Below are 55,178 nucleotides of genomic sequence, written 5' to 3'. Positions count from 1 at the left end.
GTGCGCCGTGCGCGCCAAAATCCGAAAAGTTTGATTTTGGCGCGCACGGCGCACCGTCAAAAGTGCGCAGCGCAGGTCAAAGCGCAACTAGCGCACGGCCTGCGCACGATCTGCGCACCCTATGCTAAAGATAGGGTGCGCCGATCTCCTCCTCCGAAAGGGCTGCTTTTTAGGTTCTCCCAGAAATCGGGGAAAGCTTTTCTTCCTATCCCCCGCATGTTCCAAAATCTCTTCTAGTTTTTTTCCGAAGAGGAATTGTCCATCGCATGGAATGGAACATAACCTTTGTTTTGATGGTAAATCTCCCGGACACCCTTTAAGCCACAGGGCTCGTCTTGCTGCATTTGACAGGCTTGCTGCTCTAGCAGTCAATCTTGCGGAATCTGCAGAGGAATCCGCTAGGAAAGCCGCTGCTCCGCGTACCAGTGTCAGATTAGACAGAATTTCGTCCCTAGGAACTATATCCCTGATCTGGTCTTCTATTTGTTGTAGCCAGACCATGAGGGCACGAGCGGTACAGGTACCAGCTATCGCTGGCTTTAATCCACCTGCCGAAGCTTCCCAGATATGTTTTAGGAAACTATCTGCTTTTTTATCAAGCGGGTCTTTCAACATGCCTGAGTCCTCTAATGGTAGAGATACCTTTTTTGAGGATTTGGCTACAGCCCCATCAATTTTTGGGACTTTTTCCCAGGTCTCTGAATCCTTTTGTTGAAAAGGGTACCTTCTTTTTGATGTAGAAGGCAAGCCCCCTGACCTCTCAGGTTTTTTCCATTCCCTGTTAATTAGGGCCTTTATTTTATCATTTACAGGGAAGGTGCGTTTTTTCCAATCCTCCAAACATCATATCCTCCAATGATTTAGGAGTCTTTTCCTCCTTAAGGCCCATTGTAGCCCTAATAGCTTTGACCAGCTTTTCCACATCCTCTGTTGGGAAACATGGACGGTCGCCTATATCGCTGTCCGAGGAGCATTCTGAGGACTGAGTAGAGGAAGAGGAGGTGGAGGGGGAAAAGGATCTTTCCCGTCCCTTCTGCCCTGGCGAGGCCTCTGAATCAGAATCCCTTCTATGACCTCTTTTATCCTTCTTTTTAAGGGCTGCCTTTAGGGAACTTTTCACCTCATGCTGTATTAATGCCTTAAGGCTGGTTACCAAATCAGGGGTTTCCTCCTGTATAGTTTTATTTATACAGTCAGCGCAGAGGTCTTTCTGCCACTGATCTGCCAGCGGGTGTTTGCATAGGGCGCATTCTCTATTTTTGGTTTTGCTGCTGGCCTTCCTTGACCCCTAGTGATCAAACAGAGAAAAAAGGAACCCCGTTACCATAAGGGTGACATTCTCGTAGATCACTCACCACCGCTGTCAATCAGGGGTACTGATCTCGGAGGCACCTCAGATGCACTCGTGACGTTTCTTCAGGACGTCTCAGAGTCATGCCGGTCGCGTTTACGACTGCTGCTCCCACCACTCGAGCGGCTGTTCCTGGTATGCTGGCGGCCCGGCCAGGAATCTGGCGAGAGCTTTTGCTGCTGCTGCTCATCTTGCCCCACTTCCATCATGAAGCCATGGGCATGAGTGCGTCTTCTGTGGTCATCCCCCTTATGTAAGGGAGATCCACTGCACTCTCCGCCTCCTCCGGTTACCCCCACAGCCCCTCCCCCCTGCCATGCCACCGGGATCTTATCTTGCCGGCCGGCGTTTTTCCCAATGGGTGCCGCCATCTTGGATCCTGGCGCCGCCTCGCGACGTCACGCAGGCACGCCCCTTCCCAGCGCGCCCTGCGTGTGACGTCAGAGGGGCGCGACCCGGAAGCGGCCGCTGCTGACGCTGCTTTCTACATGCTCCAGGATGCGGCAAAGGGGGTGAGGGAGGCGCGGCAGCCACGGCAGAGCCCCAGGACCCCAGGCCATGCTGCTTCTGCGCCTGCTCGGACACTGAGCCCCCGGGGGACCCGCGGACGGCGCTTCCCTCTCCCGACGCACGGCGCCCAGGATCCTGCCTGTTCTTCCATGCTGGCACGAGAGAGGGGCAGGTACGTGATCTTCAGTACACGGGTCCCTGTCAGGACAGGAAACCCAACTGAAGCGAGGGAGAGGTACCGCCCCTTTTATCTTCAGTAGGGTTCCTGTCCTGACTGAGCGGATCCCTTCTCTCAAGTGTGCTGTCATGGGAGACGGGAAAAATCAAGTATGCACAAAATCACTTAAAAGGGCGAAATGGAATACATTTGTGAAAAAAAAATTACAACTTTTTTGAAACATCACAATTGATGATACCACAAATACCTAAAAAAAAATAAAAAACAACACGGCGAACATTGGAGAACATTAAAAAAAAACAAACAAGAAAATACAGCATTGACTTTGAACTTGGCACAAATAAATATCACAATAAAATCCCCAAAATTAGATACTACTTCAACCGCAGAGAATCCAGTGCTGCTTCAGGACAGGAAGAGATTATGTCGCATTCTTTGGTAACTAGAACACTTTGGCTGCTCATTTGCTGCAGAAGTCAATTAATTGGAATGGGACGTTATTGTGTGTGCCTTTTAAAGTAATGATCAGAGAAGTGAATTTGAAATTTTAGGAATTTTCTGAACCTAACAGATTCAGACATTATAAGACACTTGGCATGAATTACCCAAAATAGACATTGCCATTTTACACATTGCAGGTTATATCAGCCAGAGAAGGATCACAGGATTTCTGGGCTTCCCTGTAATGTCTTACAGCTATCCCATGGTATACCACAGCCAATCAGGAGAGACTCATAGCCTGTATAAAAGCTAAGGCAGGAAATACAGCAGCTATTACGTGGTGAATCTTGATAATGAGAGTACATCACATTTTAATCAGAGATAGGGAAAAAAAATTTATTAGCTACTAAAGAAACCATACAGATAGTGTGTCACAGGCAGCAGTGAAGAACAGTTACCCTCCATTTACCCCTAAACGATGAAGTCACTTCGACATTACCAAGACTCTAATAGAGTTTGGATACAGTTCTAGGAGACCTCAGAAGATTACACACATCTTATCAGGACAATAGGAGGCTTTTGATTACTTTTAAATCACGGCAAATCATTCCTTCGCTGAGCCTCTTTTTCTTGTTAGCCAGACTAAACCTTAAAGGGGTAGTTCCATAAAGAACATTTAATTGCCTATGCACATGATAAATATATTTTCACTGGCGGTCCGGCTGCTGAGAGCCCACTGATACCAAAAACAGAAGACTCAAAAGTCCCGTGTGAATGAAAAGTTGCTGAGCATGTGCAAGCACTGCCCCACAGATTGCTTATTACTCCTGTTGACAGATAGCAGTGCAGTGTGCACATGCTCACCAACGTCATGTACAGAGGATTTCACAACCCCAGTTCTGGTGACTAGACAAGGTCCCAGTGATCAAACAGACACCCATTGATTATACCTTTATAACCTGTCCTATTAATATGTGATCTATTTTGTTCATGGGACAATCCTTTGATTGGCTATGTTCAGACAACTGAAACTTTTAGGTTATCCTGCATTTGCACCTTTTTAATTATTTATCTGAATTGGACCATTGACTAGAATGGGCTCAGTAGGCAGTCCAATTTGCAGATGCTGCTTATGTAGATTAAAATCAGAAGGAAAAAAATAAATAAATCGACTGAATAAGACCTTAATAAATAAAAATACATTTTTGAGGGAAGGACTGTATAACAGTCATAGACCAGATACAATGGGAAAGGAGCCACTTGTTCAACATTGAAGTTTTTCCCTTATTATTATTTAACAGCCTTCGAGCCATGGCGATTTGATGGATGAACGCTCTGTAGAAAGATAATCTTGCGCAAGCCTAGATAGGTCCTCCAGGGTCTTTTCCAACATATTCTTGCTGGTATCTCTCTTTGCCTTGTCCAAAGTAGGCAAGTCTTGGCTTGGTGCTCCTTCCCTGATAACCCCCCAAAAAACGCAAAAATATTCCAACAAAAAATGCATGGTGCGTCTGAAACAAAATGTTGTTTGTGTTTTTTTATTAACAAATACATGTACGTCTTATACAGCTTCTATGTATCACAATACTGATCAGGACAGTATCAGAACAAGCTCACTGACCAATACCCTCATTCTGGTATGTTTTGGGATTAGAAGCTGCCTACATCCCCTTCAAAAACTCCGGATGTTCTGCTTTGAAAACTCTGCAAAAAGACTCAATCTTCACATAGTACATACCCCAACTTATTCTGCAGTCAATTATACATAGAGACTGTAGAAGCAAAGCACCACGCCAGCATTTTTTTATTGCAACGTTGGAATGGTGCTACTAAGTTACCGTAAGTTTCCTGCCCTCAGTCTTAGGGCTCATACTCACTTGCGAGACACTCGATCGATTCTCGCACTTGAAAACCTGGCACAACCGCCGGCACTGGGACCGGAGCGTGTGGCTACATGTATTTCTATGCGGCCACATGCCCCGGTCCCAATGCCCGGCGGCAGTGCCGAGTTTTCTTGCGGGTCTCTCGCAAGTGAGTATGAGCCCTTATACTTACCAGCCGCTGTTTTCAGCGCCATTTTGGTCGTCTTCTGCATGCGGTGACCTGCCGGATTGCTCTAGTGTTTTCCAGTCCAGAAGTCACAACCCAATGCAAATCTATGACCCAGAACGAGGAGCTCATAGACTCATAGTCTCAGTCAGAACTGGAGGTCTAAAGATGGTGGTGCAGAACCGACACAGTGCCAGGGACAGATGGAGAAAGCAGCTGGAGAGTGTAAGACTAGAGGCAAGAAACTTACATTGCAGTTGTAATAAAAAAAAGAAAAAAAAAAAAAGAAAAACGGGGATTTTTGTGTGTACTCACCGTATAATCCTTTTCTCCGAGCCACTTATTGGGGTACACAGGACCATGGGTGTTATGCTGCTGCCAATAGGAGGACATTAAGCAAACTTAGAAAGAAATTAACTCCTCCTCCGCAGTATACACCCTCTGCTGGCTCTATCCTGAACCAGTTCGGTGCCAAAGCAGGAGGAGCTCATAAGTAGCAAACAAAAATGCAACATGTCAAAACCAAGGAACAACCACAAGCCAACAGGCTAACAGGGTGGGTGCTGTGTCCCAGAATGAGTGGCTCGGAGAAAAGTATTTTACGGTGAGAAAACACAAAAATCCCCGTTTCTCCTTCGCCACATTGGGGACACAACACCATGGGACGTCCTAAAGCAGTCCCTTGGTGGGAAACAGCACGATAGCGGAAACATCATGTAGATTAAATCTGCCCTACAGATGTGATACTGCCAATTGCAGAATCCGTCCGACAATGGCCGCATCTGCAGAAGCTGGAGAATGAATGTTGTAATGTTTAACAAACATGTGCAGGCTGGACTAAGTCGCAGCCTTGCCGTGCCGACGCCTGATGCCGAATGACCCAGGAAGCCCCCACTGACTGAGTGGAGTGGGCCTTAATTCCCGCCGGGATAGGCTGACCTCTGATACGGTAAGCCTCTTGGATTGCTGAGCAGATCCACCTGACAATTGTAGCTTTAGAAGCAGCTAGACCCTTTCTGTGCCCCTTCGGAAGCACAAAGAGGGAATCTGGTTTGCGGAAAGGTGCCGTTCGGGAAATGTAATTTCTAAGTGCCCTAACCAAATCCAAAGTGTGGAGAGCTTTCTCAGTATGATGGACCGGCGCTGGGCAGAACTATGTCCTCATTCAGATGGAAGGAAGAGACGACCTTAGGTAAAAAGGACAGACGTCCTCAACACCACCTTGTCCCGGTGGAAAACTTGAAGTGGGGACTTGCAAAACAAGGCCGCCAACTTCGAGACCCGCCTGATGGATGTTACCACCACAAGAAAAGCAACCTTCCAAGAAAGAAAGGCAAGCGCTGCATCCTGCAGAGGTTCAAAGGGGGCTTCTTGCAAGGCACCTAGGACCAAGCTAAGGTCCCAAGGCTCCAGAGGCATCTTGTAGGGGGGAACAAGATGCGACACTCCCTGTATGAAGGTCTTAACCTGCGATTTGGAAGCTATCCTTCGCTGAAACAGAACGGATAAGGCCGAAATTTGACATTCGAGAGAAGCCAGTGCCAGGCCTTAGTCTAACCCTGCTTGGAGAAACTCCAAGATGGAAGGGATGGAAAACACGAGTGGGGAACATCAGCGGGTTCTACACCAAGAGAAAAAGGTCTCCCAGATGCGATGGTAAATGCGCATGGATGTAGGTTTCCGGGCGTTAATCATGGTAGAATCTACTTGTTACGAGAAACCGACCTGGGTTAGGATCAAGGATTCAATGGCCAGATTGTTAAACTCAGAACTCTCGAGTTCTGGTGGTAAATCGGCCCCTGAGAGAGTAGGTTTGGACGGTCCTGTAACCGCCAGGGAACGTCGGCAACTAGTTGCACTAGTTCCGCGTACCACCCTCGGCGTGGCCAGTCTGGTGCGACGAGAATCACCGGGACTTCTTCAGCTTTGATCTTCCTGATGACCCTCGGCAGTAGCGGAAGCGGCGGGAACATGTAAGGGAGGCGAAACTGATGCCACGGGAGAACCAGTGCATCCGACCTGATGGCTAATGGACCGCGGGACCGACTTATGAACGCCGGAACTTTGGCATTTAGCCTTGAGGCCAGCATCCGGTGTTCTCCAGCATTGGCAAATTTGCTGAAAGATTTCCGGATGAAGGGATCACTCTCCCGAGGTGAGACCCTGACAGCTGAGAAAATGTGCCACCCAATTTTCTACTCCCGGGATATGAACTGCAGAAATGACTGCATGGTTTGTCTTGGAGTGAACATGTATTCCCATAAAATTTAATTTTATTCAATAGAAATTAAGAAACACCTATGACCGTGAATAAACAATAAATTTCTTAAAAAGCCCTGTTAAAGGCTACAATATACTGTCTGCACCCTTCCTTGCCGTGGAGGTTGGCACCCTAATAGATACGGTTATTTGGCGCCCCCACTCAACGTCGTCTGACCCTGTCTCCCCTACCTCACCCTACTTTCACGGGTGGGAAAACAATGCCAAATAGAAAAGATATGAAGGAAGGGGAAAAAAAACCTTACTATACACAGAATGCAATGCAAGAGTAACCAGGGCAATAAGCCCACAAATATAATGATAGTAAAGGTAACCCAAAAAAAGGCTACTGACAATAGCCCTCACAGAACAACTATTAAAATTGCCTATTAATACACATTAAACCAATGAGCCAAAAGATAACCATGAGTTGCTACCAGCATGATGAATAGAGTCAACATGCAGGCAAGGACATCACGTCCCAGCGATAAATTAATTAGTAATCGCCTCTATTAATACAGATAAAGAAACCACTGATGGTGTATACAAGTAAACATGATGTAACATTGTTTCATAATAAACAAATAAAGAATTTTTTAGAACACCACCCGGTGGCTACTTATCGTCAAAGTCGCCCCGACGCGTTTCCCCGGTGTAACAGTTCATCAGGAGGCCACAGACTTCAATACCACTGATACTCAATATGCTCCATGATGCCAAAAGATAACAAGATATAAACAAGGCCTTGTTTAATAGAGGCGATTACTAATTGCCATATATTGCTAATTTATCGCTGGGACGTGATGTCCTTGCCTGCATGTTGACTCTATTCATCATGCTGGTAGCAACTCATGGTTATCTTTTGGCTCATTGGTTTAATGTGTATTAATAGGCAATTTTAATAGTTGTTCTGTGAGGGCTATTGTCAGTAGCCTTTTTTTGGGTTACCTTTACTATCATTATATTTGTGGGCTTATTGCCCTGGTTACTCTTGCATTGCATTCTGTGTATAGTAAGGTTTTTTCCCTTCCTTCATATCTTTTCTATTTGGCATTGTTTTCCCACCTGTGAAAGTAGGGTGAGGTAGGGGAGACAGGGTCAGACGACGTTGAGTGGGGGCGCCGAATAACCGTATCTATTAGGGTGCCAACCTCCACGGCAAGGAAGGGTGCAGACAGTATATTGTAGCCTTTAACAGGGCTTTTTAAGAAATTTATTGTTTATTCACGGTCATAGGTGTTTCTTAATTTCTATTGAATAAAACTAAATTTTATGGGAATACATGTTCACTTCAATATTATGTTATATTCCTTTCTTATAATGATTTTGTGGTATATGGTTTGTCTTGGCCCATCGCAGAATGTGTGCTACATCGAGAATCGCTCTTCTGCTTCGTGTGCCCCCCTGACTGTTGATGTATGCCACCGCCGTGGTGTTGTCTGACTGAATCCGAATGCAACCTGCTAGAAGTTGATGGAATTGCCGAAGGGCTAGCCTGATCACCCAAATCTCTAGAATATTGATTGGGAGACGCAATTTCGGAATGGACCAGCGTCCCTGAGCCGTGTGGTGATGGAAGATCACCCCAGCCAGCGGACTGGAAGAAAAGACTTTCCCTGACTCAATGAGGATGTCAACGTCCACCACCTGAGAGACCGCCTGACCCGTTGGGACAGGCAAAACCGGCGGTCCAGAGAGGACAGATTTCTGTCCCAGGTTGTCAATAGTGCCTGCTGCAGAGGACGGAGATGTAGTTGAGCAAACGGTACTGCCTCAATTGTCACCACCATTCTCCCCAGGACCTGCATGCCGAACCGCAGGGAGTGGGAACGGGCAAGAGAAAGCTTCCGGGCTCCCTGGGTCAGTGCCGAGACCTTTTCTGGAGGGAGAATTACCAACCCTCGGGAAATGTCCAGGATCATCCCCAAAAAGAAAATTTGCTGGGGTGGACTTGCTTAGCTTTACCAGCCAACCCAGACGAGAGTGTCCACAGTAATGCTTACACACTCTGCACAGGCCTGAAGGAACGATCCTTTGATGAGCAGGTCGTCTAGGTATGGCAGGTTCACCACGCCCCGAGAGTGCAGAATAGACATGACGGATGCCATGACCTTGGTGAAAACTCTGGGGGTGGTGGGGAGACCGAAGGGCAAGGCGGTGAATTGAAAGTGCTCGTCTCTGACCACGAAGCGTAGAAAACTTCGGTGACCAGAAAAGATTGGAAAGTGAAGATATGCATCCTTGATGTTGACAGACGCGAGGTATTCCCCGTTCTCCAGCGTGGTGATGACTGACTCCATTCTGAAATGACGAACCCAGACAAACCTGTTTAACAGTTTTAGGTCCAGAATAAGGCGCATGGTTCCGTCCTTTTTTGGAACCTCGAACAGGTTTAAAACCCTTGGAACCTTTCGCTGTGTGGAACCGGGACGATGACAGTCCTTGCGGAGTGCATTTATGGCTTTGTAGAACGGGGCTACAAGTGCCTCCATCTTTGGAAGACGCGGTTGGAAGAAACGTGTGTGGGGGGGGGGGGGGGGGGGGGGGGACACACAAATTCTATTTTGTATCCAGAGGACACCAGATCTCTGACCCACTGGTCGTTAACGACCACAAGCCAGGCTTGACGAAACAAGAGTAGACGGCCGCCCAACCCTGTGTCCTCCGAATACTGCAATGAGTCATTGAGCAGAGAACTTGCGGGATGTGGAACCCTTGAGTCCAGACCGTGAGTCTGCTTTTCCAGGAATGAGTGGCCTTGTACGAAGGCCGGCGATCCCTGTCCCTACGTGGGAGATGAGCCGAGCTAGAGAAAGTGGTTGTAGAGGACCAGATTGTGGTGCTGCAAAGTGGCCGGAAACGAACCTGGTGTTGGCTTCGAAAAGGACAACTGGGTCTTTGCTGAGGGAGGAATTTACTCTTTCGTCCAGTAGCATCAGAGATAATTTAGTCTAGTTTTTCCCGTCTGTTGTTGATGTGGGGAGAGCAGAGGCCTGGAGGGACCCATCGCCCCTGGATCGAGCAAGCGCAGACATAGGAACAACGCAGGAGTGGGTATGGTATGGGGAGACAACACTCCACATTCGCGCCTGTTGAAGATTTGGGGAGATCAGGACATTGAAAGGACCCATCACCCCTTCAATCCATAGGAAAAATTTAAAATAATAAAGTTGGGGTCTGAAGCCAGACCCAAGTGCCTCCCAAGGACACTAAGCAAGAACTGGTTCAGGATAGAGCCAACAGAGGATGTATACTGCAGAGGAGGAGTTAATTTCTATGTTTGCTTAGTGTCCTCCTAGTGGCAGCAGCATAACACCCATGGTCCTGCGTCCCCCAATGTGCTGAAGGAAAAGAAAAAAGAAAAAACATGTGGTGCTTTAAATGAAACCCTATTGCAAAATACATAATTTTTTTTAGTAAAAAAAAAAAAAAAAAAAAAAAATCCATGGAAAATGTCCACCTGTATTGACGCAATTAAAAAAAAAAATAATATACAGGACACTTTATAAAGCCGTAAACAGACAGGTGTCAGATTGTTTTTAAAAACACAGTCTCACTTTCAGAAATATAAAGAGCTTTTATTATTTTGTTTTCCTAAATTCTGCAAATTGTAAAACAGCACAGATATGAGGAGAAAAAAAAAAAAACCTGGACTCAATTTAACAGGTGGATCCTGGCTTATTCAGCTAATCAGAGAACTTTCTCCACGGTCTAATGCCACTTTATGAAGGCCATACATTGTCCAGCAGCCAGGACTATCATTTATATATTTTTATTACAATACACTCAAAAAGAAAAATCAAAGCCACGATCCCTCTATATTTCAATCAGGCAAGGTGGGGACACCAACATGTATTGCAGTTAGTGGCTGTGGATCACAAGGCAGCTTTGCTTTGGCAATAATTACATTCATACATATTCCAATGTCAAGCTGCCCAGCTCCTTCAATGCAAAAAGTCACAGCAAAACTGCATAGAAATACATGCTTTTTTTTTTTTTTTTTTTTTTTTTTTTTTTACACATATCAGTACTTTCCCCAAGCAGTTGGTGCAGTTGTTCCAAAACCAAGAACTGCTTAAATAGTAATAAAAATTATTGCAAATTTTGGGGCACACCATGTTTTTTTTAAACTTGCAACTAGTGATGAATGAGCATGAATCGCGTGCTCAAATTATATGTTCGAGTCCCCACACCTGCATTTCTCACGGATTTTCAATTTAACACATTCAGGGAATGCCTAAAAAAAAAAAAAAAGTAATCCCCGCAAGTGTTGTGGCTGTGGAACAACTGCGAGACGTGCAGCTGCGAGGACTCAAACATATTATTCTAGCACACCAAAGACACTCGGTTAGCACCCAAGCATGCTCAGATAACACCTTATCCCAGAACGTTTGCTCATCACTAGTTGCAGCTAATTTTTTGCTTTTCACTAGATTTTAAAAAGTGGCTGAAAAGGCAGGTGGCATTGGTTGGAGAGGGAGAGGGTGGTCTGAAAGAGACACCGCCACTCCAAAAGATTTATTTAATCTTGCACTAAATTTAGTGTAGCACAAACCAGTGTAAGACAGTGTAAGTAAAATCTTCCGCACTGAGCAAAGGGAATTTTTAAAAACCTGTTCATTACAATATAACGCCAGCAAATTACCACAAAAAGTGAAAATGCAGAAATAATGGAAAAAAAAATATAAAAAAATCAACCATCTAAATAAGCATAGTACAAACAGGAGGCAGGATAAGTTACTATGAAACAGAGCTGGATGAAAACGAACAAAAGTAGCAGCAGAGATGTTTCCTAGGCTGGAAAGGAACCAAAAAAATACTCACAAACGTAAATTCAGAGGTCCTGCATAACAACCAACTAAGTGTGGCCTCTGCAAAAGGCGCCATGCCATGTACCACAGATCTAGGCAGTGACCGGTGTAGGAAAAAAAAATAAATAAATAACCACAGCAAATCAAAGAAAAAAAAAAAAACAACACACATAGATTCTATGAATAAGGCTACAAAGCTTGACGCACATTGTACCCATGTCTTACATGACAGTGGCTATTGCAGCTTATGTGTAGCGCAAGTGGGAACTGGAAAGGACATCACTCACCACAAGCCAAGTTTTCTTGAATTGTATGGGGAGAAAAAAAATATCTAAGTGCCAAAAACAAATTTAAATAGACCCAATATTAGATTTGATTGCTAAAGAAGACAAAATAAAGAAAATAGGCGACTGATGCAAGAAGCAGAATGCGACTCACCTACACTGTATAGTTACAGCACCCCGACCAGAATATACCCAGGACACACTTGCTTAAAGTCCCTCTTATGACTGGATCAGTAGTGAGCATGTGTGACCACTGCTCCATTCACTGTCTATAGGCGTAGCGGTCGCACATGCTCACTACCGCTCCATTCACAGAAGGCTATTTGGGTCCTCCGTTATTAGGATAGGTGGACTCTGATAACAGTAAGCTCTATGCTTAATCTCATGCATAGGTAGGTGACATGTTTATTATTACTACTACACAACCCATTTTAATGGAAATCCTTAGGTGAAGCTAAAGGGGTCCAGGAACTAGTGCCAGTGGGTCTATTCACACTGCGTTTGCAAGAGATATAACATATACCTTCAATGGATGTTACAGTTAAAGCATACCAGATATTCAGAGCGCAAAAGTTTCCAAGGGTAAAAAGTAAACTGCATAATTTATTGATATTTCTTTTTCTCCTCCCATACAGTAGTTGACCAGAGATGGTGGAGTCAATGTGCAGGATCCTGGTCCAGCAGTCAGTGACTACTGGACCGGACCCCCCCTGCTCTTTTAATTACATGGCTTGGTGTATATCGTGTGTGCATTATGCCAAGCCACTTAGTAAAAAAAAAAAAATAAAAAAAATAAAAAAGATAGGTAGGAGACAGTTCCTGCTGCCACAGGAATGATGAACTGACCACTGCACCAGGGTCCTGCAAATTTATTTTGTCATCTCTATAGCCGATGAAATTATTTATCAGCCTCAAAGACACCGAAAGAACATGGGACCCTATGGAAACATTTGTCAAGTGCACAGAGAAATACGAATATGTGCAGAGAAAAGTGACCAGGACTCACGGGCTCTATGGATGTGATCCAAAGTGCCTGGGTTTTTTTTTTTCTTTTTGCCAAGTTTTCCCTTTTCAACTTCCTAATAAGTCACCCAAAGAACATGGACAAACAGACCATGCACTAGTCCCCCCCCCTCTTCCTCCATCCCATCCTTGCAAGTGGACTTTTAGGAAAGTTTAATACTATAAAGCAGCTGAAGGAGAGAGGAGACACTAACCTAAAAGTTATTGCAGGTAGCAAATATTTCTCATCACCGTTAACCATCTGGAGGGAGAATTTTAGGACACAGACACGTTCTTTAGAATCGAAGGCATTTCTTTTTGGTGTAATCTCGTTAGTTATTAGCCGGTCTCAGTTGTAGACTATGTTTCACGGCCGTTGCTTAAAACGAGGAGAAGTTAGTTGAAAAATCTTGAAGCACAAAGCATTGTGACTAATTTTTTTTTCAGCAAACATTCTGCGTCTTCCTGTGTACACCCAGAGTTAAATAAAACACAAAACACACAAAAGGTAACAAAAACTTTCTAACATTGCTCGGACAGGACAGAAATATACATCTGAAGAACAGTTGTCTTTTTTTGTTTTGAAAAGAAAAAAAAAAAGTAACCAAAAATAAAGTTCAGTTTGTCTGAATCCATTCAGGGTCCATTACAAAAAAGTAATGTCAATAAATATGAGTGCCAACGTAGATTGAGGATGTCACAGGGTTATAACTCGGTCTTCTCGTTCTCTTCTGGAGATTTCGGCGTTGTCGATTCTGGTACAAGAAAGAACCAAAGAAAATGGAGAGAGAATCAATAATTAGAACGGAATGGCCACAGGTGACTGGAACAATATCACATATAATAGACGGCAATGCAGTTTTCACGAGTCCTTAGGGTCCATTTGCTGCGTTTTACAGAACCAGCTTTGTGCATGAGAAATTTTGGACGGTGCAGAGAATATTCACAGCATATATTGAGCAGTGCTGTGGATAAGACATCAGCAGCATGTCAGCACAGACATTAATATAGAGTCACTCCTCTGCAGACATAATGGCTCCCGCTCTTCTGGGAAGAACTCCTATAAGATTTTGGAGGAGTCTTTGGGAATTTTTTGCCCCTTTAGTCAGAAGACCATTTGTGGGGTCAGACCCTGATGTTGGGGGGAGGCCGGGCTCACAATCTCTATTATAGGTGTTGGACGGGGCTGAGGTCCGGGATCTGGGCGACCGCACATGTTCTCCCCCCCCTCAATGTCTGTATGGACCTTGTGCACTGGGCTCAGTGATCGGGACCAGAAGACTGTTCCCACAAAGCCAGACGCTAAAACTGTCTACAATGTCTTGTGCTGAAGTTTAAGATTTCCTTTCACCGGTACTAAATGGCCGCCCCCTAATAACAGCCCATAGCATTATCCTCCTCCACCATCTGTACAATGGGCACAATGCAGTCAGGGGGTAACATCCTCCTGGAATCACCAAACCCAGACTTCTCCATAAGACGCAGATAGAGAAGTGTGATCCGTCACTGCACAGAACACATCTCCTTCAGAGTTCAGTTGTGGCGGCTTTAAACCACTACATCCGACACTCGGCACTGTGCTTGGTGATGTACGGCTGCATGCAGATGCTCGGCCATGAAGCTCCCGGCAAGGGCGCAATGTTTATGCTGATGTTATACTAGAGGAGGTCTGGATTCTGCAGTTATAGGGTCAGCCAATTGTTGGTGACTTTTCGGTCCTCTGCTCCTCAGCACTCAGCCCCCTGCTCTGCAAGGTTACAGTGTCTCCATTTTTCAATAGTATCACTCACAGGTGATGGAGAAGAAATGTCATGAATGGACTTGTTACACCAGTGGCTTCCATTAGAGCATGGTTCCCCAACTCCAGTCCTCAAGGCCCACCAACAGATCATGTTTTCAGGATTTCCTTTATATTGCACAGTTGAAGCAATTATCACCTGAGCAATACTAAGGAAATCCTGAAAACATGATCTGTTGGTGGGCTTTGAGGACTGGAGTTGGGGAACCCTGCATTAGAGGACCGCACTGGTATCAGATTCGGTCTCACAGAGCTCACCATCTTTCCCAAATGTCCCACGTTTTTTAGACTTGTGCTATACCATAAAACAATCTGTATAAGCCCCTGAAGCAACATCTGTTCCTTATGGAAGAGTCGAGAGTTGCATTATTCCTGCTCAATACACTGCACATTCATTGATACATAACTTACATACTCACAATCGTACAATGTGACCAGAGCATTAAAATTCTTGTGCATGCCCCGGATTACCTGCTTCAGAACCGGATATTTCTAAGATCTTCTCTTCCACTGGAGGTTCCGGTGCAGGCTCAGGCTCACTTGGTGGCTCTGTGTAAAAGAAATAAAATATAAATCTATATATTCACTAGAAGTCAGAGGTAGTTAATGAGATCCACTATATCAACCATGGCACCAATATGAATAAAGCATAAGGGTGAAAAGAAAAAAAAAAAGTCCTAACAGAGGGCAAAAAAAAAAAAAAAACAAGTTTTAATAGTCACTAACCTTCCGTGCCCTCTTTTATAGTTTTCTCAACAGTGTCCGTTGTATTCTTTTCGCCATTGTTGTCCGATTTCGTGGTGTTACTCTTAGGCTTGGGCTTAGGCTTGGAAAACTTTGCTTTGTTTAGCAGGTACTGAATTTCTCTGTCCAATGCTGCTAGTTTTTGCTCAATGTCTTTAGACAACAAGACTGGTTTTTCGGTGGCTGGTAATTTGGCTTGCTCTGCCAGAGTTTCATTTTTCCATATCTATGTAGAAAGTAGAAAAAGTTAATAAATTCAATACAAAACTACTATCAACCATCCACCTTCTGCTCTGCATTTCAGAGCCCCATTTGCAGCAGCGGGACCCCCCGGCAATCAGAACGTTACCACCGACAGATTGTAAGACAGGTGGGGAGCAACAGAGTTGTGCTACTAGAATGGCAGTGAGAAGTTATGTTATTTTGTCATGTCATTTATAATAAAACTTTCACTGATCCCCTGAAAATCCATCTTCTCTTACCCAGGTGTCATTAATAAGCTTTTCCAGTGTATTTAGCTCAACATCTGTGAATATGGGGTCTTCATCAATGAGCATTCTAGCGCTCCTAAAAGAGAAAAGGGGAAAAAAAAAAAAATTTGATAAGAAATGAGAAGAGATCTGAAACCGTGGGCATCGGCACTGACAAGTGCCCTTTTCAGCAGTATGAAACCCCTGCTAAATTATAGTGAGGGCTCTCCGTACCCACTGGTAAAATCTACTTCTACACAGTTCACATACTTCAGAAAAATAGAAGAATGATTGAGCAAACTATCCAGAGTTGTAAGTTTGTCCGGCCACTTTCTCCGCTCTTCAACCTTGAAAAATAATGACTTGCACGCCTTCTTCAGGTCGCTTAGCTTATCCTTCAGCTCCTGCAATAAATATGACTGATAATTATTTTCAATTATCATAAGAAAATTCCACCTTAATCTGAACCTGTCATATCGGGTGCATGGACAGCACGAACCAGCAACAGGAGGTCCTCATCAGAATCAGAAAAAACTGCAACACTTCAAGTTTTAAAAAAAGAGTTGGGCACAGGGAAAAAAAAAAGGTTTGAGTGGCTTTGGAGCGACTTGTACCTGCCCGCTTCAACTTGATGGATGTAATGCCCAAATTCCCTTGTAATATGATTAACTACATTCAAACCATGAATGCTTTACGTTCTATAAGAAGTGCACAATACATTACTGTACCAGGTCTTAAAAAGAGACAGTTATGCAAGATTTTATTTTTAATTAAATGCATCTTTTGGTTAAAAAGCATTTTTTTGCAGAAGGGTTTTTCTTAAAAATTTGGCTTCTACAGTATAACAGTAAATAGACAGGAGAATGATATACCAGTGACTCTAGTGAGCTCTTCTGATGGTCTGCAACTTTTATATCCAATGTGATTTATTGACCATTTAAAAGTTAACTTAAGTTGTCCTAAATAAGTTTAGAGATGCAAAGCGATCCTGCCACTAACTGGGAAATGTCACTTTTCACTCATTCTGCTATACTAGCTTGGCCCGTGCAAAATTTTTGCACATTGGTCGTCGGGGGCGCAGGCAATTTCAGAAAAAGCAAGCTGGTCAAATGTAAATGTATTTCATGAGCTGATGAACACAGACAGGTATTTATATATGTAGATTGGTAATACAATAAATTGTTTTGATAAGTAGAGGCCAAAAAAAATTTCTGGATGAGGTGCCACCTGCAGGTCATTGTGTCTTTCTGCAGGTTTATGAAAATGAATGTTTAAACTGCACTAAATGATAAAATCGTGGATGTGTGGTTTGTTTGGCTGTTTTCTTGCTGAAGGGAGCAAGTTTACCTTTCAAATGGTGTATCGTGTGTGTGTGGAGCAGCTTTGTGGTAGTGTGCTTTGGGGTACTGTGGTGCCACCTGCAGGTCATTGTATTTTGTGATCAAATCGTGGATGTGTGGTTTGTTTGGCTATTTTCTTGCTGAAGGGGGCAAGTTTACCTTTCAAACGGTGTATAATTTGTGTGTGGGTGCAGTATGAATGGGGATACAAAGGAATCACCGAAAAACAGTGTTTAGAAATAATAGAATAGATACCGTTATGCATAGAGGCTGTAGAAGAGAAATGGTCGAGCATTTCTTTATGAAATCCTTGCAAAAAAAAGTGCATTCATTTAAATAAAAAAACAATAGCGTCCATATCAAATGATTAGAATAAGATATAACCAGAATATACCTTTCCATCCCATTTTTAACCCAGTACCTTAGTAGTTGCTGTGTATCCCTCTTCTTCCAGCCAGGTTGAGGCTTGGCTAAGCTTACTGGAGATCTCCTCCCTCTGATCTTTTGTAGACACTTTACGGAACTCATTTTGCTCTAGTTTATCCTAAAGGCAATAAGAGGACACATTATTGTAAGATCATGAATTAACATATACAGCTCTGGCAAAAATTAAGAGACCATTTCCAAATGTTCAGTTAGTCCGATTCTTCTCTTTATAGGTATATTTTTGAGTAAAATGTAAATTGTTCTTTTAGTCCATAAACTTCTGACATGTCTCTGAATTTCCAGGCAATAAATTTTGTTTTTTTATTTCTGAAAAGGAGAAATGGTCAAAATTGAAAAAAAACAAACAAACAGTGCTTTCAGACCTCAAATAATGCTAAGAAAACAAATTCATAATCATTTAGAAACAACAATACTAATGTTGTAACTAAGGAGCGTTCAGAAATCAATATTTTGTGGAATAACCATGATTTTTAATCACAGCTTTAATGCTTGCCACCAGTCTTTCACACTGCTTCTGGCGCAAGAATGTAAGCAGTTCTTCTTTGTTTGATGGCTTGTGACTATCCATCATCCTCTTGATTACATTCCAGAGGTTTTCAATGGGGTTCAGGTCTGAAGAATGGGCTGTCCATGACAGGGTTTTAATGTGGTGGTCTCTTAATTTTTAGCCAGAGCTGTATACATATTGTAAGCACTGAACTAGGCTGAAGAGCGCAGCTCCAATCAATGTGTCGTAGATGCTGCCAGGTGGTGTAGATCAGCTCCCAGTACCTGAGAATTGCCACCAAGCATTGAACGCTATGACGGAGATAAGACACAGCTGATCACTTGGGATTCCTCCAATCTGACATTGATGACCTATTCTAAGGATAGGTCTTCAATAATATACAGAAAAACAACCCACTCGCACGTAAATAAAGGTTTCATACCTGCGTCTCAAAAATAAAAGCTTCTAAAGTATTTGCAGCTTTTTCTCGTTCTTGTTTCGCAAAGTCTCGCTCAGTGAGCTCCTGCAACCTAGAAGCAAAAGGACAGGTTATTCTTCATAGTCACATTTCAGAGGACTTTACATTCAGAATTTTACTCTAAGAGGAAAGGGAGTAAAGACTTCTTTCCAATTTACAAACTTAGGAACAAATCATGGAAACATTTAAAGGGGTATTCTGTTCTCCGTAAACGATCACATGTCCATTCTAAGGTACAGAGATAACAGTTACCCTGCACTTCACAGTCTTCGGATCTTTTCTTAATATACTCACTTTTTAACAGATTTCTTCACATCTTCTTCATTAAGATCTGGTATATCATTAATGGTCTGATCGGCTCCGATCTCATCGACAAGCTTCTGCTTCTTAGGAGCAGCGGGTTTTTTTGCCTGTTCTTCCGGTGGCTTTGCAGATTCTGCTTCTTTTGCAGTTTCGTCTGTTTCCTTAGTGTCCTACCAGAGTCAATAAACCATAGAATTTTAGTAATAATCCAGCAGTTGATCATAAAAAGTGTAAAGGGGATGTACAGGACTTTGGAAACTAATAGCCTATTCTTTTGATGAGATTTGTGAGGGTTCAAAAAGCAACACCTCCACCAGGAAGTCGTCAATTGGTCCTGCGGCCATTTAAGTTACAGAGTGTACAATGCCAGGGCACAACAGCACCTTGTAGTGGCCATTCTCTGGTACTACAACTCCGCTCCTGTTGAAGTGATTGGGAGCTGAGCACCCACTGAGCGCTGTGATCTTCAAGCTCCTAACATCCGTCCAGCATAGGACCTGCAAACCATTATCAATGAGGGTGCCTGGTTTTGGACTCCCACCAATGTGATGTTGATTACCTAACCAATAGATATGCTTTCAATAGCAAACTCATGGATGAACAATTTAACTGCATTTTGTGGGTTACCTTGTTGTCTTTTTCATCTTCTTTTTTCTCTTCTGCTTTTCGGTCCTCTGCTTTATCGTCTGAATCCTTTTGGTCACTCGCTTGGGTTGCAGACTCTTGATCTTCTTCTTTAGTGGCTTCAGTTGGCACCTCCTCTTCTTCCTGTAAAGTATAAATAAAATAAGAAAAATGAAAACATGATTACTATGGTTAGAGGTCAAACTTCATAAAAGTTTAGTGGAGATTCAGAGTTCAACCACATTCAAGGGAACGGTGTAAGGAACCAGTCCAGAAATGCAGATCTAAGCTTGTCGTTTTGTTAGATGCCAAATATATAGATCTGCAGGTGATGTTTGGGCGATAAAGTCTTACCTGGACGCTGTCTGTGGCATTCTCCTTACTTTCCGTAGTGGAACTTCCTCCTCCGAATAAACTGGATATAGTATTTCCCAGTTCTGTAGAGGACAAAGTAAAAGATTCACAGCACATGAAAATATAAATGTATAAGACTATATTTAAAAAAAAAAAAAAAAACCCTGACATTCTGCAGCCAGAATTAATTTTCCTCTACCTTGACCACCTTTATTCTCCATCAAACTTTGGCTTATTAAATTGAGAAATACCATCTGGTTCATGCAGGTAAAGTGTCACTTACTCGTCAACGTAGATTCCTGCTCCGGCTTCTCTTCTACCAGCGTCTCAAACACAGCTTCCACCTAAACGGATTGGAAAAACAATTCTAAGTTAATTTTGTCCAGTTTGCTTTAATGTTAGCACTGAAATCCCACTATGACTTTTCCACAGAGAATCAAACCCACTGTAATTCTGCTTCTCTTACAGGCGGATTTTGCTGGGGACTTCACCGGATGGATTGCAAAGGGTGAAATCCATAATGAAAAGACTGTAGGGAAAAATTCCCACTACGAGAAGGAGACCTAGTAGCTCATCTGCTCGGCTTGCTGCTCTGCATTTCACTACAGATTTTCCAAACACATCCACTACGTGTGCATGAAGAAACACCTGAATCTAAAAGGTTTTCTTTGACACCTTAAAATGTGAAACGCACCAATGGCATTTTACTGACTATCTGCTAGCAGGTAGCATGCACCCATCCAGAATAAAAGAGGTGCATGATACCTTTGCACAAAAGCACAGAGACACTTGTCGCGAAGAGACGTCATCAGCACAGCACTGGAAAAACCCATTAAAAAGAAAAGGATTGTGAATGTGCGAGTTTTGTTAACCCTTACCTTGTCCAGGCTGAGTATTCCACTTTCGTCCATATTGAAGTGTGCCTTGATCCCTTTTGATTCGTAGTCCGCCTTCTTCTGAAAACTCTCCCCAACTCCACTGAGTTTAACAGTAGTGAGGTTCAATGATCCAAAAATTCTGCAATAAGAAAAATAAAAAAAAAGTTGGACGTTTATCACGGCTGACATTTCCATAGCGCTATTGCTAATGCAAGTAACGAATAGATTTTTTTTTTTTTTATCTATGGTCTTACTTAAGATCCTCTGCGTCAAGGAAGCTCAGGTCTCCGTAATTAATGTTAAATTCAAAGTCGTCTGTGTATCGATTAAAGGTGATCACTTTGCGCTGCGGGTAGGGTGCCAGCCTCTGGAAGAGAATCCTTTTATTGTGCTTCAAGCTTTTAACGTTTTCTTCCTCCACTTCTCGCGTAAACTCCACCTGATGGATACAAGACATCACTTAAAAGGGGTTGTCTCATTATAAATGGGTTAAAAAATAAAACAAGGAACTTTGCAATTTGCCTTTTATTAAAAATCCTCTCTGTTCAAGAATGGAGGAATTTTTAATTCTATAGTTAACCGCCCATTGCCTAGGTTACCAGCCACTGCTGCCAACAGAGGTGGCCAGATTCCTATGCAAGGAGTGCAGCAGTTTCAAGATCTGTGCTATGAAGCTTGCCAGCGCTGCTTTGTAGCTAGCTGCGTCGCTGACCCTAGACAACTACTCTGAAGCTGCTTCTGCCTGCAGCATCAGAAAGCGCACTGTTCGGGTGAGCTAACTGTCAATCAGGAGCGCACTGTCACCAGCAAGCCGTAAGCCAGGAGATCGGAGCGGTGAACTCCTGAAGACTCAGCAAAAATAAGCTTTTGAAAGAAAGATGTTTTCTCACACTGTAATCCATAAAACTTAAGTCTTACTTGTATTGGAAAAACAGCGGCATCTCGGACTACAAATGGCTTCACTTTAAAGGCTTTACTTAGAGCGGCAGCCTGATAAACGGCTCCCATTGCAGCAGCTTCATCCGCATTTATGTTCTTCCCAAGATCTTCCCTGTGACAAAATTGTGAATTACATTGACAATTACCTCACACATTTTAAGCATTATCCCCAGTGGCCAATTTTTTTTTTTTTTAAATTTTGATATTCCACTTCCTCCTACTTAGGCTAGTTTCACACTTGCTTTTTTTTGCAGCGCGTTTTTCCCGCAAAAAAACGCATTGAAAAAACGCTTACATAAGCATACAACTGCTGCGTTTTTTTCAAGCATTTTTATGAGCATGCATGAAAAAAACGCAGCGTTTTTATGCGTTTGTATGCGTTTTTAGCGCGTTTTTACCGCGTTTGCGTTTTTTTCCAACATTTTTAGGTGGCCCCTCACACTACCCAAACCATGACTTTACTAACCCTAACCCTGACCCTAACCCTAACCCTGACCCTAACCCTAACCCTTAACCACATCATACTTAACCCTAACCCAAACCCTAAACCCTAACTAACCCTAACCCTAACCCTGACCCTAACCCTGACCCTAACCCTGACCCTAACCCTGACCCTAACCCTGACCCTAACCCTGACACTAACCCTGACCCTAACCCTTAACAAAACCATACTTAACCCTGACCCTGACCCTAACCCTAACCCTAATCCTGACCCTAACCCTAACCCTAACCCTTAACAAAACCATACTTAACCCTAATCCTGACCCTAATCCTGACCCTAATCCTTAACAAAACCATACTTAACCCTAACCCTGACCCTAACCCTGACCCTAACCCTAACCCTTAACAAAACCATACTTAACCCTAATCCTGACCCTAACCCTGACCCTAATCCTTAACAAAACCATACTTAACCCTAACCCTGACCCTAACCCTAACCCTGACCCTAACCCTAACCCTGACCCTAACCCTGACCCTAACCCTTAACAAAACCATACTTAACCCTAATCCTGACCCTAACCCTGACCCTAACCCTTAACCAAACCATACTAAACCCTAACCCTGACCCAAAACCCAACCCTAACCCTGACCCTGACCCTAACCCTAAACCCCCTTAACTAACCCTAACTCTAACTCAAACCCCTAAATTCCATGGTTAAAAAAAAAAAACGCATATGCAAAAAAACGCTTACATGAGCATGCCAGTGCGCACATATGCGCATCCATAGGCTATAATGGCCATTTTTAGCGCAAAACGTGCGCATATGTGCGCATGCGCTTTTTTGCAGGGCCAAAAAATGCAACATGATGCGTCTGGAAAATCCAATCGCACACCCCAAAAAAACGCAGCGCATGAAAATCGCATACATGCGCTTACAAGCGCGCAGGTATGCGCACCCATGTTAAAGATAGGGGAAAAAACGCATGCGCAGGTTAGCGTTTTTTTCCAGCGCTAAAAAACGCAAATGTGAAACCAGCCTAAGAGCCATAACTTTTTTTTTTTCCATTGACATCGCTGCATGAGAGATTATTTTTTGTAGAATGAGTTGCAGTTTTGAATGAGGTCATCACCTAGTGTTTCTGAATCCCCCATCCCCCATACCCAGTCACCAGCTGGTGGCCTTCATTGCATAAAAGGGAGAGTCAACAACTTGGAGGTCATCAGAATAGCAGAACTTTGCTGCGACATACTCACTTGCCCACGGCTTTAAGAAGCAGCTCTTGAACTTTAGGAATACGAGTGCTACCTCCCACTATGATGACCTGATCAATTTCATCCTATCAAGACAAATACCACACTTAAAAACGCTGGGAAAAATTATATATATACATACACATACAAAATTACCAATTTTAAATACATGTGTCATTCTCACCATGTTCATCTCAGCACTACTCAGAGCTTTCTGCACAGGCGAAGAAACCCTTTCGAAGAGATCTGCACACAGCTCCTCTAATTCTTGACGCATTACTTTGGCTTTAAAGTCAATATCATCCATAAGACCCTCGATCTGCGCACCAAGAAAACATTAGATATATGATTAGCGATAGCGCAAATGAATTCCCAGGACCTAGACTCTCAGCCATGACCGCTGGATGGTAGCCCTGTAAGTCGCTTCCTGCTTGACAGTCTCTGCAGCTCTTCTTTTGAGTAGCCGGCCTGGCATGAAGTCACGCCAGGATAGTTAATCAAAAGAAGACAAAGAAGTGGTTCTCGGCGCTCTTAAACAAAAACCTTAGATTTCTGGCAAGGCCGCTGGACCAGGGTTTGGGTTCACTGTCTCTAGTGAATGTAATATATGGTTACATTTTGCAGTTTTCCAAATTTTACAGTACGGTACCTGTGCCATGTGATCATTGTTGGCACTCAGGATGGTCTTCACGCGATTCGCCTCTTTTAGGAGCTTAGCCATCGCCCGGGGATTCTCTCGAACATCCTTCCTGGATTTCTTTTGGTCATTGAATAGCTTGGCTAAGTGATCTCGAAGCCTCACGTCTATCTCAAAGCCACCAAGAGTTCGGTCAAACCTGTATGCAATTTTGGTAAGAAAAACCTACTTTGTTGAAAGTGAAAAGCAAATATGCAAGTGCCTAGTAGTTTAGAGAAATGCTATACTAAATGATATCCCCAACAAGGTAGAGAATACATTAAAGGGGTATTCAAATCTGCACAAATCAGCATGTAGCTGCATGAGAACTCAATTTCTACATCTCAGCAAGTCCCACCCTTTGGGACCCCCATCAATAGTCAGAATATGGGGTAACTTGTGTTCCCCATTCTCCCTCTAGACACAAGACAACAGCCAGTAATAGTTAACTAGAACGACTCTATTCGACTCCTGGCTGTGCCTTGGCACAAGTCCCCTATCCTTCCGATCAGTGGGGGAACCAATAGTCCAATATGCAGTTCACAGGTGATAACTTGCTTGGGACGGATTGCCACACACAGACCGGATAAAGCGATGGACTATAATTGATAAAAATCAGCTGAACCAGCTAATTTCACAGAGATAGGTGGACAGTCCAACATGTATGGGGGCCTTCTGACTTGATCCAGCAAATTGGATTTACGATGGTCGATCCCTTCGTTCTCAGGGAGATAAGCCCACTGTCAGGAATATTATGTAATTTCTTAGTGTTTTAGTCACATACACAGAGCTCTGCTACATCTCCTTTGGTTTTGAATGACACGCTGCCCTTCCCCCCCTATTGGTTTGTAAAGGACACTGAGCTCACAAACATTCCTCTTCACAAAGCTATGTTTTTGAGAGCTACATCATTAGAGCTATTCGCCACAGCGTTTTTGGATCTCCTCGCTCACTAGGAACTGAGAAACTGGTATCTGCTGCCCCGTAATTTCTAGAGATATAATGTTTAGTGTTAAATGGAAGGAAAACTCATAGGCAAACCTATGATATCTCTGTCCGAGGTCCTCAACCAGAGATATGGCACTCATAAGCTTTTTAGTAACTTTCAACAGGGGAATGCTTTCCATAGCTCCGCCCACCCAGTGATGTCACCCAACAGTATAAGGCTATGAATCCTTATTGGGAGTGTGTTTTTCTGCCCGGGGAACCAGCTAGGGGAGGCTGTGCATTTTGACCTGATGATTTGGGAATGATCCCCTCCCCCAATCCACATGGCGTGCCACTGACTGAAATACCGTATGCAAGTTCATCTTTAATCAATGTTTATTTTGTAATGGCCTGTATATATTGTATCTGTCTCTCTTTGTAACATCTTTTGTACTTTTGTGAACACTGCCTATTCTTTTTGGAGTAAAATCTATAAAACTTTACTAGCTTTGTTCTCCTTGCTCTAAACGTACCCCCAACGTCCTCTGTGCTAAAACTACGTTACTGGTGGGTTGGTTCCTGACCCGATATTGATTTTAATATCAGAACTAGGAGCTGGTGGCTGCAAAGTGTGTTCTGGGGTATTTGGTAGATTTTGGCAGGGACGGAATTTAGGTTTAACATGAGTATTTCCTGCCTGGGACTGGGAATATACATACTGCCCTCCCTGCAGAGAGCCAGTACACAGCAAGGCAGCCCTTCTGCTGACTACTTATCCTAGGTGTAGTTCCCTGACTGACCTGAGGGTAAGGGGGCACCAGAGAGCTGCAAGTTCCAAACCAGAACTGGAAAGTGGGATATAATAAATCCCCTGAAGAACTGGAGGCAACCAAACACCCCCGGATCATGACACCCACCTCCAAAGCAGTTTGGCAGCAAATGTCAGAGAACCTAAGAGTGCTTGGCCAGCTAAGCATTCTTCTGCATGGAGTCAGGAGAGGTAGCCATTCAGCCGATGGCTGCCTAATGCGTATGGGGGCCTGTAGATCTATATGAGTCAAACCAATAGAGTCTCAAAAAAAAAAAAAAAAAAAGAAAAAGAAAAAAAAGGGACTTATGTCCAATGTTCTTCCCTGCTAAGATAATGGTATCCTACATCCTCTATGGCACTGAAGACATGGAGGACTTCAGTGCCAAGAGGAGTTGAGTGGAGGTGCTCCAGCCAATTCTTCCAGTCTGTAGTGTGCGGGCAGAAGGGAACAAAATTCCCCATTCTGGAAAACAATTGGGGTCCTAATGAGTAGACCCTCACCAGTCCAACAGTTATCACCTATCCATTCAATAGGTGACTACATGCTTAAAAAACTTCTTTAACGCCCATTTCAAACATGGTGACTCTGGTCAGCGCAGGGACCAGTCACTGGTCTAAGGTACAGATGTAGCGCTGCGCTCGGTTTCCTCCATGACTTAGAATGGAGCGGCAGGATACATGGGAGACCTGCCACTGTATGCAACTCATCCTGGCGATGGTCCTGCAGCCAGCTCTTTTGTAAATCCCAGCTGGCATACATATAACCAATAAAAGAAAAACAACTTGCACACTTTCAATAAATTCTGAGCATTGTACAACTCCTTAGCCGTGCCCTTTTTTCAAGATCTTTCCAAAACTTTAAGGTATAAAAAAAACGTCTAAGAGAAGAATTTGGAATATGACATGTACCAATTTATTTTGTCAGTCATGTTTCCCACACAATTTCTTTAAAGGACAACTCATTTCTTACCCAACACCACGGATTTGAAGCTGTGGCTGAATGCCAGACTCCTTAGTCTTTGTAGTTTGATAAGTGACAATAGTGCATGCTGTGCTCCTTGATCCCATATCATAAAACATAATGCTCTGGAACACAAGGCGGACATACAATTAAAGGGAGTTCAGACTGTATAACAGTAAGACCATCACATTTATATCTAATCCACCAACACATTCAATGACATTCCCATATGAAACCATCATGTTATAGGGCAGGAGGAGCTGACTCTTAGCTGCCATCATGTTATAGGGCAGGAGGAGCTGACTCTTAGCTGCCATCATGTTATAGGGCAGGAGGAGCTGACTCTTAGCTGCCATCATGTTATAGGGCAGGAGGAGCTGACTCTTAGCTGCCATCATGTTATAGGGCAGGAGGAGCTGACTCTTAGCTGCCATCATGTTATAGGGCAGGAGGAGCTGACTCTTAGCTGCCATCATGTTATAGGGCAGGAGGAGCTGACTCTTAGCTGCCATCATGTTATAGAGCAGGAGGAGCCGAGTGGCAGCTGCCATCATGTTATAGGGCAGGAGGAGCCAAGTGGCGGCTGCCATCAGGTTATAGGGCAGGAGCAGAGTAGCAGCTGCCATCATTAGGTTAGAAAGAAGGAGCCAACTTACGGAAGAAGGTTATACAGCCGAAACATGCGTCAGGTCTTTGGCGTGCCTCACGTCCCTAAACAGGTATTTATCTACCCTCCATCCCATAGTTTCTTGGTTAGAATATCACTTTTGATATTTAGTTTTTGCTCATTCCTGGAGAATGTATTCTCTATAGAAGTGCATATGGGGTTGTCTTCAGTCTTAACAAATAGTGCGTTAGTGACCTTTTTCATAAGTAATTTTATTATGCTTAGACTACCTTCAAACCTGAAAGCATGATGTATGGGATTGTGGCGCCTCCTTGTGGTTTCTCACTTTTTAATGTCCTTGTTTTTTATCCTCTTTGTATTGTTAAACATTAATAGAATGTCACATTTTTTTGTAGTTCTTTTGCACATTTTGGATCTCGTATACAATTTTTTCTATATATCATCAATTTATATTGTGTATTTTTTTGCTGCAGCACCTGAATGAGAATTGAGAAACTCTCACCCTCAATGTGGCTGCTGTAGGTTGCAGCAGATTTTCAGTGTGCAGTTTCCAGGGGAATGTACTTTGAAAGTATAAAATTTGCAAACAAACCTGTGCAGTGGAGTTAATATCTTTCCTTCGGAAAACCCCATAGTTTAGAGCCACTGCGGTGTTATCATTTATGAGCTGAAGCACCTTGAGGCCGGCTAGCTTGGCGGCCTGGAGCACGGCTCGGCGCTCTGCCTGGTTAAAGAAGGCAGGGACGGTAATCACTACGTCCTTAATGGGTTGCTCTAAAAATCAAAGAGACAAATGGTTAGCGCAATAGGTACCGGACCGAAAAATATTTTAAGTATGTGAATGAAAGAGTAGAAATAGAGTCGATAAATACAGAGTTCTAGAGCCAGTCACATGGCTGGCTTGCCAGAAGTACAGTACATAAGACTGGTGGGGACGCAAAGCTGGCAAGATTGTTTTTTTATGCTTATGAGGGGAACATTTTTATTTTTTTTGCATGAATTTTGGCTAAACAAAACAATATACAGTATATATATTGGTGCAACAATTTTAAAGAAACCCAACTGCAAAAACAAAAAAGGAGATTTTTGTGTACTCACCATAAAATCTCTTTCTCTTAGCCTCTAATTGGGGGACACAGAACCATGGGTGTTATGCTGCTGTCCACTAGGAGGCGACACTATGCATAATTTGAAAAAGATTAACTTTGGCTCCTCCTCTGCAGTATACACCCCTGGACGGCATCAGCCTTCTCCAGTTTTGTGCAAAAGCATTAGGAGGAACATAACAGAAATAACATAACCATGCCTGTAAGAAGGCTACTATGTACAAGCTCAAAGAATATGAGAACTCAACCGTAACAATGGCCCGTAAGGGTAACAGGGTGGGAGCTGTGTCCCCCAAATAGAGGCCAAGAGAAAGATTTTACGGTGAGTACACAAAAATCTCCTTTACTCTGTCGCCTCATTGGGGGACAAAGAACCATGGGACGGCCCAAAGCAGTCCCTGGGTGGGAAGCAATGGACGAATACTGTGCTAGCAGGTCCCTAAACTTGGGGCACTGCCGCCTGCAGAACCCGTCTACCCAGGCTCGCATCCGCTGAGGACTGGGTATGAACTCTGTAGTGTTTCGCAAACGTGAGTAGGCTAGTCCAAGTGGCCGCCTTACACACTTGTTGTGCCGAAGCCTGGTGCCGAATGGCCCAGGAGGCCCCTACTGTCCGCGTAGAGTGTGCCGTGATACCGGCCGGAAGAGGAGAATTGTTAAGTCGGTAAGCCTCTTGTATGGTGGACTTGATCCACCTGGCAAGGGTAGCTTTGGAAGCCGGCAGACCTTTGCAAACGCCTTCCGGAAGAAGGAAAAGGGAATCAGAATTCCAGAACGGCGCAGTGCCCTGGCGAGGTCAAGCGTATGCAGAGCCTTCTCCACTCTATGAACCGGAACCAGGCAAAGGGATGGCAGTGAAATTTCTTCATTGAGGTGGAAGGTGGACACAACCTTCAGAAGGAAGGATGGTACTGTACGGAGAACCACCTTGTCCTGGTGAAAAGCTAGGAAAGGCTGTCTGCAGGAGAGTGCTGATAATTCAGACACCCTGCGCAGCGAGGTGATTGCCGCCAGAAAAAACAACTTTCTGTGACAGGATGCGAAGTGGGACTTCTTTAAGGGGTTCGAAAGGTGGTGCCTGTAATGCTGTCAGGACCAGGTTGAGATCCCACGTTTCCAGTGGGCGTCTGGAGGGGGGAACCAAGAGGGAAACTCGCTGGAGAAAAGTCCTAACTTGCGGCTTGTTATCAATACGCCTTTGTAAAAGCACTGAAAGCGCTGACACCTGGCTCTTAAGCGAGCCTAGGGATAGCCTGGCGTCCAGGCCCGATTGAAGAAAACCCAGCACCTTCGGGAGGGAATAAGGGAGTGGGACCTGTCCACGGGATTTGCACCAGGTAAAGAAAGCTCTCCAGGTACGATAAATCTTGGCGGAGGCTGGCTTTCTTGCCCTGATCATGGTTGTGATGACGTCTGGTGAGAGCCCTGCTTGGGTTAGAACTCAGGTTTCAAGGGCCACGCCGTCAAATTGAGAGCCCCTGAGTTCAGATGGTAGAACGGACCTTGTGACAGTAGGTCGTGATGGTTGGGGAGACGCCAGGGGGCGTCTACTGTAAGTTGCACGATGTCGGCGTACCATGTACGTCTGGGCCAGTCCGGCGCGATCAGGATGGTTGGAACTCCCTCTTGTTTGATCTTCCTCACGACTCTGGAGATCAGGGGGAGGGGTGGAAAAATGTTAATAAGCAGGAACTCGGTCCAGTCCTGCACCAGGGCATCCACTCCAAGCGACCGCGGGTCGCGGGTCCTGGCCATGAAATTGGAGACCTTGGCATTGAAATGGGATGCCATTAGGTCCACGTCTGGGGTCCCCCAGCGATGGCAGATCTGGTGAAAAATTTCGGGATGGAGAGACCACTCCCCCGTGTCCATTCCTTGTCTGCTGAGGAAGTTGGCTTCCCAGTTGTCCACACCCGGGATGTGGACTGCTGAAAGTACCGACCTCGTCTCTTCCGCCCAGTGGAGGATCTGTGCCACTTCTCTCATCGCCTGGGCACTGCGGGTCCCGCCTTGGTGATTCACATATGCCACCGCCGTGGCATTGTCTGACTGTATTCTTATGTGAGAGGCTGCCAGCAAGCGATGAAAGGCTCAGTGCCAGGAAGATGGCCCGAATTTCCAGAATATTGATGGGCAAGGTAGTTTCCGCTGGTGACCACTTGCCTTGTGCCCTGTGATGTAGGTGCACCGCACCCCAACCTGTCAGGCTTGCATCGGTGGTCAGGACCTTCCAGTGACCTGAGAGAAAAGATTTTCCTCTTGCAAGCGAAGTTGGCTTGAGCCACCAGTGTAGGGACCTCCTGGTTGATGTCAACTGGAATTCCCTGTCGAGGGAGAAGGGATTCCTGTCCCAAGACTTGAGGATGGCAAGTTGAAGAGGCCTGAGGTGAAACTGGGCAAATGGTACCACCTCCATTGCTGCTGCCATCCTGCCGAGGACTCTCATGGCAGACCGGAGGGATCGGGGAGGATTGCGGAGGAGTATGCGAACTCCCAGATGGAGAGACAGTGTCTTGTCCCTGGGTAGGAGCACCAGACCCCTGGAAGTGTTGAATAGCATCCCAAGGAAGGTCAAGGCCTGACTCGGGGTAGTCAATGACTTTTGTAGGTTGACTAACCAGCCCAGGCGACTCAGAGTGTCGATTGTGATTGACACACTGTCCTCGCAGTCTTTGAAGGTGGAAGCCTTGATGAGAAGGTCGTCCAGGTATGGAACGACTACAATGCCTCTGGAGTGTAGAACATCCATGGTAGCTGCCATGACCCTGGAAAACGTTCTTGGAGCCGTGGCAAGCCCGAACGGGAGAGCCACGAACAGGTAGTGGTCCTGGTTGATCGTGAACCTGAGAAACCGTTGATGGGCGGAAGCAATTGGTATGTGCAGGTATGCGTCTTGTATATCTATGGAGGTGAGATATTCTCCCTGCTCCATGGACGCAATGATGGACCGAAGGGACTCCATGCGAAAATGACGGACCCGTACATATTTGTTGAGCTGTTTTAGGTCTAGTATGGGCCGGACGCTGCCTCCTTTCTTGGTGACTACGAATAGATTGGAGTAGAACCCTCGGAAGAGTTTGTTCACGGGAATCGGTACTACGACTCCTGCTTGAAGGAGAGAGGAGACCGCTTGGTGGAAGGCACGAGCCTTGTCTGGCGGTTTTGGTGTAACAGAGAGGAAGAACCGGTTTGGTGGACTGGAAGTGAACTCTATCTTGTATCCGGAAGACACTATTTCCCTGACCCACCTGTCTTCTGTAATAGGCAGCCAGACTTGCTGAAAGAGTAGAAGTCGCCCGCCTACTGGTGGGGTGTCTTCCGGAGTTCGTGAGTCATGATGAAGCGAAGTTCTGAGGTTTTCCTCCCTTGGGTTTCGCTTGGCCTCCTTTCGACTGCCAGGTCCTATCCGGCCTCTGCACCAACCGTGGGTTGACCCTGGGTGGAGAGCAGTTACGATTTTGTGCTGGGCGCGAGACGGACCAGCCCGAAGAATTCCGAAAGGATTGGAATCGTGTTTGGAAACGCCGTTTGAACGTGCGTTTAGATTTCAGCTGAGGGAGAGAGGTACTCTTGCCCCCAGTGGCGTTGGATATCATTGTGTCCAACTTTTCACCAAAAAGCCGTCCACTAAAGGTACGAGAGATGCGAGAGGGACTTCTTTTAGGCTGCATCCGCTTTCCATTCCCGCAGCCAGAGGATACGCCGGATCGTGATGGCGTTTGCTGCTATCCCCGCTACACCTCTTGCAGAGTCCAGGGCTGCATGAAGCATGTAATCTGCTACAACTGCAATTTGAACCGCTTGGTCCGAAAGCCCGGGATTTGAAGCTTGAAGACCATCTTGCAATGCTTTGGCTCAAGCCAGAATGGCCTTGGCCGCCCAAACTGAAGCGAACGCGGGGGCCAGGGAGGCCCCTGCCGCTTCGAAAACTGAACGAGCCATGCGTTCTACCTGCCGGTCTGCTGCGTCCCTGAGGGTTGAGCCATCTGGCATTGAGAGCAGGGTCTGTGCTGCTAGCCTAGAGACTGGGGGGGTCCACTTCGGGTAGGTCTGTCCACCCCTTGGTGTCCTTCTCTGGGAAGGGGTACCTTGCTTCCAAATATTTGCGATTGGCAAATTTCTTCTCAGTCTGGGAGAACTGCTTAGTAAGTATCGTCTGAAACTCCGGGTGATTAGGGAAGACCTTAGGTGGTTTCAGGACACTTTCAAAGCAAATTTTGTGTTATGGGGCTTCCGGGGTTGGATCAGAAATTTCCAGCACCCGATGGATGGAAGAGACTATGTCCTCAACTAGCGCTGTAGTGCTAGGGGGACAAGGTACCGCAGACCTCTGCGTTTTGTTGTCTGAGTCGGAGTCACAAATGCCTTTCGAATCCTGCGTGTCACTAAGGCGTTCACTGGTGGGCAAAGTGGAGTGGAGGTCTGCAGTGGTCGGAGATCGCTGTGGGGATCTGCGTTGTCTGTCTCTGGTAGGTGACGGTCTAGGTGACCTGGAATCACGGTGTCTCTCCCTGTAGGGACATGACTGTGTGCTATGGGATGACGCAGATGACCGCGACCTGTGGGTTCGCTTACGTTTGTGAGTGTCGGAAACGGCATGTTCCCGAGACAAGCTATCCTTTTGCTGGGTAACGTTCATAGCCGAGACATGCCCCTGCAGAGCCTGCAGCAGTGTGGAGGTTAGATTATCTATGGACTGTGTCTTAGACTTTGACATTTAAGCAGCCCATTCCGGTGTGGTAGTCAACGCTGAAGCATTGGTAGGGGCTTCCTGGGGTTCGGACCCAGTGTTTTGGATGCAATCCCGGCAATGTGGGTATGTGCTACCACTGGGGAGAATGGTTTTGCAGGCTGTGCAGAATGCATAAAAACAGTCCTGCCTGGTTCTCTTTCTCGAGCCCGGCATAGTGCACAGAGGCTGGCTATCAGGGACCCTCCAGGGGTGGCTGCGCAGAGGAGCCTATAGGAGAGCCTTATAGGTGATATGGATTCACAGCTGAGTAAAGAGAACCCAGCTGTGATCTTACCCCACCAGTGTGCCCCTAGGTCCAGAGCCAACAAATCACAGTCCTGTGCCCCCCGGAGACTGCTGACGTTGCTGTGGGCGTCCTGTCAGATGGCTTGCAGTAAAGATGGCCACCGGGACGCTGAGGAGGAGAAGAATGGGGCGGAGAGCTGAAAAGGGCGCGCAGGGCTATGTAAAAACGCACCCTTTCTGCCTCGTTCCGCCTCTTCTATGATACTATAGTGTCATAATCGTCATCCGGGGGGCGGGGAGAAGGCGGCGGCTTCAGCTAGGCCGAAGCCGTGGTCTAAATTAGAAGCCTGATGCCCAGGAGGGCTCCAGGGCGGCGCGGATGTCCGGGAGGGGGGTCAGATCTGAACCAGACCCCCCCCCCGGATTGAGAGAGAGTAGCGGTGGGGCCAGCAGCGATAGCGGTGTCCGTATGGGGGGTCCCCGAGGCGTTATGGAGCCGGTGCTGCCGCAGAGACAGGGGCGCAGGGAGGACTGTCTCTGTATGTGCCATGTCTGTCTGCACTCTTCCCCGGCCCCAACAGGAGCCCGCAGCGGGGCTGGGGTCCCCGGCTGTTTAAGCTGCAGAATGCTGCCTTATATAGACCGTACCTGTGGTGTCTCATCTTAATGCCCCCAGAGGGGGATTAAGCAGGGTGCGTCTGTCACCATCAGGGGTCTTCATCCTCGCCTCGACCTCAACCCAGACCCCAAAGAGGTTGGGGAAGGAGGGGGATCTCGACTTCGAACCAGTACCCGAGGGACTGGGGAAGGAGCGACATGGGGAATGACCATCTCCACTTCAACTGGGTACCCCATAATAGGGGGCCAAGGAAGGAGCCATGCCGGGAGTCTCGGTAGAGACCCACTTTTCATCTGTAATCCGTTGAAGAATAAAAATCTTCAGGTGTGCCTCCTTGCGACACTAAGCAAAAACTGGAGAAGGCTGACGCCGTCCAGGGGTGTATACTGCAGAGGAGGAGCCAAAGTTAATCTTTTTCAGATTATGCATAGTGTCGCCTCCTAGTGGACAGCAGCATAACATCCATGGTTCTGTGGCCCCCAATGAGGCGACAGAGTAAAACTATTTTTAACCAAAAATACATACAAAATTAATTATATATTATCAAATCAATTTTTATTTATTATAATAAAAACAAAACATCAATTGTCATTTATAAAAAAATATCAGAAATTTGAGAAAAATGATAAAAAATTAGCAATTTTCAAACTTTGAATGATTATCCCTTTAATCCAGACAGTCATACCACAGAAAAACATTCATAAATAACATTTTCCTCATGTCTGCTTTACATCAGCATCATCTGTAAAATGTTATTTTATTTTGTTAGCATTTTAAGAGGTTTAAAAATGGAGCAGTAATTTTTCATTTTATCAAGGAAATTTACAAAATTTATTTTTTTAGTGACCTATCCAGGTTTGAAGTGACTTTAGCGGTCTTATATATTGGAAAACCCCCAAAAGTGACACCATTTTAAAAACAGCACCCCGACATATGGAATACTGCAGTCAGGTAGTTTATTAACCCTTCAGGTGATTTTCAGGAATTAATGCAAAGTGGTATGACAGAAATGAAAAAACAGGATTTTTTGGGTTGCTTACCGTAAAATCTGTTTCTCGGAGCCTTCATTGGGGGACACAGAGACCATGGGTGTATGCTGCTGCCACTAGGAGGCTGACACTATGCACAAAAAAAGGTTAGCTCCTCCTCCGCAGTGTACACCCCACCGACCGGCAGGAAGTTCCTCAGTTAGTGAGAAAGCAGTAGGAGAAGTAACAGAATAGATTGAAAACAGAACAAACAACTCAACTGTAACAAACCGACAAACATAAGAACAGGAGTTGTAGAACATGGGAGGGTGCCGTGTCCCCCAATGAAGGCTCCGAGAAACAGATTTTACAGTAAGCAACCCAAAAAATCCTGTTTTCTCGTTCGCCTTATTGGGGGACACAGAGACCATGGGACGTCCCAAAGCAGTCCCTGGGGTGGGAAACAAACTTCCATCAGGCCAGTGGACTCGCCACCGCAGCCTGCAGAATCTTTCTACCTAGGCTGACGTCCGCCGAAGCGTAGGTGTGGACCCTGTAGGATTTCACAAAGGTGTGAACCGATGACCACGTTGCAGCCTTGCAAAGCTGCAGCGCAGAAGCTCTGTGGCGCACCGCCCAGGAGGCACCCACCGCCCGGGTAGAGTGCGCTCTGATCCCTGGAGGGGCCACTTGATGCTTGACCCGGTATGCCTCCAAAATTGCCGATCTGATCCAGCGCGCAATAGTGGCCTTTGAGGCTGGGTGATGAACAGAGAGTCTGACTTCCGCAAGGAAGTCGTCCGGGCTAGATAGACTCTCAATGCCCTGACTAGGTCCAGCTTGTTCAAAGACCGCTCCTGAGGGTGAGCTGGGCTCGGGTAGAAGGATGGCAGAACAATGTCCTCATTGAGGTGAAACGAAGATACCACCTTCGGAAGAAAAGAGGGCGAAGGCCGCAGAACTACCTTGTCCTGATGAAGGACCAAAAAAGGAGAGCGGCAAGAAAGTACCGCTAATTCCGACACGCGCCGGATGGAGGTAATGGCCACCAGAAAGGCCACTTTCCAAGAAAGGAGGGAAAGGGAAACGTCCCTGAGAGGTTCAAAAGGAGGACCCTGCAGAACCTGAAGAACCAAATTAAGATCCCAAGGATCCACGGGAGCTCGGTACGGAGGAACCGTGTGAGCCACACCCTGGAGGAAGGTTTTGACCTGGGGCCGGGAGGCCAGCGTTTTCTGAAATAAAATGGACAGTGCCGAAACTTGACCCTTCAAGGAACTGAGAGCAAGCCCCGCATCCAGCCCTGCCTGCAGAAACGCCAGAATAGAAGGGAGCGAAAAAACCAAGGGCGCGATGTCATTGGCCTCACACCAGGATAAATAGGCTTTTCCAAGTACGGTAATAGATCTTCGAAGAAGGCGGCTTTCGGGCAAGGATCACGGTATGAATTACCCGATCAGAGAATCCTGCCCGTCTCAAAACCTCGGTCTCAACAGCCACGCCGTTAAATTGAGCGACCGAGAATTGGGGTGGCAAATCGGGCCTTGAGACAGCAGATCTGCCCGTCGGGAAGCTTCCAGGGGGCGTCCGCGAGAAGGTTGACAATGTCTGCGAATCAAGACCTTCTGGGCCAATTCGGGGCGATGAGGATGACTGGAATCCCCTCTGCTTTGATTTTCTTCAACAACTTGGGAAGAAGAGGCAGAGGAGGGAACAGGTAGGGGAGCACGAACTGTGACCAAGGGACGGCCAGAGCGTCGGCGCCCACTGCCAGAGGGTCCCGAGACCTGGACACGAATTGTGGGACTTTTCTGTTGAGGCGAGATGCTATGAGGTCTACATCCGGGGTTCCCCACCGACGGCAGAGCAGATGAAACACCTCCGGATGTAGGAACCATTCCCCTGCCGCGAGACCCTCGCGGCTGAGGAAATCGGCGGCCCAGTTGTCCACGCCGGGAATGTGAACCGCGGAAATCGTTGGAACAAAGGTCTCTGCCCATTGAAGAATTCTGGACACTTCCGCCAGGGCTGAGACACTCAGTGTCCCCCCCTTGGCGGTTGATATACGCCACCGCTGTGGCATTGTCTGTCTGAATCCTGACAGGCAGGCCCTTGAGGCGCCTTTCCCAGTGGACGAGAGCTAGATGGATCTCCCGTATCTCTAGGACATTGATCTGCAGAGCTGGTTCCTGAGTCGACCATCGACCCTGAACAGTGTGATTGCGGAACACTGCACCCCAGCCGATGAGGCTGGCGTCCGTAGTGACAATCTGCCAGTGAACGGGAAGAAAAGACCGCCCCAAGAGAATGAGGGGAGACGTCAACCACCAGTTGAGAGACCGCCTGATCCGGCAGGAAAGGCGAATCGGACGATCCAGAGACAGAGCCGACCTGTTCCACCTGGACAAAATGGCCTGCTGGAGTGGCCTGGCGTGAAATTGGGCAAAGGGAACTGCCTCTATCGCCGCCACCATCTTCCCCAGGACCCTCATGGCTGTCCTGAGGGATGGAAATCGTGTGATCTGTAATGATCGCACGCCCTGCTGCAGGGAAAGAATCTTGTCTTGTGGGAGAAATACCCTTGACCGACGAGTGTCGAACAGAAGGCCCAGAAACACAAGGCGTTGAGTAGGGACCAGACAGGACTTTTCCCGGTTGACGATCCACCCAAAACTGGACAGGGTGTCTAGAACGATCGCCACACTTAGGCGGGCCTGTTGAAAGGAGGGGGCCTTGATCAGGATATCGTCGAGGTACGGAAAAATAACGAGACCTCTGATCCTCAACAAGGCCATCAACGCCGCCATAATCTTTGTGAAGACTCTGGGAGCGGTGGCGAGCCCGAAAGGAAGCGCGACGAACTGGTAATGTTCGTGAAGAATCGCAAACCGCAGGAACTTCTGATGTCCGGGAAATATGGGCACATGTAGATAGGCATCTTGGACGTCTATGGAACCCATGAATTCCTGCTCCTCCATGGAAGCAATTACCGAGCGAACTGACTCCATCCAGAAGTGGCGAAGGCGAACTCTCTTGTTGAGTAACTTGAGAACCAAGATGGGTCGAACTGTCCCGTCCTTTTTCGGCACCACAAACAGGTCTGAATAAAACCCTGTGAAGCGTTCCGATTCGGGAACGGGCACAATCACCCCGGAACGGAGAAGAGAGGCGATGGCCGAACCGAACCCCGGGACCAAGGCCGGATCCCTCGGCGGACGGGATTGTAAGAAACGATCCCGTGGAAGAGAAATGAACTCTATTTTGTATCCTGTTGATACAACCTCTCTGACCCAAGCGTCCTCTACTGAGGCGAGCCAGACGTCGCTGAAGAAGAGAAGTCGACCTCCCAATTGGAAGGGACCCACGGGAGACCGATGGTAGTCATGCGGACGTAGACCGTCCAGATCTAGATCTGGACGGTCTTCCCTGGGAAGAGTGGGACCGCCAGGACGGAGTGGGCATGAAGGAAACCTTCTTTCTTTCCTGATGTGCCTGTGGCCTTTGCTGGTTGGAAGGGTTTTCCGCCGTATTGAAATGGCGGAAAGTCCGAAAGGGACGAAACTGACGCCTTGGAGGAGGTCTGCGAGGCTTGGAGGGGAGAAGAGAACTCGTACCTCCGGTAGCGTCCTTAATAATCTGATCCAATTGTGATCCGAAGAGACGTACTCCCTGAAAAGGCAGATTGGTCAGAGACTTTTTAGAGGACAAGTCCGCCTGCCAGGCCTTGAGCCAAATTGTATGTCGGATTGCCACGATGTTACTTGACGTCTGAACTGCGCAAGATGCGGCATCCAAGGAGGCAGAAAGCAGATAATCCCCCGCATGGGAAATCTGATTGGCGAGATCGGCCAAATGCTCTGGTCGTGCCTTATCCAGAATGCCCTGCCGAAGGTCATCTGCCCAAGTGGATATGGCCTTTGCTGCCCAAGAAGAAACAAAGACTGGACATACCGCTGCTGATGCCGCTTCGAAGGCAGATTTTGCTAGAGATTCTATGATCCTATCATTAGAATCTTTTAGCGACGCCACACCTGACAGCGGAAGGACCGTATTATTAGAAAGTCTGGACACGGGAGGGTCCACCGAGGGAGAAGCGGCCCAGTTGTCCGTGAGCTCTTTAGCAAACGGGTACAGCACGCCGAGACGCTTTCCTCTTTGAAAGCGTCTGGTCGGATCTTCTCTCTCCTTTGTAAAAATCTTTCCAAACTCAGAATGGAAGGGAAACACCCTGGATGGTGTTTCCGCCCGTCTGGACGAAACCTCCTGATCTGAGGATTTCGCAGGGGCGTCAGCGATGTCAAAGGTATGGTGAATCGCGGCAATGAGGTTTTGCACCGTAACCTTCATGTTCGCATCCTGGTCCGAATCCAGCTCTAAGACCCCTTCCGATTCCGAAAGCGCTTCGCCTGACTCGGAGGAGGAGGCCCGAGAGGGAGACTGCTGGGGACTATGGGGTGAGGTAGGACGAGGGGAGGACTCCGCCTGGAGGTCCTGCCTGGGCCTCTTGCGACTGCCGCTGGCTGGCTCAGATGGGACGTCCTGAGACGTGCTGGGTCCCGCCGAAGCTCCCAAGGGCAACTTGTCCAGAACGGCTACTAGGGACTGAGACACCTTGATGAGGTCTGCCACTGACTGTGATTGAGAGGAGGCCCAATCCGGCATGGGGGGCTCACTCGCCCCTGGTTCTATGGATGGCTCCTGAGCGGCGTCGGGCTGGACGCAGAGCGGGTACTCAGGGTGGATAAAAATCTTGATTTTTTTTAAAAAAAATCAAAAAAATCAGATTTTTTTTATTTAAATCATTTGATTTAAATCAGATTTTTTAATCAAGTTGTACACAAGCAAAACTTTGTCTTTTTGCAAATCTAATTGTTTTACACAAATAAAAATATTAAAACAGTTGATTATGAAACCTAATAATTTTTATTTGCACTATTAAACACTCAGAATTGAACTACAGAGTAAGTACTTTTTAACAATAGCCTATCTCTAACGTTTGAAGTAAGCAAACATCTTCAGTGAATACATCAGTCCTTTAAGCCTACTGTTTATTTAGGACTTTTAAGGAAAACCAGTTGTCCTGCTTTAGCAGTTCCTAAGCGGTTTCGGACTGTTGTGTGCACAAAACCAAATGAAGAAAACAATCTCTCTACTCCTGCGGATGAAGCCGATGCAGTCAGTAGCTGAGTAGCTAGATTTATTATCTTTGCTGGAAGAACAAGTGATTGCAACTTCCACCAGTCCAGTGGTTTTAGTTCATTAACGACGTTATCTGCAAACATGTATTTTTGAAATGGTGCAGATTCACACTTCAATTTCAGCACAGTTGCCACAATGTCATGGTTAGTATTGGCGAGCCACTCCATTGCAGAGTTGATTTCCGCCTCAGATAATTTTTTCCCTCTGTAGATGGGATGCAAGATATTGGCTAAATAGTGTTCTTCTTTTAATGCTTGGTCCTTGCGGTGCTGTATTGCAACCTTTACATTGTTTGAGAGGTTCAAGAGATCTAGAGAACCTTCTAAATCTTTCCAAACTTCTGTGGCATCAGCTATGGTTGCAGTATCTTTCTGCATTTTATCCAACGCAATCGATATTGGCTTTAACCTTTCCAAAAGGTCCTCGGCATTTCTCTTCACACCAAGATTTAATACTTTGCTTCGTATATTAGCATCAATTTTATCCCGATGTGTTTCGCAAATGGACAGTAATTTTGACCAGTTGTTAATAAACAGTTCCAAGCAGTCAGCCAAGGTATTCCATCTAACATCTTGTGGTAGAACCAACTTCAGTCCTCCCATTTCCTTGTAGGTTGCATGTGCAAAATGATTATTGCGGAAATATTTAACAATTTCTACAACATGTTCCTTGACACCCAAAATATGCAGGTCTTTTGCCAAAAGATGCAACAAATGGGCAGAACAACCGTATGTAATGACATTTGTGTCATCCTGTGCCAGTTCCGCTCGCATTTTTGCCACATTGCTTGCGTTATCAGTAACTAAGCTCCTTACTTTACATCCAAACTGTTCTTGGCATTGGTGAATTGAGTTCTTAGCAATTTCAAGTAAATATTCAGCAGTATGTGAATTTCCAGATGTGTCGATTGTGTCTGTAAGGTAAGTTTCACCATCTTCTGTTGTGGCACAAGTGCAAATTATGGGGTCGTTGTGGATGTTGCTCCAACCATCCAAGCTCATGTTAACAACCTTGTCTTTCAAATATTTTGTACAAGCCGCTCTTTCTATGTCGTATACAGCCTGAAGATGTTTTCCTGAGATATCAAATCTACTTGGTGGTTTGTAGCCTGGTCTAATTCCTTCGATCATTTGTACAAACAATGGGTGCTCAACTAGTCGGAAAGAAGAATTGGTTGCAAATATGAATTTAGCAATTAATTCATCAAAATGTTCTTTCTGGCTCGTCGTAGTCTTTAAGATGAATTTTTCTACACTTTGCACGCAAAGTTTTTTTTTGGGCTGCTTTGTTGAAGTTGTACCCAGATATTGATTGTCACGTGCAGCACAAGCCATATTTGACCCTGAAAGCACAGAAATTAAAAATATAAATCGACTGCGTATTTGAAGAAATATAACGAAAATATTGAAACAAACTTTTTGAACAATGTAATGGTCCTCGTCCTATAAGGGCTGTCTCAAAAGTTATGCTACTCAAGTTTTCCGGTGAGGTTGCTGTAATACTGGTAACTAATATCAGAGCCTCAGCAACTGAAAAAAATTATGTCACAAAAGTTTTAAAATTGTTTTTTTTTTTTTTTTAAAATGGTCAATTTGGCAGACTTCAAAAGTGAATTGCAGCCTACAATAAAAAAAAAAATAAGCGTATACACACTTTATTTTTACTTAAAGGACATGTGCACCTTTATTTTTTAAGGTGCAGCCAGTCACAGTGTGCACATGTCCTCCCCCCGCAGCTCTCTTACCTCCGATGTCAGCGCTGCAGGGATCCGTGGCTTCGTTCTGCCCGTCCGCGAGCGCGCCTCCATTCATTTCAATGGAGCGTGCGGCCCGCTGACGTCACGCCGCTGGATCACTGCGAGTAGGCCGCAACCGGAGGACGGGAGGCGGACGGTCAAAACGAAGCCACGGATCTCAGCGCTGCGGGGATCGGAGGTAAGAGCGCTGCGGGGGGAGGACATGTGCACCTTAAAAAAAATAAAGGTGCACATGTCCTTTAGCGTTAATTTTCTGTGAAATATTGCCTTAACATAAATTTAAATTCTATACTCCAGAACTACCAGTGCTAGAAATTTTTCTTTTCATAGACTTTAACCATCCCAGTAAAATGTCTGTTAAAAAAATAGGTTGTAAATTAATTGCCAGACTTACCACTAGTACTAGGCTCCTGGTGCATAAGAAGCTGTGGGGGTTCATTGACATTAGTTGTATCACTATCAACATCTTCATTTCCCTTCTGGTTGCAGTTTTCATAATGTGATTTCAAACGGCAAACAAGTCCTTGGATATCCTTTTGACAGTATTTGCACTTTGCTCTTGCACCTTTCTTTCCAAGATCTGCTGCTGGCATCTCAACAAAATGAACCCAAATAGGGTCTCTCTTACGACCTGCTGCCATGGCAGGCTCACACAGATCACTTATGAAGTTTGATTGTTACTACAGCCTGAGCCAAGCACTGCTGACTATCCAACAAGTTTGGGCATGTCAACTGAATGCAGGGAAAAAGAAACTAAACCAAAACTGAAACCAAGCTAGAAGTGTGGAATTAAAGGGGCAGTATGAACAAAATGTGGAGGCTATTAATAGTTTATACAATTAAGACATGCTGCTTTTAAACACCTACCTATTGCCATATAGTAAAACAAAAAAGATTTTTACTTACTTTGGGGTCCCCCCCTCACCCTGGCGTTAGATCGTTGCCCCTAGTTTCGTCCGTGTAACTATGGGCGCACATGCACACTGCTCTCACTTCTCATTTTAATCGTGATTTATATTAAAAAAAAAAACCTTTTGATTTAAATCAGTGATTTAAATCATGATTAAAATCATGATTTAAATCGATCCGATTTAAATAGAAAAAAATCTTTTGATTTAAATCGTGATTTAAATCATGATTTAAATCAATCCACCCTGGCGGGTACGATCAGACTTAGCGTTGGACATAGTGAAAAGAGAGGCAGTGCCGGCCGGTTGGGGGACAGAAGGCAGAGAAGGGTGTCAGTCTGCAGGTGCAGAGCTACTCACGGTCCTGTGTCCCCAAGGGCGACGCTCTCTGATCTGGCTGCAGGATGAGGCCAGGCCAATCCGGCTGAAAAAAGGCCCAGCGACCGAAATCCGGCAGGGAATGAGGTCCGGCTGGCAGGCTGAGAAGATGGCGACCACCAGGGAAAGGGCGCGCTGCCAGAGGGAGAAGAAGGGCGGAGCTCGCCGCAGAGATCCCCTTAGCACCGCCCGCTGTCCAATAGCAGGCTGGTGTGAGGCAAAGGGGCTGGGAAGGCCTGGGACGGGCGGGAGAGAAGCCCGCTTAGAAGAAAGGGGCAGGGGGCGTGGCCGCGACGCAGCGGTAGGCCCGAGATGAAGCCGGGGCCTAAATTAATAGCGCCGGCCGCCTGTCAGCAGGGGGTCGGCGCGGAAGACGCGCCGCAACACCGGGCTGCAACCCCGGGCCGCGTCCCTGCTTCCCACAGCCCGACCCCTGTATACCCCTGCCGGGATGAAGAAAAAAACGGGGGGGCGCAGAACAAGGCCCGAAAGAACAGGGGCCTTCATGGATGCGGTGACCGTGGGGAGAAGCGGGCGCGCAGGCCCTACCGTGGTCCCCTGGCAACCGCCTTAGGATGAAAACGCCGGGGGACCACTAGACCGCATACTCACCCAGGCCGGGGGCCACAATAAAGGTACCTGAGAATCCCACGCTGTCTGTCGTCTTTATGGAATCCACACCTCGTCCAACCGTCAGGCTCTGGTAGGCGAGATGGTGGGAGGCGGGGGTCAAGGACCGTCCGTATAGCTGGCACGCACCTGTGCGAGGCTCCTGGTCCTGCCGCGGAGACCTATGAGGATACGGGGTGGCAGTACACGCCGTACTCATAGTCTCTTTGTGGGAGTACGGATGTGACTGTTCACTCCGTATCCCTCCGAAACCTGTAAAGGAACGACGCACGACGAGGTAGATATGGGTCTAATAAAAGACCCGTGTCCACCTCCTACTGACACTAAGCTAAACTGAGGAACTTCCTGCCGGTCGGTGGGGTGTACACTGCGGAGGAGGAGCTAACTTTTTTTGTGCATAGTGTCAGCCTCCTAGTGGCAGCAGCATACACCCATGGTCTCTGTGTCCCCCAATAAGACGAACGAGAAAGTGTATTTTTACCACCTAAATGCCACTAACGTCTTAACAGGTTACAACAGCCGTTAGACACTAAGGCCACTATTTGGGCATGAATTGCCATGGCAAACATCAGGACCACACAATCAAGATCTCAGGGTGTCGATGAGGATAAAGAGGAAGCCCCCCACTCTGTTAACCATTTATATGATGTTGTCACTATTGACAGCAGCATCTAAGGGGTTAAAAAGATTTGTACGGTGCAAACACTGATCGTGGCTGATGCAACAAGTTGCCAGCTATAGCGTACAGCCAACAGCTACTGGATTGTCACCTGTATGGGGATGCTATTCTCTTATATCGCACGTCAGTTAGAAGACGTATTGGCGGTCATTAAGGCTACTTTCACACATCCGTCTTTTTTAATCCAGCACGATGCGGCGAAAAGTGTGAAAACCGGATCCGGAATTGGATCTGGTTTTGGCACATAGAATGTAATGATCGCCGAATCGTGCCGGATGGACACGCGGCGCCTCCGTTTTTTGCCGGAAACTGCAAACCTGCGCTGTCCGGCGTCAGCAAAAAACGTTGGCTGCAACGGTTTTTTGCAGCGCCGGACCGGCTTTTTCAACAGCGCATGCCCGGGCACTGAGTTTTAACCCCACAAGTGCCCGGCGCAGCACAGCGCGCGCGTCTCTCTCTCTCTTGTCCCCGCTGCGGCTCCTTTAAATGATTTCCAAGCCGGATCAGGCGCCGCATCTGCATCCGGTGTCACCGCTGCAGGCCTGATCCGGCGGTCCGGCTCTCCGCCGCAACAAACACACCAGATGTGTGAAAGTAGCCTTAGGGGTTAAATGATGATCAGAAATGCTAATAACAAAAATATCATCATATATAATATATCAAACTTTTTGCCTGTATTTTCAGTTAAAAATAGTTTTCTAGTAATATAAAAAAAAATACAAACACATTTACATATACACACCCACATACATGGCAGGAAAAAACAATTATATTTTTTTTAGCTAAAGTTATTAATTTTTGAAAATCACAAAATATTACAGAAGAAAAAAAAAAAAAAAAAAAAACAGAAACAGATCTGAGATTCTACCAATCTGAGCGTTACCAAGTATTTTTTTACTGCGCAATTAACGCCATATAAATAAATGAATTTTCTATGTAATACACTGGTGTACTGGGGAGGGTGACGGGCTTACTGCATGAGGAAAGTAGTAATCTATATACAATTTACCTGCAAATTCCTCTGCAAGAGTCCTGGAGTAATTGAGCGTCATGGCTAGCAGTTCCTCAGGGGAATACATCAGTTCTCTGAAAGCATAAAATCCAAAGCTGGATCAGAAGAACTGCAAGCATGCTGAACGTTGTAGTCTCCTATAAACACCTTTATACTTATATGCCATTATTGTTATTATCATAAAAAAAAGAAAAAAAAGAACGTACTCCGACAGCTTGAAGAGAACAGTGCCCCGTTCTCCGTCCTTGATAACACTGTACTCTGGGAAGCGGTTTCTAAAATTGTCAACTTGCGGGTTTTCTGCCCGCTTTCCGATCAAGTCTTGGAAGTAACGAAACATCACCTTGGGATTCTTAGCTGCCTGTGGAGAAGAATAAAGGACACGACAAAACTCATTTCACCAAAGGATTATTTATAAGGTTGGGCCTTGAGAATACTCCGAACAGTTAAAAAAAAAAAAAAAAAAAAAAAAAAGAGAGTGTATTGATCCCCTGCAGGTGTCAGGACAGCACTTAGCGAGTCCTTGTTAGCCGATGCATCAGCAGAACACCCCACCCAAAAATGCATTTTCCCCTGTGGTGATAGAATGGGATCTGTGCGAGTAAACAACACTTGTCTTATTTTTAACCCATCCCTTTAAGAATAATTTTCCTTTCGCACGACAAGTTACTTACCAGCCCTACTGCACTGTCCCCAAAGAGACGCTCATTATCTTTTAAAGCTACAGCACAAGGCGTTTTCCTCCTCGATTCCCTGAAAAATAAAGATTAACAAAAACATTAAAAATTGCACATTCCCTGGCAATGCTGGGAGAAGTCAGCCGTGAAGCTCTTGAATATAGCACAGCCTGTAACAGATTCCACATACTGTATACTAAAAATGGAAGACAATGTACAAGGAAAATCTCCCCTACGCCCTACTAAATTAAACACTTTCTCCGTTGCACTTTTCTGGCCAACAGGACTTACTTGTTTAATACAATTTCCATAGGAACTCCGGGTTTCACAATTGCAATTTTCATCCATTCAGAGCCCAAATCCACAGACATGACCGCCACCGAGTCTGGAGAGAGGAACATCAGGAGGTCAAAACTGTGCGAATGCCATCAAGCCCATGGGGAATAATGAGGATCGCTGCACGGCCCAGAATCACCCGCCCCCAGTGCACCTTGAGCCCCATTTACAAAAGGATTCAAAGTGGACTTTCTCAGTAACGGGATTTACGTTTGCATTCAGGACAGAATATATGACCTCCAGCCATTGTTCCAGGTAAGAGTAGATTTCATGCTGGGGAGAGGCCGACAAGTTAAAGAAAAGGTCTGCCTCAGTCACTTTTTTTCACATGGTAGTATTTTGTACAGTGCAGCTATATTTCACCGCCTCGCTGCCCCCCCCCCCCCCCCCCAACACCGTGATGCACCGCCTCCAAACACCGCGAAGCGCTGCTTTGCCACCCTCTCAACACAGTGAAGCGCCGCTTCGCCGCCACGCCCCCCCCCAACACCGTGATGCACCGCCTCCAAACACCGCGAAGCACCGCCTCGAGGCCCCCCCCACACCGTGATGCACTGCCTCCAAACACCGCAAAGTCCGCCTCGCCGTCCAACATTGTGAAGTGCCGCCTCGCCGCCCCCCAACACCGTGATGCACTGCCTCCAAACACCGCAAAGTCCGCCTCGCCGTCCAACACTGTGAAGTGCCGCCTCGCTGCCCCCCAACACCGTGATGTGCCGCCTCCTAAACAAAATGTGCTGCCCCCTAAAGACCACCATGCGCCGCTTCTCCTAAACAAGATGTGCCACCTCGCTGACCCCCCCCACACCGTGGTGCACCGCCTCCAAACACCACAAAGCACTGCCTCGCCGCCCTCTCAACACCGTGAAGCGCCACCTCGCCGCCCCCAACACAGTGATACGCAGCCTCGCCGCCCCTAAACACAAAGATGCTCCGCCTCCTAAACAAAATGTGCTGCCCCTAAAGACCAACATGCGCCACCTCCCTGCCCCCTAAACAAGATGCGCCATCTCACTGCCCCCCCTTAAACAAGACACGCCGCCTCGCTGCCCCCCCTTAAACAACAAGACGCCTCACTGCCCCCCTAAAACCAACAAGATGCGCCGCCTCGCTGCCCCCCCTTAAAACAACAAGATGCGCCGCCTCGCTGTCCATTGATACAACTTTCTGCCTGAGACTTTGCACTAAAACTTTAGCTCAATAGGAGAACTACAAGCAACATTTCACTTATGTCGGCGAGGAGGAATAAAAGCTTCATCTTCTCACTCCAAGAGTGTAAAAAAAAAAAAAAAATTAACCTCTGCTGTCCGTTCTTTAAGCACATCTGAATCAATATACCCCAAAATTCAGCACACTGGTAATCAGGTGCCTTGGAGGATTTTACACCGGGTATAAGCTCTTGCTGAACGACTGTCCTAGTGACGTATTAGCAAAAAAGAAAAAAAACAAAAAAAAAAAACAAAAAAAAAACAGGACACAAAGCAAATTTTAATTGAAATCTTGTCGGGACGTAATATTTTTTTTTTCGCAAGCAGGTAAACCAAATAGAACCTTGAGAAGCAGGGAAATTCTACTAAAATAAAGGAAGCAGCGATGGCAGAAAACAGCAACATTTTATTCCGCGCCTGGTTAGCCAACCATTACTGCTGACAACACGAGTGCACAACATTAACAGAACCACTTCTCTGAGCCAAAAGAATCATCCAGATCTCCGCACGAGTCCCAGAATCAGAACACAGTGAGACGACGATCACATTGCAGTGCTGGGACTGGCCAAGAGTATTTCTATGCAGCTGACAGGCTTGGGTCAGCATAACCGCCGGCCAGTCCGAGCACTGTGATGGGATCGTCGCCCCTTATATGACTGCGCCCTAAGACCAGTGATCGCTGGGTCAGTAACAGCATGAGGACAGGAAACCTCACTGCCTTGTTTGTGCGAGTTGTGCAAACACCGACTGCAAATCATAAATGAGCGACACGGACATCCTGTGTGATCAGAGGCGGGAGAACTGCCAAACCAGGACGCCTGCTGCTCCAGCGAGACGGCATGGCTCCTAATCTTACACACTTTGGGTGCACCATTCTTACAAGCCTCAAACTGTGCCTCCGAAATAGTAAAAGAAGTAGTTGCTACATGTACTTTTTACCGGCTTCTCCATTTACTTCCCTTCCCTCTTCACTAGTTAAAGGACACAAGTGATCACAAGTGGACAGATTGTGCTCTTATTTTTAGTTTTCAGAGTTTTTGGGTTATTTAAATCCGCCAATGGATGCAGAGATACAGACATTTTTATTTAGCGCTACTTTTTACGAGCCTTACTAAAGGAGTAATTATGCAGAACAGCTTAAAGACACGCCCCTGAGGATCCTGTCAGCCACACACCCTTAGTTAAAAAAAATGTAGCAGCAAATTAAAAAAAAAAAAAAGTCCATATGGCGGAGTAAAAAAAAAACAAAAACAAAGCGGAAGCGGCGGGAATAAACAGCAGAAACTGTTCACTTTTGATCTGCCCACAGGTCTTCTTTAAAGAATATAGTGACCGTCAGAGATATTTTCTTAAATACATGGATTTGGGGCTAAAAATTATTTTTGCAGTCTGGCTCCATTAATAGGTTTGCATAATTTGACTATTCCAGGCTCTTTGTTTCCCTGCACATTGCAGGCTGCAGAATGAGTTAACTGAGGTTTTGTCAGTGAACAGTCTGTAAGTCTCATGCCTTATTCAGAAGTCAGTTTGCCACGTATGTGTTCTAATCAGGGGTTTTCACAAATAGAGCACGCTCCCATTATAGTCTGTGGAACTGTTCACTGTCTGTAAGAAATAAAACATCATGGAGACACCGGGAGAAGCCGCAGAGACTCGCCAGTAGACCCAGGATAGTGGAGCACAGTGCGGTTTGTTAAACTGCAGCCGGGGTTGAACATAATCTGAAAGGGAACAACCCCTTTAAGTTACCTGTGGTCTTTAAATCAGCTGAGAGGAGCTCAGAAAAGCAGATTAAAGAAAAAAAAAAAAAAACCTTAGCAAACTCTCCCACCAGAAAGAGCTCACTGATGGATCCTCAGTTAACTCAAATTTGCTGCCAGCGATAAGCAAGGAAATAAAAGAGCCAGTAAATGCCAAATGGAACAAAATGTCTAATACATTTAAAAAAAAAAAAAAATTTTAGGAATAAAACACTTGGACCGTTAATAGGCTAACGGGGATATTCCCATCTCTGACATTTATGGCACAACAACGCGATCAGAGAAACGTAAATGTCTTCTAGGGGAATTCCGTTACTAGCCAAGGATCCAGGAGATTAAGAAATCAGCACACGACGCAACCGTTGGTACAAGGGCACTGCAGAGGCTTGGAGGAGCCCGGGTGTCGGGGGTGCACATGGTACAGCGGATGGAGGAGATGGTCGTCATTTATGACACCCCACGGGTAAAGCACTAGAGATATTACCGTAGCAATAACACAGGCTCCGCACTCTCTTACCTGTTGTGGAGGGGAGCAGGACCACCAGGAAAACTGAGAGAAGGGCACACAGTGTCCACGTCCGAGGGCCCATCTTGCAGGGGTCACTCCACAAATTCTATACACCTGCACAATGTAAATGGTATATATGAGCGATAAATCCAAAGTCACGGAGACCACAGACTGCAGGAGCCACAAGAAGCCGGCTAGAATGTGCCAACAGTCTCCACAGTGGCACTAAAACACGTCAATCTTCAACTAGTGACCGAGGCCTCATCATCAGTGCAGCGTGCGCCGTGCCCAGGACTGTCAGGCCTCATCATCAGTGCAGCGTGCGCCGTGCCCAGGACTGTCAGGCCTCATCATCAGTGCAGCGTGCGCCGTGCCCAGGACTGTCAGGCCTCATCGTCAGTGCAGCGTGCGCCGTGCCCAGGACTGTCAGGCCTCCTCGTCAGTGCAGCGTGCGCCGTGCCCAGGACTGTCAGGCCTCCTCGTCAGTGCAGCGTGCGCCGTGCCCAGGACTGTCAGGCCTCGTCGTCAGTGCAGCGTGCGCCGTGCCCAGGACTGTCAGGCCTCGTCGTCAGTGCAGCGTGCGCCGTGCCCAGGACTGTCAGGCCTCGTCGTCAGTGCAGCGTGCGCCGTGCCCAGGACTGTCAGGCCTCGTCGTCAGTGCAGCGTGCGCCGTGCCCAGGACTGTCAGGCCTCCTCGTCAGTGCAGCGTGCGCCGTGCCCAGGACTGTCAGGCCTCCTCGTCAGTGCAGCGTGCGCCGTGCCCAGGACTGTCAGGCCTCCTCGTCAGTGCAGCGTGCGCCGTGCCCAGGACTGTCAGGCCTCCTCGTCAGTGCAGCGTGCGCCGTGCCCAGGACTGTCAGGCCTCCTCGTCAGTGCAGCGTGCGCCGTGCCCAGGACTGTCAGGCCTCCTCGTCAGTGCAGCGTGCGCCGTGCCCAGGACTGTCAGGCCTCCTCGTCAGTGCAGCGTGCGCCGTGCCCAGGACTGTCAGGCCTCCTCGTCAGTGCAGCGTGCGCCGTGCCCAGGACTGTCAGGCCTCCTCGTCAGTGCAGCGTGCGCCGTGCCCAGGACTGTCAGGCCTCCTCGTCAGTGCAGCGTGCGCCGTGCCCAGGACTGTCAGGCCTCCTCGTCAGTGCAGCGTGCGCCGTGCCCAGGACTGTCAGGCCTCCTCGTCAGTGCAGCGTGCGCCGTGCCCAGGACTGTCAGGCCTCCTCGTCAGTGCAGCGTGCGCCGTGCCCAGGACTGTCAGGCCTCCTCGTCAGTGCAGCGTGCGCCGTGCCCAGGACTGTCAGGCCTCCTCGTCAGTGCAGCGTGCGCCGTGCCCAGGACTGTCAGGCCTCCTCGTCAGTGCAGCGTGCGCCGTGCCCAGGACTGTCAGGCCTCGTCGTCAGTGCAGCGTGCGCCGTGCCCAGGACTGTCAGGCCTCGTCGTCAGTGCAGCGTGCGCCGTGCCCAGGACTGTCAGGCCTCGTCGTCAGTGCAGCGTGCGCCGTGCCCAGGACTGTCAGGCCTCCTCGTCAGTGCAGCGTGCGCCGTGCCCAGGACTGTCAGGCCTCCTCGTCAGTGCAGCGTGCGCCGTGCCCAGGACTGTCAGGCCTCCTCGTCAGTGCAGCGTGCGCCGTGCCCAGGACTGTCAGGCCTCCTCGTCAGTGCAGCGTGCGCCGTGCCCAGGACTGTCAGGCCTCCTCGTCAGTGCAGCGTGCGCCGTGCCCAGGACTGTCAGGCCTCCTCGTCAGTGCAGCGTGCGCCGTGCCCAGGACTGTCAGGCCTCCTCGTCAGTGCAGCGTGCGCCGTGCCCAGGACTGTCAGGCCTCCTCGTCAGTGCAGCGTGCGCCGTGCCCAGGACTGTCAGGCCTCCTCGTCAGTGCAGCGTGCGCCGTGCCCAGGACTGTCAGGCCTCCTCGTCAGTGCAGCGTGCGCCGTGCCCAGGACTGTCAGGCCTCCTCGTCAGTGCAGCGTGCGCCGTGCCCAGGACTGTCAGGCCTCCTCGTCAGTGCAGCGTGCGCCGTGCCCAGGACTGTCAGGCCTCCTCGTCAGTGCAGCGTGCGCCGTGCCCAGGACTGTCAGGCCTCCTCGTCAGTGCAGCGTGCGCCGTGCCCAGGACTGTCAGGCCTCCTCGTCAGTGCAGCGTGCGCCGTGCCCAGGACTGTCAGGCCTCCTCGTCAGTGCAGCGTGCGCCGTGCCCAGGACTGTCAGGCCTCCTCGTCAGTGCAGCGTGCGCCGTGCCCAGGACTGTCAGGCCTCCTCGTCAGTGCAGCGTGCGCCGTGCCCAGGACTGTCAGGCCTCCTCGTCAGTGCAGCGTGCGCCGTGCCCAGGACTGTCAGGCCTCCTCGTCAGTGCAGCGTGCGCCGTGCCCAGGACTGTCAGGCCTCATCGTCAGTGCAGCGTGCGCCGTGCCCAGGACTGTCAGGCCTCATCGTCAGTGCAGCGTGCGCCGTGCCCAGGACTGTCAGGCCTCATCGTCAGTGCAGCGTGCGCCGTGCCCAGGACTGTCAGGCCTCATCGTCAGTGCAGCGTGCGCCGTGCCCAGGACTGTCAGGCCTCATCGTCAGTGCAGCGTGCGCCGTGCCCAGGACTGTCAGGCCTCATCGTCAGTGCAGCGTGCGCAGTGCCCAGGACTGTCAGGCCTCATCGTCAGTGCAGCGTGCGCCGTGCCCAGGACTGTCAGGCCTCATCATCAGTGCAGCGTGCGCCGTGCCCAGGGCTGTCAGGCCTCATCATCAGTGCAGCGTGCGCCGTGCCCAGGGCTGTCAGGCCTCATCATCAGTGCAGCGTGCGCCGTGCCCAGGGCTGTCAGGCCTCATCATCAGTGCAGTGCACACCATGGACAGGACAGTCACCCCTCACCATCAGTGCAGTGCACACCATGGACAGCACAGTCACCCCTCACCATCAGTGCAGTGCACACCATGGACAGCACAGTCACCCCTCACCATCAGTGCAGTGCACACCATGGACAGCACAGTCACCCCTCATCATCAGTGCAGTGCACACCATGGACAGCACAATGACCCCTCACCATCAGTGCAGTGTACACCATGGACAGCACAGTCACCCCTCACCATCAGTGCAATGCACACCATGGACAGCACAGTCACCCCTCACCGTCAGTGCAGTGCACACCATGGACAGCACAGTGACCCCTCACCATCAGTGCAGTGCACACCATGGACAGCACAGTGACCCCTCACCATCAGTGCAGTGCACACCATGGACAGCACAGTGACCCCTCACCATCAGTGCAGTGCACACCATGGACAGCACAGTGACCCCTCACCATCAGTGCAGTGCACACCATGGACAGCACAGTCACCCCTCACCATCAGTGCAGTGCACACCATGGACAGCACAGTCACCCCTCACCATCAGTGCAGTGCACACCATGGACAGCACAGTCACCCCTCACCATCAGTGCAATGCACACCATGGACAGCACAGTCACCCCTCACCATCAGTGCAGTGTACACCATGGACAGCACAGTCACCCCTCACCATCAGTGCAGTGTACACCATGGACAGCACAGTCACCCCTCACCATCAGTGCAGTGCACACCATGGACAGCACAGTCACCCCTCACCATCAGTGCAGTGCACACCATGGACAGCACAGTGACCCCTCACCATCAGTGCAGTGCACACCATGGACAGGACAGTCACCCCTCACCATCAGTGCAGTGCACACCATGGACAGCACAGTCACCCCTCACCATCAGTGCAATGCACACCATGGACAGCACAGTCACCCCTCACCATCAGTGCAATGCACACCATGGACAGCACAGTCACCCCTCACCATCAGTGCAGTGTACACCATGGACAGCACAGTCACCCCTCACCATCAGTGCAGTGTACACCATGGACAGCACAGTCACCCCTCACCATCAGTGCAGTGCACACCATGGACAGCACAGTCACCCCTCACCATCAGTGCAGTGCACACCATGGACAGCACAGTCACCCCTCATCATCAGTGCAGTGCACACCATGGACAGCACAGTCACCCCTCACCATCAGTGCAGTGCACACCATGGACAGCACAGTCACCCCTCATCATCAGTGCAGTGTACACCATGGACAGCACAGTCACCCCTCACCATCAGTGCAGTGTACACCATGGACAGCACAGTCACCCCTCACCATCAGTGCAGTGCACACCATGGACAGCACAGTCACCCCTCACCATCAGTGCAGTGCACACCATGGACAGCACAGTCACCCCTCACCATCAGTGCAGTGCACACCATGGACAGCACAGTCACCCCTCACCATCAGTGCAATGCACACCATGGACAGCACAGTCACCCCTCACCATCAGTGCAGTGTACACCATGGACAGCACAGTCACCCCTCACCATCAGTGCAGTGCACACCATGGACAGCACAGTCACCCCTCACCATCAGTGCAATGCACACCATGGACAGCACAGTCACCCCTCACCATCAGTGCAGGCCGCACTCCTCACCTGTGTCCACGGCTCGGCGCAGTGTGTCGCTCGGTCGCGCTCCGGGCTGTATATCCACCAGTCACCCGCCTGCAGAGCCCGGACAGTATCGCGCACAGGCCTGAACGCGGCGCAAGCTGATTGGTAGAATTACCGGCAGCTCCAGCGTCAGCCGAGCGCGGACCTCCAGCCAATCAGGCTTTAGAGAAGTGTCCGGCTTCCTCATTGCCATTGGTCCACGTTCCATCAAAGTCGCTAATTTGTCCACGATACCATGACGTCACGCAGTGTCTGACACGTGGGTGGGGCATTAAAAGTGGCGCTGCCGGGTAACTTGATGGGTGTCTGCATCTGGTGCACGGGGCTGATGCAATGTGGGGGAAACTGGCTGAGCAAGTGCTGCCATAAGGAGCCACGTGCTCTGCGTAGGGGAAAGTGCGGGGATTTCACCAAGTGGCAAGAATGGCTACATAATGACAACCAGTGAGGGCTTCACATCACAGTAGGCATTGGATGGGTCATGGGAACCTGCATGATCGGGGAGGCACAGGAGAGTAGTGGAGTGTAACCTGC

At 47.5% G+C, this 55,178-nt stretch overlaps 2 protein-coding genes across 2 annotated transcripts; both read right to left on the bottom strand.

Annotated features, from left to right (window-relative positions):
- Positions 1-12,737: 12,737 nt before the first annotated feature.
- Positions 12,738-54,817, bottom strand: HYOU1 (hypoxia up-regulated 1). The gene is made up of 25 exons (XM_073585276.1): positions 54,627-54,817; positions 50,175-50,279; positions 46,645-46,738; positions 46,351-46,429; positions 45,883-46,037; positions 45,674-45,750; positions 28,036-28,217; positions 26,825-26,940; positions 24,090-24,276; positions 23,625-23,759; positions 23,444-23,526; positions 21,727-21,859; positions 21,063-21,247; positions 20,809-20,947; positions 20,214-20,274; positions 19,931-20,013; positions 19,580-19,720; positions 18,944-19,122; positions 18,614-18,701; positions 17,659-17,781; positions 16,168-16,301; positions 15,910-15,994; positions 15,410-15,653; positions 15,155-15,232; positions 12,738-13,640 (listed from the first exon to the last, which is right to left on the bottom strand). The coding sequence occupies exons 2-25, from the start codon at positions 50,245-50,247 to the stop codon at positions 13,591-13,593; spliced, it is 2,904 nt and encodes a 967-aa protein (XP_073441377.1). The 5' UTR covers positions 50,248-50,279; positions 54,627-54,817; the 3' UTR covers positions 12,738-13,590.
- LOC141097820 (uncharacterized) lies at positions 40,015-45,499 on the bottom strand. The gene is made up of 2 exons (XM_073585277.1): positions 42,464-45,499; positions 40,015-41,655 (listed from the first exon to the last, which is right to left on the bottom strand). The coding sequence occupies exons 1-2, from the start codon at positions 42,708-42,710 to the stop codon at positions 40,163-40,165; spliced, it is 1,740 nt and encodes a 579-aa protein (XP_073441378.1). The 5' UTR covers positions 42,711-45,499; the 3' UTR covers positions 40,015-40,162.
- Positions 54,818-55,178: the final 361 nt, after the last annotated feature.

Source organism: Dendrobates tinctorius, unplaced genomic scaffold, assembly GCF_039654945.1.
Source record: "Dendrobates tinctorius isolate UK_male_01 unplaced genomic scaffold, ASM3965494v1 ptg000086l, whole genome shotgun sequence".
NCBI lineage: Eukaryota > Metazoa > Chordata > Amphibia > Anura > Dendrobatidae > Dendrobates > Dendrobates tinctorius.
This window is presented reverse-complemented; position numbering and strand designations above follow the sequence as displayed.

Coding starts and splice junctions, on each gene's coding strand:
- LOC141097820 (XM_073585277.1), bottom strand. CDS start 42,710: ATGGCAGCAGGTCGTAAGAGAGACCCTATTTGGGTTCATTTTGTTGAG. Junction 41,656..42,463: donor CCAGGAGCCTAGTACTAGTG/GTAAGTCTGGCA, acceptor CTGTGCTTTCAG/GGTCAAATATGGCTTGTGCT.
- HYOU1 (XM_073585276.1), bottom strand. CDS start 50,247: ATGGGCCCTCGGACGTGGACACTGTGTGCCCTTCTCTCAGTTTTCCTG. Junction 23,527..23,624: donor GTAGTGCTGAGATGAACATG/GTGAGAATGACA, acceptor TTGTCTTGATAG/GATGAAATTGATCAGGTCAT. Junction 21,860..23,443: donor CTTCTTAAAGCCGTGGGCAA/GTGAGTATGTCG, acceptor ATTTTGTCACAG/GGAAGATCTTGGGAAGAACA.